This window comes from Boleophthalmus pectinirostris, unplaced genomic scaffold, assembly GCF_026225935.1.
Source record: "Boleophthalmus pectinirostris isolate CB_2022bp ecotype Guang Dong unplaced genomic scaffold, ASM2622593v1 HiC_scaffold_21, whole genome shotgun sequence".
Taxonomy (NCBI): domain Eukaryota; kingdom Metazoa; phylum Chordata; class Actinopteri; order Gobiiformes; family Gobiidae; genus Boleophthalmus; species Boleophthalmus pectinirostris.
The window spans coordinates 15833372-15905460 of record NW_026571175.1 but is presented as its reverse complement, the minus strand read 5'-3'; the positions used below and the strand labels follow the sequence as shown (position 1 = coordinate 15905460).

Genomic DNA, 72089 nt, shown 5'->3' with positions numbered 1-72089 from the left:
TTTTCACCTTATCATAACCCTTATTCACACAGCCAAATCCATCAGGCAAAAAATCATCCACCCACACCGACAACACATTAGCTGAGGTTCTTCATGTGGGATGTGTAACCGCTCTCCTTTTGGGTGGGTTTACGTAAGAGCAGCAGAGAGGGTTGTGTGGACACGGGTGCCTGCTGGACAAAAACGCTGAGAGAACCTGAATCTGCTTTGAAGAGCTGAATACAAGAGGACCCAGAGGAGCATTAGACAGGTCCTGGTCAGCCCACATGGATCTACAAAGTACTCCGGGAAGGCTGCAATAGACCAATAGTCGCCGCAAGACACAGGAAGCAGTCATCTCAAGGCCACATTTCATCATCACTGACAGCAAGATGTTTTTCTAACCTTAACACAGCTACAGTTTTGTGTATTGCATTTATTTGACCCAGGTTCAATATTTGAGTAATATAAACTGCAATTTTAATTAATTTATGATGTTTTTAATGTTCTTCACATTCTAAGGACGTGATTAAGCAGCCTGACACGTCTTCCGCTCAAGTCTCGCCCAAAGCTAAAGTAGTCGAGAGCATTTCATTTTGCACTCAAATCAATCAGCCCAAATTAGAGCTAAAGGAGTGTTTCTTAAAAAATAGCAGAATCATAGAATTAACTGTGCCTAAAAATTATCCTGTGTATCTGGAATAGCATATCTTTTTCTAATTAGTTTATAAATTGGTTATATTATATTTAAGGATATAAGACACATCAAGGCAATTTGAAGCACATACATTGCCACAGTATGAGATCCTATCTCACAATAGTTGTAAAGATTTAAAACCCAGAACTAGACTTTCTTTAGAGAAATTATACAGGCGACCGAGACTTATATCTCTCACAAAGGCAGGGTTCTCTCATTGAGGATCAGCGACTTAAATGGCCCATTCTATTTTCTGACCTTTGATATGATGTTGTTTTCCTCATCAAAACATACCTGTGTATGTGAGTGGTGTTTTGTTTAACACACAGGTTCTGCATATTTATACTGAGTTCTCCTCTCAAACGGAATATACTCTCTTCCTCTACCTTGTGATGTCTTGTGGTAATACAGGAAGTGCTTCACTGTGTTTTTAAACTCCATACACATTCATTAAAATCATTTGGATGATTTCAGAGCTGGAATTGCCAATACTGAACAAAAGGTAAACGCTAGCTGTTAACTTGAAAACTGCCACTACATGACTACACAAGGTGGAACAGTGCTTTTAAAACTTTATATAGATAAGAGAGATATAAATGACTAATAATAAGAAAGGGTTACTTAAACATGTGTGAGTGAAACAAACATGTTTCTGTTGAGGTAACAAACTTACAACATATAACACACGAGTCAGAGCCAGTGTATTTGCCCTAAAGGCCAAAAAAAAAAGTGTAATTCCAGTTTGTAGTTACCTTTGCAATCTGGTCAAATTTCCCAAAAAGTTCATTCAGCATATGCACAAGTTCGCCTGGAGAGCAGTCACTAGCCAGTCGCGTGAAGCCCACAATATCTGCATACAAAATACTGCAGAGAATCCCAGAGTTACTCAACTTTAAAATGAATCAACAAAACATCACAAATTTACAGAGACAATCTCATAACACATTATTGGACATGGTGGCTTTCCTCTCAATACACCATCTGTCCTTGGCTTTGTTCTGAAAAGATTACCCTCTTAACTGTGTGAATTTGTTATTACTGGAGGGATAATTGGCAGATCAACATGTAGACACACAGACTGGGTTAGCATACATACACCTGAGCCCCACTTAAAAGAGACACAACATGGCCTCTCCCGCAAGGCTTTTCTGTGCTGAAAAACAGGTTTTAGAGGACATTCCTTGGAGAATCTCATGTTAAGCCAGGATTTGTGTCATCTGCTGTGTTTTCAAAGTTCTCTCCTCTTGTGTTATAGAGGTGGAAGCGAGGGGGAATAGAGGCCGTACTGTATGTGGCTCTGCATTTGGCAAAGTGACCCCAAAGTACAAGAGCTGGATTAACCCGAGTGGGCAATGGCCTTAGATGTAATAATGAAGGAGACTATTGGACAAGGGGAGAGGACAACAAAGAAGTACAAATAATTAACTGTTGTGTGAAAGCAACATAAAAGTAAAATAAATGAGCAAATATGTAGTTTCAGTAAGGATGCACTAAAATTACCACCACTGTGACAGCTTTAACTACAACCAACATGGGTCCTATATCTGTGGTGTATTGAAATATTGTGATTACAAACATGACTACTGAAATACATGTTAACTACATGTTTTGGAAATTTGCTGAGATTATATTAGCAGTGATGACCTTATGTGTACAAAAATAATCTTGTGTAATCCTTTTTGTTCTCACCATAGTTAATCACTATTAATGTTTTAATATGCATCTTTCTGACACAACTCTCTAAAATCATGTGGGTTAATTGGGGTCACTGTTATTTATTTTATTATCTACTCTAATTAAGAAAGATGTTTTTATTACAACAGAATACTTAAAAGTTCCACATTTGTTTGTAAGGTCATTAAAAGTAAAATGAATAAATAATAGAATTTCAGCAGCAAAAAAGAATCTAGATGCAATTCAAACAAAAACAACTCAGAAATGTAAACAAAGGAAAGCCTTGGATAGAAGTGCTAAAAGAGAGGGATGTTGGAAAAGTAAGTCCTTCAGATGAGAGTTATAAATAAATAAGCTTTTCATTGATGAGGAGCAGACCAGGGCAGCAGAAAACTCACCTGACATTGGTGTGTCTCTGCACATATAGGTTGTGAAAGTTGTTGGTGCTCTCCGTTCGGCCAAAGTTGGGCCCTTGCAGTCGCTGGATAATCTCAGCTTTCATCACCCGGGCAATGTGCGATGGCAATAGGGACAAGAGCAGGCGTTCCTAGAGAGACAGTGTCATAGGCAAGGATTATAGAGGGCATTATGTGAATGACACCTGAGTAAAGATATCTGCTATATTATATTTTACACATATTTTAGAGTTTTAATTGTATTTAAGTTACACAACTTAATTTTCTGGTGGTGATACCAGCATGATACCATGGAAAAAAGTTAAAACCACACTTCTGAACATGCTCCAAGGAGATAGCTGTATTATATGCCATACTATATAATATTATACTTAAAGGAACAACATTTCCAAGGAAACAAGAAAGAGTCAGATTTGTGGAGATGCGAGCCCTCTCATAGTAAATATGAACATTAACAATTTTAAAAAGCTTTTAATGAGTCTAAATTATGGCTAAAAAGATACTTGGTGAAGATTTAAAATTATATCATTATTCTTATATTTTGCTTTTGAAGGTATATGTTCACTGTACAGATATCTGTACCTTATTGTTGCTTAAGAGCTGCATTGACAATTTCTCCACTGAAATCAGCAAACCTCTATCTATAGTCCATGTGGAGTAGAGCTAATATTTGAAGAAATTTTTACCACCTAAAGGGATTTTCACATTACCTTAATGATGGCTCATTTGGTCTAATTTTTCAGCCAGGAGCACAAAAGAAAAAAAGACAGGTACAGAAGAGAAATAGCCGAGGTGAGCATATTTCACAAATGAGAAGGCTTTGGTAATGATTTTAAATATAACTTTGGAGGAAATGTATTACTTCAGGTTGGCAACAGACTATGTAGGCTTTTATGTTAGCAGTTTACCAAGCATTTTGCACTGCTCTACAGATTACTCTTACACTTACTTACTTTTTAATACCATTCTATACTCTTTGTAGTTTTGCCCCCCATTTTAGTACAAAGCAGAAAAGAAAATGTCCAAAAAAAAACTAAAAGCATACTCCAATATCAGAGTCCATTTTGGGGTGGTTGGAGTGATTTTGATTTTGCATGTGTGGTTGTGCCTGTAGGGTGTGTGTGTTTGTGTGCGCGTGTGTGTCTGTGTGTGCATGTGTGTCTGTGTGTGTAAAAAAGAGTGAAAAGCTGCTTGAGGGTGTGTGAGTCATAAATGCGACTCACAGCAGAGAGGGTCATTACATTGTTCACACGCTGCGGGCTCATTTCCTAAAACATAGCAGCAAATTAAGTAGGGAGAGGGTTGGGGTGCGCAGCTAAAAATAGAATCCTCCACAGCCCCAAACCTCATTCAGAAGTACTCTAGTGTGAGCACGGTACACACGGGCTGATAAGCTACAGAGGATGCTTCATTAATTTATTGTGTGTTGATTACAGAACGGATAAAATTGCATTAGCGTGTGTGGGATATGACTAGCAACTAGCTACCAAACAATTCTCCAAAATAAACAAGGCCGGAAAATGATGCGAGGCACCAGGTAAATAAAAAGGCACTATAATTAATTATGTTGTGTTAATTTGTCAGTTACAGATAGTAATTAAAAACTATGCAAATAATATATAAGAGCAATCAAAGTGCACCCAACTCCATTTTATGTAACTAGACTTCTATTTTTAGTAAAAATTATAGGTACACTATATGCACATTTTCAGATGGAGTGTCCACTACCTGTTTTTCTCCATGGAGATGCTGTGTCTGTCTTGTTCATTAGTATATGGCATTGAATGTATCTATACTGCATATTCCAGGCGAAGCAATAACTCCTCCATGGGAACAAGAAGATAGACACTTGTCACTAAAAAGGTTGCATAGTGCAGCTTTTAACCCTTTTCATTTATTCTAAAACATTGTTACAGTGTTACTAAAGTATTTTTTATGTTTTATTGTGTGTAATAAAGCAGGGTTTGAAAACATGTGCCAAAAAGGTCATGGAAAAGCTATTTTGAAAGATAACCTACTTGGTGAAATAGGCCATAATGAAATGATCAGGAATGAAACTGGGTTCCACAATCAGATCAGTTGAAGACCACTGGAAAAACCATAAACCCAGATAAATAAGTTAACATCTTGGCCCATATAAACCCTTAACTACCCCAGAGTAAATGGGCCATCTGTTAATGCCTAGTTTGAGTGTCAGATCCCTGGTTGCAGGAATGGCTAATGTCAGGGAAGATCTTTAAATATCACCAAATGTCACTGCATAATGCCTCCATACTCAGGACTCAATATACTATCAAAAGCTATAAATAATACATCTAATATCCACAAACCTGTTGATGCTTCTCAAACTCCAGTTTAATGGGGGACTTGATACAGTTGCAGGTGTCCTGGTAGGTCTGCCTGAGGGCCAAGTCCATCAGATGTTTGTGGTAAGCCCCCGCCAAGTTTCCACAAGTAAAAATTATGACGTTTGCTAAAATCTGTCAACACACAAAAGCAACAAATGAAGGTTTAAAGGTTATAAACACTCTATTATTCAGGGCCATGACCCAGAGCTGTCTATTGTTAAAACTAGGTGAGCACACAATTAAATAGTGCTCTCTACCTCAGCCCTCTGAAGTGTGGCTCTGCATATTAAGGAGATGGCCTTGGGGTTGAGTCCAAGGGCACCGAATGTCTTCACTTTATTATTAGAGAGCTTTTCCACATAGAAGTATCTGGGAAATAATGGCAAGGATATTGTTTGTACACGAATTCTTTTTATTATGAATTATTACAAATTTGTAAAATAATGTAGAACTCTATAGTGGAATTATGTTGTACTAATACACTTTACCTGCCTTTTGTTTCCCCACTTGAAGACGATATGTAGCAATCCTAGAATGTAATACCAAAATGCCAATTTATTAGATGTTTTTGTTCTGCTGAGAATACTAATGTTTTAATATGCACTGTGCCCCAGCCTCTGCTGGAACAAATAATACAAATTATGTGCAGTATTATACAATTGAAAATCCAGAAAACTACAAAATATGTAAGAGCACAGAAAGCTTTATTCCACTCTGGAGACTTTACTGAAAGTGCAGTGTCACCATGACACAAGATGGACTCTGCACTTTACTACCTAGACCTTATTAAAATGTTGTATCTCATCATTTTAAATGGTGCATGAAACATCCTCGTCAATTTTATTCCAGAAACTAACCCTTGCACTACAGTTAGCCCTAAATGAAGTGATCATTTAGTCCATCAGACTTTGTAATAGAAAGCTTGCTGCAGGGTAATCTTGGGCACAGTACATCTGGAAATCTCAAGTACTGTCTATCCCTTCCTTTGTATTCATTAATTTGAACGGGTATTGGTCTCACCTGCCAGACTAAATGTTCCAGCTCGGTGCTGCCGGCCAGGCAGAAGCTGAGAGTAACTGTGTGTGAGAGGCAGGTGACGGCACTGGCGATGATTGCCCCACTCATGGAGAAAGGCAGCATGGTGTAAACGACAAAAACAATGAAGAGAAAGAAGGACACCTGTAAACAGGAAAAGCATACAAGACATAATGAGGAATATAAATATCAAATATTCAAATATCAAATAGGTTATACTAACTGCAACTTCCAAAATAATACAAAATACAATAATGTACTGGTTATATTGGTATGGTACAAACTCTCTTTTTGTATCTTATAGATACTGGTGGTGTTATAAATCATAGAAGCTACCAGATCAAATTAGCTTTCCCTTGCCTTTATACAATCCAGAATACAGAAAGCCTAAAAGCATCAAAAAAACAAATATTTGTTTTTACTAAAAAGTGGTTAACTTATTATCATTTAAGTGTTAATATGTGCAATTTGGCTTCATGAACACACCTGCAAAGCTTTCCAAGTGTGACCAAAAATAATTAATGATGCACCTGTCAATTTGCAGAAGACAGACACTTGAGTAGAAAACAGTGCCATATTCAAAACATAACATTATAAACAAGCACATGGTTGTAGGGACAGAAAACATCATTAGCTGTCATACTATATACACTCTGAAAGCTTTTCAGTTCAAAAGCTGCAACAGAGATGAACCATTCCCTATGTGGGTAACCTCACAACACATTAAATGCTTTCATAATCAACAGATGGAATGAAGTGTTTGAAAACAGAATACTAAAATGGGAGTCAATAGCAGCCAGACATTTTGGAGTCCTCGCCACTCCCGCGTAACCTGAATGATTGATATTGATTTCCTTGTCCATTATTTGTATAGGATAAATGTCTTTATATCATTATATTTGTATTATAGTTGACAGCAAAGCAGTGCACAGTACAAATGTGGGTTCTTGAGCTAAAAAGTGACATAAGCAGCATCTCTAACAAAAAAAAGAAAAAAACTGGATTTGATAAGGAAAGTATTTTCAGTGCTACTCCCAGGAAATTCTGTCAAAGTCAGCTTTGTGACCTACAGCTGTCAGTGTAGTTATGCACTGTCTCATGTCTAGTTCATTGATGCCTTATGCTTTAGCCTCCTGTTTGGTCCCTTTCCACTTCCCCTGCTGTCGGTTCGGCCCTTCCTGTTATGGTGCGGGTGCCAGTGACCAGTGTCAGAACTATGACACGAGATGAACTTTGAACCTCTGGCCTGTCCAATGTTCCCGTGTCTTTTAGGTTGAGTGAGCAGCTTTGCAAACAGGAATTGGCTAAACGGGATATCAAGCAGCTGGGCTTTTCTTTCTTGTTTTCAAGAATGACCCAGCAAGTTTGATTAAAATTGGTGTGAAGATATTTAAAAGATGTTTAAATATAACTTCGTAATTTTTGTGCAGCTTATGATTGTGATTGCTGAGTTTAATCAGGCATAATTTACTTGAAACTTAAAGAAATTATGAAAGAATCACTTTTGTACTTGTTACAATATACAATATTAGCTGTATTTTGTTAGGGTAAAAAATTGTATCAACTGAGTTTGAACAGATAAATAAATAAAAGTGGCTGAAGTTTAAGGTGCACTAAGTTCAGCTACTTGGTGGAAAATCCATCTCTGTTTGTCTAATAGATATATTCTACTTCTTGTCTCCATGCTATTTTATGTAAAATTTCATGCAAAACAACATCTCCATGGAAAAAAGAAGGTTTCAGACACTCCATGTAAAAAAAAAGAGAAAAACTTACAAAATACCCACCCTTCTTTTAGTCATTTACCAATTTTCAACACACTTGACACCTGTTTGACTAAGGATCTGGCACAAGTCAATGGTGACATAATTTTCATGCACCTGTACTATTAGGAAAAGACACAATGTACAAAAGATGTTAGCTTTCTGTTGCTACGGAGACCAACTCTTGTGAAAGAAGAAATGTTCCCACACTGTCATGTCCTCGACTACTGCTCCTGACCCCACCTTCCCATGCTGAAACATAGATACCTAGGGTTGTATGTTGCGTTCAGAAGAATTTGATAATGCTATAATTTCAGATGTAGGGCAGGGGCCAATATAAATCTATGGGAGAAATAACCAAACTGAAAACACATAAATGTTGAAATGTAGTATTTGTTAGAATTTGGCTCCACAAGCTAATAGTGTTATGGCTGAAAGTCCTTTCAAATGACAACTATCATATCGTTGGGGTTGAATAATGATCTTAATGATATTCTGAAGCTTTTGTGGAAAAATAATTTCCCTTTTGTAAACTAGTGTTGACAGAGGACCAGGTCTTATTTTGCATGGATAAGCCCAGTATTTACAAATATTTTAACCATAAACAAGGTCAACAAATCTTCAATCTGACAGTTAAACAGCAAATTCCACCATAGGATTCTGCCCTGCACTCCAGATGTTAAATTATAAGGATTCTACATTTTTGTCATGTGAATGCAACCTATTTCATGATCATCACCTGCTTTTGACTCCATCCAGCCACACACCTCCTATGGGGCTTCTTGATTGCATTCTTTCTTGCTACACCTGTAAGACTAAAGCTGACTAAACAGAGTAGGCCCTGAGCTGCTATTTTAGAAGTCTAATGTTTTGATTGTTGCTGAGTTTTCATTTTGGCCAGTATGCCTGGCACAGCAGCTGGTAGCCCTGAGAGACTTGGCATTACAGCCAGCTAACAACGTAATTTGCTTTAAATTGTGGTGTAAGCTTTGGGCTGCACAATAATTGTTAATCTTATTCAATTAACCAGTACTGCATTACCAATATTTGTATCTACATCTATGGCAGCATTATATCAGTGTTTGGTGTTTAGTATGTATTAGAAGTATGTGTATTATTAAGCCTTAAAAGTAAGAAGCAGAAACAAGTGCAGATAAATCTTTTCGTAAATTAATTATGAAAAGATTTTTTTTTTTGTTATTCACAATCAATGATTCTGCTGCCAATTCTACTGCAATATTGTTCTTTGTCAGTCAAATTACTTACTTAAAGGTGCAGTATGTAACTTTTTCTGATGGAGGATCAACTGCTTGTCTTCATAGAGAAATTATTTCTTTGCTTAGAATGTTGCACATTAAGACAGTAAAGTCCCTATCTCCAAGGAGAAAAGTAGCTGATTCCACCAGAGCCACTTACAAGCCAAATCTGTGAAGAGCTGAAATCACTAACAATAACAATTCATTGTGGCCATACCAGTTTGTCAAAGCTTGATCCCGTCAGATCAAAGAAGCTAAGCAAGGTGGGGCCTGGTTAGTACTTGGATGGGAAACCACTGGGAAAATCAGATGCCACAGTGGGGCACCAGTTGCAAAAACTGTCATTGTGTCAAGGCACTTCAACCACATTGCCTAGAATGAAAGTGGCGTGTGTGTGAGTGATGGTGGTAGTTGGAGGGGCTGATGGTGCAGACTGGCAGCCTTGCTTCTGTCAGTCTGCCCCAGGACAGCTGTGACTACAATAGTAGTTTACCACTACTGAGTATGGAGTGAATGAATAATGCTCTGTAAAACGTAATTCAGTGTCCAGAAACGTGCTATATAAAACTGATGCATTATTATTATTAATTCATGTTTTTCAACAGATATTTAGCAAAAAAAATGCCTAAACAAATAGAACTAAATGTTGGATATGTTTAATGCCATACTCTGGAACAATCCATGCAAAGAAATAACATCTTGCTGAAGATGTTACCAGAAGTTACAAATAATTTCAATCATAATGGCTACTGTGAGTCTTATATAACTCAGAAATTAAAATGCAACTAGTGCACATTAATACTACTGGCTACAGCTTTGTGTTACTATTGTTTATACAGTGTGTGGGGGTGAGATGTTTGGCTTGTGGGGGCTATAAGTGAGTGACCACGGAGAGAGAGCGGATTAGAGTCTCTCTTGGCTTCATTATTTGTCTTTTCCTCTCCCTTTTCCAGGCCTATAGTGTTATCAGCTCAGTGTGCTCCACCAGACATGCTGTTCTAGCAGTAATCACAATCAAGTCCGACCCACTGAGAGCAGGCTGCAATTTCAACTGTTTGTCTGCTTTGCTTCGAGTTTAGTTTTTCCTCCTTCCCAACTTATTTTCTGTCTTCTTTTTCTCCTAAAAGCTTGCCAAAACCAGACAGACAGATAGAAGGGGGAGAATGATTAATAATGTAGAGTGATTATGTGCTTGCATGTAGCAGTTAAAAATAGCCCATTCAAGCGACAAGGGGAGGGCAAAATATAGAGGATGAAATTGAGGATGTGTTTAGGGAGGCAGGTGGGGGAGCTGGGGATAGAGAAATAGATTTTGATAAATAGGGGGAGACAGGGTGCTAGAGTGAGAAAATAGGTTTCTTGAGACAAAGAGAGAAAGACGTCTGGTGCTGAAAACAAATGCGTCTGTTGACTGGTGGGCTCTACTCCAGATCCCATTGGGTCTAATAAGTCACAACTTAATTCAACACAGGAAGGCATGTACCATGTAATGTGAAACTAACAGGGACCTTAACTAATTATGTTGAAAGAAGTTGAGACAAATTCAAAATTGTTTAGCTAAACATGAAAAATTGGTGTATTACGTTGCAAATGTCATTTAAAGTGAAAATTAAGTTTTAATTCCATAAATAAAAACTGGGATAACTGACTAACTGAACTACTAAATGCTTTTAATACATGCTGTTCCTTTCATTTATTTGCTTAGATTTTCTTTGATTCTTCCTGGATTCTTCTGGAAAACTCCATTGTCCTGTTTTCTTTGAATGTACAGTAAAAGAAGGATGTTGCACAATTCTTCTCATAATGTGAAAAATTACATTGCAGTTACAGTTCTAAAATTGCCTAATAACCACATCACAAGTAAAATACAAAGATAAAATTCATTTACCTGGTCCCATGGGCTAAGAATGCCTCCAGAGAACATGAAGAGGTATCCCATAGTGACCAGACAGGCCCATATGAGGAGTGAGAAGAGGCGGAGCATTCGCTTGAAGACGGACTCGATGCACACCAAGATGAAGATGGACAGGAAGAGGAAGAGCGCCGCAGGGACTGTGATCAGGAACGTCAGGTGTTCTTCTGTGTTCTACAAAACACAAAAGTATCAAGGTTTTTTCTTTACCATGTGAAACGTGTACAAGACAAGTCACAACAGAAAAACAAGCAATTAAACCCAGAGGGCCTAATGTACTAATTTAATTTGCCTCATTTTAATGCCAAATATATAGGTGACAATATACCTAAGGCTGCTTAATAGTATATAATAGGGCTGGGTATCATTAAGAAGTTGCCAATACGATACATACCTCGATACATGAGCCACGATACGATACATATCTTGATACAGTGCACTTTCGATTTGATATAATATATTTCAAAACGATTCGATATGGTTCAATAAAAAATAAAGGCTAAATCATGGCTGTGATACTAAAAGTCTTTGTTAAACCACTTCTTGTGCAAAGTTCATATGAAACACAAACATTTTAATAATTATCAAAACAGTGAAAATGTCAAACGTGTCGCATAAACGAGTTTCCTTCCTCTGAACAAGCAACAAAACTGTAGCGCTGTAACCAAATAATTCAGTAAAATTTTGTAAAATATACCCAACAATACTCTTGGCGATATATCAATACAGCAACCCACGATATCGATACTGTATCATCACATTAAACGATGCGATATGTCGATATTTTTGCACACCCCTAGTGTATAATATATGTACTTACTTGTTTCGGGCTATGTAAGTTATAGCTATGAATTATTTTTCCACAACATATATTACATTTGAGTTGTTAGCCTTTGTGAAGCCTCCAGAGTCAGTGTTTAGGTTGCTCTAGTCTTTAGTGGTGGTAATTAGCCACAATATCTGTCTACCTCCTGTTGGGTGGAACTTAGTTTGCTGTTAAAATGTTTGTTCTTGTTCTTTATTAAAAAAAACAAAAACAAAACTTATTGTATTTGTATACATAATATATTCTTTATTTCAATAATGCAATATATTTCTGTGTGTGCAAGTCTTGTAAGCTGGAAATAACCTAATGTTTACACATGTTGTATAGCAACCTGATGTTTACATATAGGTCGTATAACCACAAAGCAAAATACATGTGGTCCTAATAAGCCGTCCATCTAACTTCAAAGACATGCTGAGTGAAGACTGTTCTGCACCTAACCGAAAATTGTGGGAGGCTGTGGTTTCACTCAACGCCTCACCTGTAAAGTGCAAAAGCACTTTGCAGGTGCTGACCTAGGAGCGTGCCCATGAGCACCTGCTAACAGACATCCACAAGCTCTGCCCTGGTAAGATTTAAGGGCCTGGGCTCTTCTCAGGTACTTCTCCAAAAACACTGACCTTGGTTATTCAAAGTTGATGTTTGGACACCTTCTTTAAACGAGTGGGATAAACACCAAAAACATGACTGTTGATACCAAAAGAGGTGATTGTAGCCCTCATGTTCCTTTGATGACTCAGGCTAACCCAAAAAGTTAACCCTCTTAGAGTTGTGTAGGCTGTGGGGATAGACCTTGCAACATGCGGAGACCTGGAAGAGAGACCACACCGCCTGTGTAAGTCCGCATATCACTGTTTAAAGTGAGAGGCGATACATACACAGGGGCCCTTAGAAAATGCTACTTCAATGCTGATACTCTCAGAAAAGGGAAACTAATCTCAGGGACCAAAATTAGTTACCTACGAGACAAACAACTTGGGGGGTTTATACTTATGTGAGCGTGATGCAAATGTTGGCCAGACCCTAACTATTTTTTTTAAACCTGCTCTCCCAATTATTGTGATAGTCTGAATTTCAATATATCAAGTCATATTATATGGCCCAGCCTCAATGCGCTAAAACTAAACAACAACAGAAAACAATTAAAGGAATATACTGATGTGTATGTAGGGATACCTGTGAGGCCCATAGTCCTCATTGCTTAAAAAGTCTTGAAAACCCAGCTTTTAAAAACCACCTTTCATTTACTTTTTTGTTTCTTCTGTCTGTCTTGGTTCATCTCCTCACATAAACTGTCTTGGGGTATCTTGAAAGGGCTATACAAGTCTTATGTATTTTTATTATTATTATTATTTGTTTCATAACAGGATGAAGTATACTCATAACACTACACTGGTACAGCAGACATATATCCACAGAGGGTCAGAGCTACATGACCAAAGAGCGGTTGAACAGACGGCTCACAGATCGGCAGACAGGCAGTCTGAGCCCAGAGAATGTGCTATAGCATCACTTCTGCACTCACACCATCCCAGTCAGCAAGCCACAAACTGTCAACATACTCTCTCTCACTCACACACACACACTCTACAGCCTCTCTTTTACCTCAGAAACATTTTCAATTTCACCATTAGGGCCAGGAATCACAGTTTATTGCATCAATGCAATAAACAGAGTACGATTCACAATATTAGTCATATCATAATATGGCGATAGTCACTGTGCCTGATTTCGTCCAGTATGTCACTATCTTTGACACACTTATAAATAAGTTAAAATGACAATCTATAAATAAGTAACAAAATGATACTGCTTTCACAATTTACATTTGGAAAACAATATTAATGGAATGCAAATATATTGATTCAGCAGTCTGCATTATTGAAACAGTAACACCAAAGTATCAAACTATAGTCTAATACTACTCCTAGCTCTTACTACTACTTTGCAACTGTCTCTTAGAGGACCTCAACTTTTTCATAGTTGCCAGATTTTTCCTCACTGAAAAAGAACAAAAAGGTGAGATCACTGACTCTTTTTCTTTTTTTTTTTTACAATTATGAGGATGAATGAAAGATTAATATGTCAGGAACTGCTTGAAATAAATGATGTCACACTGAACAGTCAAATGAATCAGTCTTGCCATAAATCAGACAGATATTTCTTCCAGCTCTTCTATCTCCATCCCTTTCATTATACAAATCTGACCCCTCCATGAACTCAGAAATGTGTGTCTGTGTGTGTTCTTTATAGTCTACTGATGCAATCTGATTATGACCGCTAATGCTATACTGCAAATAATCACATGACATGTACTCAATGTGAACGCAGTGCACATGTTTTTGAGCATGAATTAATTGCCTTGGGTACTTGGGTGACATCGGTAAATGAAAATAATTGCAGACAATAGTTATGGCTGAATTCTCTTCAAAATGTCTGAAAGGATGTACACCCACCCACATGTTCCAATTTCATCTTGTTCCAAAGTCACTAAAAATAATGTTGACAGATCAAACAATCATAAAGGTTAAATTACCCAGCCACGTAGCAATTTGATGTCAGCAATTTTTCTGTAAAATGAATACGAATGTGTGGCCCTGGAGAACATAATTTGCGAGCAGATTTGACAGAAAAAAAATATGCCAGGAGTCAACAGATTTGAACGGGCTATTAACATAACATAACAAAGGAGAGAGAACGTATTATCTCTATTACGGTAGCAGGGTAGCAACGGTAGCAACGGTAGCATGAGTCAGGGTTTGGAGAAGGAATCCCAAAGGACCTGTAGACGCTATGCCCACAGTACAGTCAGCTGGAGTGGTGCTTGAATCCCAATGAGGAAGAAGAAAGTACGACTGCAAATTTTTAAAAAGACCAAAGGGAGCTGCGGCCAGGAAGGAGCTTTTTATAGAATAGACAATGTGTGACGACAAAAAAGCAAATGAACAGCTGCAGACAAATTACTTAAGGACACAAATTAAAAATTAACAACAGGGAAACATTGAGGAGAAGTAAAACAGCACTTGGTAATGTCGGCACTCTGGTCTATATGATGATCTGTCTCTGGTCAGAACATACCACAGCAAGGTATGTGTTAATGCTTTCAACCCATATTTATGTTACAACACAAAGGCTAGTTATAAATAGACATTAATCCGGGTATCTATCACAGATGTTTTGTCATTTGTTAATAGTATATACTGGAAAAATATTTTTTTTAATGCATAATAGTCATGCTCTGAGAAACTACAAATACACAGTGCACAAGAGTCAATATTAGCAGATTTGGCACTTTTTAATTTGTCCTTACGGAAAATGACTGCTCTACATGTTTCACTTTGCAGGCAATCTGATCCGGATAAAACCCTTTTGAACCCATTTAAAGTCATTTTCCTGGACTTGGCTTTGAGGGAGGGAGCTCTGCCACACAGCTATAATGTACTGCATTGTCATCCAGAACAATTATTTCCATTTTTACCCCAGTCTGGTCTATCCAGCAATTATACTAGGAGGAAACAGAGTATGGTGCAAGGGGAGGAGGCACAGCAGCCACCAAAAGACAAAAAGCCTGTTATTTTATTAGTGAACACATACACACAAGTATATAGAGACATCCCCAAGTACAGTCTGCCATTCCACATTCATCTATATTGTATTGATTATTGCTCTGAACAGTAATCTTGCACTTCTTGTGGCTTCTTTCATTAATAATCAACATACTCTTCCCTAAGTGCCCCATTTGCACTAAAAGCAAATACTGGAATCTGGTCAGTGGCTGATATTACCAATAATTAAGATAATGCTATTTTAGGATGTCATAATAATACACTTGGTTAGACTAAGTATTTGTTCTACATAGCTTGAAACTCTTGATTGACCCATTCATACCCATTCTGTAATCTATTAGCCGGGCATCTTTAAAAGCCAAAATGATTTAATAAAGCATTAATTTCTCACACCACCTCAGGCCGAAGATGTGCATGCATGGTAAAAAGGCGGCACTGACCACAGTACAGATGAATCGGTTCAGTGCAAATCGCATGTATCTATGTGTGTGGTTGTACAAGTTACTAGCGACAGGAATCACAGACTACTCCATCAGAAACCACGGGACAGGCCAAGTGAATAATCATAAAACAAAATCAGCTCCGGAGGCTAATCGCAGCTTCATCAAACAGAGTTAATGAATTTGTGTAATTAAAACTATAATGGACGTGGAATTTTAAAAGTCATCTTGTAACCTGAAAGCACCCCAGTCACACATCAAAGCTAATTAGCTTTGTAGTGTAACAACTCTACAGTATGTAAAACCAAAAGTGTACAATATAAATAATTGTGTAATTATCATATATTTTCCCTAAATACATTTTATTCCAATTGTAGAAAATTACATTAACATTACTCTTAGCCAGGAGCGATGAGATTCCCTGTCATTATTTACCACAAAATGAGAACAACACGTCCTTTCAGCACATTTGTAATTTACTTAAATATGCAAGTCTTCAGATGGTGGAAGAGAACCACTACCCCAAGAAAAAAATGTCCCAAAAATGTTTTTGTTCTGTAGACCACTCCTGGATGAGAAAGGGATTATATAGATTTATATTAAATATTCAGACTGAAATATTGATTATTTTAAAGTAATATTAAAAATAAATATTAAATTAATATGAACTGAGGTGAATTCTGAGGTGAATTCTGGTAACTGTCTATCCTCAAAGCTTACCAAATGACATCACTGTTTACATGGGTTCAGTCAGTCACCTTTCTGCTCCTGGTGAAAGCCTGGTGATCCATCATCACAGCAAAACAGCCTGCTCTCACATCCTGCATCAGTCAAGTATATATAAAAGGAAACTTAAGGACCCTCCAGACACAGATCCAACAGCCACAGAAATATAACACTAACACATGATATGGATGCACTTGGATACATTTATAAAGGTGAATAATTTATTATAATTAATCAATAAAATATGTTAACATCCTGTATGAAATATCAGAAACTGTATTTTTTCAGTAACATGTTTCTATCGATCCAGCTTGAACAATGGACTTTTTACTGTACTATGTCATTAACCACCTGCATGCTATTCCAGGTTTTTACGTTTCTCTCACTTACATGATTCAAATCAATACCACTGCATTTATAGACTTAATGGTCTCACGATAGCAAAAAAAAGGAGTTTTCTAAGTATTGCAGATAAGCTGAAGGAAATGGGGAACACGCACACCCAAATACACAGCATTTAGACAGAGCTGAGGCACGCACAAGGGGCGGGGGCTATGTCATTCATTGGGTCCAGCAGTGATCTGGAGAGAAAGATAAAAGTGGGCAGTCATTTTTGGAGCATTAGCGGAGCTTTGGTTGGGTCTCTGTCGGCTCTCTGATAAAGCCTCAACACTTAAAACAACATCCTCTCCTCCCCTAACTGCCGGCCCCAGCTCAATACCTCACCCTATTTATTCCTGCCATTCTTCTTCATTCAGAGTGCATAAATACACCAGCCCCAGCGCTCCATGGTCCCCAGACAAACCTGTCACACATCTATTTGAAATAAATTGGGAAGAAATTAATGTTGTATTGACATGAGGAATGATGTGAAATTATTAGGTGTCATTGTAATATAACCTGTGAACACACAAGTCTAACGCTCTACATGAGGAGAAGAGCCAGGAGGATTGAACTGAGCGGCCAAAGGCAATGAAATCTATTGATTTGTCTTAAATAGAAGTAAGGGCATTGATTCAGGTTGAGGTTCTCCAGGGGACAACAGTGTTATAGACCTCCAATGAGAGAAACAGGACCTCAGGCATAGCATAGGGTCACACGCCTGAGCTTGGACATACAGTATAACAGCAAAACACTCATTCTGAAAGAACAAAAACAGAGCCATGAGTGGGATTGCTTTTTTGTCTAACACAAAAGCAGCACTTTAGAACAATAGCTTGTGTTTATGGTCGAGTGTTTGTGGCCAAAACAACACTTTTCACTTGACAAAAGCACCAACGCCCACACAGCTCCCAACTCAACTCTCATCATCTCGCTCTTGATACACTCCGCGAGCCCAGTGCAGCGATTTAAAGTGCCGCTTCACAGCCTCTTGTGTTGTCACATCACCACACACAACCACATTGAACTACCTCACTCATTCAGTCTCCTCCTGGAACTGTCATACTTCACTATTGTGTTTGGGCTGTTGCCTGTAAATGCAGGAGTCAGTCATCATGTTATAAAAGTGATTACAGCTCGACCACAGCTGTCTTTATCCTCTCCACAATACCCATTAAGAGACTAACATGCTAGGATGTAATTCGTAAATAGACACAAAATATGCAGGTACTTTTAAGAGACTTTCAAACTTTTCATACTGGCATAGAAGAACAAAAAGATTTTTAGGTAAATATTATCTGGGGTTATTTGAATTTTGTTTTGTTTTGCCTGGAGTAGTAGTTACAAAGCCAATCAGTTTACTACAGTGACCCTTTTAAAGCTTAATTGATTAAATAATATATGCAATAAACCAACACTGTTCTTCAAAGTAATAAGTTTTTGTCCAGGCAGAAGACTGACCATTCTACTTCATCTTTTCCTTCTCCACTAATAAAACATCAACACCTTTCCCAAAGTGTTACAACATTCACCTACCAGCCCAGATGCGAAGAAGACTGCCAGCAATGCCAGGCAGGTTCCCATGACAATCAGCAGCAGGAACACTATGAGCGGATGCTGCTGGCTCATTCTGTAGTAGGACTCGTACAGCCAGTCTTGGGGCTTCTCCGGCTCCAGGCATACGTCCCCCGCCTGGAAGCCCGCAAAACCATCGGCCATGCTCTCGGGCCCCTCTGCACCCTCTCCTCCTCCTCCTCCATCGCTCTTCTCCAGCAGGTATCGTCCGCGCGTCCACAGAGCCTCCTGCCACATGTGGACCTGCCAGCGTGCTCACTCACAAAAACACAGTCACTTACAATGAAAGATCCCCTCCTCTCACTCCCCCCTTCTTGTTAAAAGAAAGTTTCTTAGCCGCTCACGGATGAATGGGCAGCTGATTGAAAGCGAGCCAACTTTTCACGCACATGGTCTTGGATGGATTTGCCTCGCATCCTCCACCACTCCAATTTGGACAGGATCTAAGCCTCTTTCTTCTTCCCTTTCCTTGTGTAAGAAGCTAGTCGTTTCTTCCTGTGAGACAAAAGGAGAAGTCTTAGTGAGCTTGGTGCTCTGTGCAGCGGCAGCATAGAGGCAGCATGTTACAGCGCTGAGGTACAGATGAGGACTGAGGGAGAGAGAGGCAGAGAGGGAGGAACAGGGAGCAGAGAAGAGGGTGTGGAGCAGGGTGTTAGCAAGAGCTTGTGCTATGTGCCGTTGGGAAATGTCAAGAAAATCGTTCCGATCTTAAGACGTGCCAGAGCAGTCCCAGGATATTCCAGTGTTACGTTCATAGTTTCAAGCACAAAACTGTGAGATGACTAAATTTAGAATATAAACAAATAATGTAAAATATAAGAATTCTGCCAACACTGTGTAGTTATATGATTGTGATGATATATGATATGACATATGACTGAAGCAATGAAGTTAAAGGGGTGCTATGCAACATTTAATGCTCTGGGGTCCACTACCTGCTTGTCATCATGGAGATGTTATTGTTTTACTAGAATGTTCCACAGAATGTCATTAAACTTAGCCATCTTTCATTTACTCAATATTACTGACTTTGAAAAACATGCATTCTTAAAGTGAGTGGTGTCGCCTCTCTCAGATCTGACTTCTAACTTGGCTTGGACCTGTAACTTGGCTTGCCTCCATGGAAATAGATGTTTGATGCCATACTGTGGGACATTTCAGACAAAACAATACCATTTACAAGCAGAAAAGCTGGTGCCATACATACCATACCACAGAAAAGTGACAAAGTGCAACTTTAAAGCAAAATACAAAGAATGGTTATGGTTAGGTGCACAATACATTGGCTGCATTGATCATTGTGTCCATTGATACTTCTTAATCCAAACTATAAAATTTTTAGTATGTTTTTGTGCTTTTTGTTTTGCTTAACTACACTTTTATCCCAAATTACCAAGTTGTTGTTTTGCCTAAACATAACCAGCTCTGTGTAATTATACTGCTACACTTGCAAAGTACCAGTAAAATAAAATGATGTTCCTCAGTCTCAGTGAGTTGCGAAAAAGGGTGTGAAAGTTTGTGCAACCTTCAATAAAAGGAACTAATTTGAACATTTACATAATAGGAGCAAGTGCAGAGAGCTGGCAACAGAGGAAGCCCTACAAAACAGAGGATTTCTGTGTTGAGCTGTGGGTAGTTCTGCATGAATGTGCGTCTAATAGACACAAGGCGAGACAGACCACATGATAAAATTAAGAAAACCAGTCAAGTATGCAGATGACTGAAAAATAATGCCACCCTGAACCCAGTGAAGAGATGAAAACATGACAAACAGAAAGGAAGGATGAGGAGGAAGAGGAAACCAAGTGGAGAGGGTGAGGGCTCAGGAGACATCAAGCGAGTGGGCGGAAAAAAGTCTCTGGGTTCAAACACAGAGAAGACGAGTGGGTAATGAGTGAAAGTTTGAGAGTGACAGCCCGTCAGCAGCAGAAGCAGCATATGTGAGAGACAAATAGGCCACGGATGAAAAATAACAGCATGATTTGTGGGCCTGCCACAATAATCACTACATTGGGGTGAAAGATATATTGAAAAATTAATAATAGACACTGTAGACATATGCAAAAGGTTCATATTGAGCATATCGTCTGTAATTAAAACTTTACAAAATTACCTAGAATAAGAGACAGAAACATCTAGTGTAACCAAGTGTAATGGGTATAAAGTGGTTCTGTGGTTAATTTTCTAGTCATTTCACATTTTGTGCTAAAACTCACCATTACTTCCTGTGTATTCGTACTTTACTTCTCTTTTGCTTCCTTCAAACGGCCACTTAAATGATGTAAGACTATTAACTAGTGGTACTATATGACAAAGTAATAACTAGAAAAACATGAAAAGGACTTTAAGCCTATATGAACTGAAGCTGGTAGAATAAACATGACCTATTATAGATACTAGAACTCACTGCCCAAGTGAGCTATTTATTTATTGAAGGACACATCTTTTACAAGACGATTCACTTACATAAAGGTTTACTGAGATCTTTCTGATTTAGTGTTGTTATATCAGTAGTAGTTTCAGTACTACCATTTATCATGATGTTTTTCTGTAGCAATATATTGCACTTGGAAATGTATTATCACGACATACCTAATGATTCAACTGTTGCTCTAAGCCTCCATATCATCATTCTCAGTTTTCCCCCATATGGGCTTCAGCCATACCACCATGCGTCTCCTCACGCTGTCCATGCTTCATGCGATGCTTTGTGGAGTGTGAAAATGGCAGTTCAACATGTCGAATCCACATTTGTACGCAAAACAGGGAGAGCACTGGGAAAAGCGAAAGTCAAGAGCATCAGATATTTAGCAATGTGAAAATCATTTTCTTATCATAGTAACAAAGTGTCACATTTTTCCCACAGGTACTGATTTTAAACATCTAAAAGGCCATGTTTGTAATATGTGTGAATGATAAATAACGATTGAATAAACGTCAAACCTCTAGCCTAGAATCAGAATACACACTTCTTTAATACTTTACAAAGATATGAGTCTGGCCACTGGTGAATTTCAGTTTTCACATGGGTATGATTGACAGGTGGATTAGCCAATTGGGGACACACATGCTCCCTTATATATCACAGGGGGCTCAAAAACATTGTAGATTTCTGCAGAATTAATGAGCTCATTAAACTTGGTATCTGTTCACAAGTGTCACTGAAAAAAACAAAAACAAACTTTATTCCACAATCACGCTTGGCCGGGCCTGAGACGCAAGGGAGAGCATGGGGACCAGATTGATATCAGTCTGTACAAAAAATACAGAAAACTCCAAAATACAAACTCTTTTGGTCAGTGTGAAATAAATGCTAAATAAGGACTGATGTAGCCTATTTAAGGGACAACTTCAGTAGGAGCAAAACAGGAAGTTCAGTCAGGTTGGAGAAGGTTAACATGGTGAGAAAGAACTCATCTTCCAGTAATGGTGATATGAGGGGGATAATTAACCCTACATCATCACAGGTGTTGCTGTACATTAGCCCCATGTAATCCATATGTAGTCATATGAGTCTAATATATTGCCTAAAGGCCATTCATTTTCAACCACAAATGAAATTAAATATTACAAATAGTTACCTCATTTAAGGGGGCAGATTCAAGCTTGATTAAAAATAAAGTGGACCTAAACGCTAAATCCACTTTTTACCACTACTAAGCTTTATCTTCTGATCTGTTCCTCTTCTTTAAAGCATTATCTTCTGTTTCTAGTTATTTTTTAGCAACTTTATTGCACACTATGTAAATTTGGAGTTTTCTAGTCAAAAACGCCTAAACCTAAGTTTGTGCTGCCTTCAGTGGCCTCTGCAATTCCTAGTATCTCACATTTGTTTTATCTCCATGTAGGTTTGACACTGCTTAAAAAAGTAAAGACAAATAAATAAATAAACTAACTAAATAATTAACTACCCAAAATACACAAACAAATGCATAGATAAATATAAAACCGAAGTTGGAAGTCTGTTCATCGACAATGTATGTATCCTAGTATCTCACATTTGTTTTATCTCCATGTAGGTTTGACACTGCTTAAAAAAGTAAAGACAAATAAATAAATAAATAAACTAACTAAATAATTAACTAGCCAAAATACACAAACAAATGCATAGATAAATATAAAACCGAAGTTGGAAGTCTGTTTATCGACAATGTATGTATCTTACCTATGCAGACATGAAGCAATAATAGGAAAAGCCTCAAAAATAAAATAAACAAGGATTACATATTTTATCCTCTTCTGTTGAAAAATGCGTAGACAACTTCCTACCTGAAGTTGACCCATGTGTGCTAGTTAAGCCCCTGCACCGCCATCTAGTGGGGTTAAAGATCAACATACTGTCCCAAATATAAGTCTATCAAAAGTTCATTAAACTCAGTATGGCAAAACTGTTAAAATAAATAAATAAATAAATAAAATAGTGTATGTATCCAACTAGTGTTTTAATAACAAGATTGTTGTCCTCAATTTTTTACCATAACAAACCCACTCTAACCAGAGTTTAAAGGCATTTTATTTTAGTCTCAAAAAGGAACAGGGAGCATGGATTACAGACATGGATCGATTACAGGGCCAACAGCTATAGTGCCAAAAGCTACCACATTCACGCGTCTTTTTATAGTGCAACTGTGTCATATGTGGTAGAGTCTATTTGTGTCTTGATTAATGATCTGACCTAATTGCAAGCACATTGGAGGACCATTTGAACTCGATGGAACCAACCTGGTGCCACTGAGCAGGCATTGGCAGAGTAAAGCTAGAGCAACCAGATACTCAAGTGAGAAATAATTTACCTAAAAATTGCTCATAGAATATAGAATACCCCAGAAGGAAGCATTTTTGTTATTGGATAATTCTACCTAAAAATGTTTCTCTACCTACTGTCCACCTGCTGGCCGCTGTACAATACACTGCAGGAGCAGTGACAGAATGAGAGCACGGTGAGGAAACACGGCCTTATAACTCACTAATTCTGTATCAACACCCTCCCACGTCCAGAGAAGCCAACCACGTCAGGTACAAGAAGCAGATGGAGGGACAACAGCAATAGGTTATATGAAAGGGAAATTATAAGAAGCAAGTATGTATTATATATAGGCTAAATACTTTTATAACGAATGCAAGAAACAGACAGTCATTTTGGCCACTATTGGCTGAACTATATGCATCAGAGCACAACGCACAACCTGATCCACTACTCACACCCAGCTCCAACAACGTCAGCAAAACTACAAAAAGAGACTACGGTCACAACACGAACACACGGGATCAGCGAAACTCCTACAACGTACGGCAGAACAACCAGAGCAGCTACGTCGGCTACAAGCTCATTTACGCACTATTTAACTATTAACACAAGTTACCAGTGAGGCTCCGCCCGCAGATTTGCCCATAACTAACGAAAACAAGCCTCTAACGTTCTCCTGGGGACTGATGCCGAGCGTGTCCTCTACCAACTGTCCTGTTGGTTCTGAAGAGATGAAACTGGTCCAAGTCCCGGTGTAAAGGTTTCAAACTACCCCCAGTTTCAAAGTACTTGAAGCTGGTTTCAAGCTACCCCCCTTAACCCTAACCCTAACCCCCGGTAATTTGAAACTGGTTTCAAATTACCGGGGGGTAACTTTTGACGGGGGTAGTTTGAAAACGCTACACCTGGTCCAGTCAGGTCCGTGACACAATATCCGGGAGCCGAATGCACAAGCTTGTTTTAAAACTAGTCTCAATCTCTCTTCCTACTTAAATCTAAAAGTCAGTCCATATTAGCACTAGGGCACCGGGTAGACTTAAGAACTTAAACTTTTACGCCCAGAAACGGGCGGGTGGAGGCGGATAGAGCAGTGAGCGAGTGCCTCCGAGTCCCGGCAGTCGCAGCGCCCCCGGTGTCTATAGGACTCTCCTCCCGCTCTCCAGTGCGGAGGTTTAAGCGAAAGTAGCTAGCCGTCATTAGCCAGTGTGTGAATCAAAACGAGAGCTGTAGGATCTCACCGCAGCCAGATACACTCATTTCATAATGCTTCTTTTCTTGCTTGGCACAGGGTCCTTCCCTAAAAACTGTTCCCCGGACACGCTTTGACTTCAAGATGAACTTGCCATAGCTGGAAAGTACACAGCTCTGTTATTATCCTTTCATTAGCCTGTAGCAGTAACACGCTGCCAGTGGAGAGTTGGGGCTAGGCGGAAGAGAGAGACCACGCATCACAATAGGCCAGAAGTGTGTGATAATGTTTATAAAGACTAATCACTTGATTTCAGGTCGCCCCCACCCTACGCCCACAAGACGTATTTTACGGCTGTAATGTAAAGTAATGGGCAGAAGCAACGTAAAAACTATGTCTATGTAGATACACGTTAAATTTTAAACTAAATATTAGACATATAGCCTAATACAAAATAAAGACTTTGTAATTTTATTATTATCTTTAAAAAGCTAAAAAGATTATTATCTGAATATCACAACACGTTTAATAAATGACATGACAGGAAAACCTAAAGACAGCTACCATAGTAACAGGGTCTGGGTCATCTGTTCGGGGTAGGACAGGTTTATGACTTTTCAGAAAAAAAGTATTAAATAGCCTATCCCATAAAACAATCAACTGGGACTTAGTAAAGAAAAGCTTCATTTTGTCGTTTTCAACTTATTTAAAAATAAAGAACTGAGACTCGAAAGTGAGATCAAAGGCAATTAAATTTTATTTGAAATTTCAATAAATCACAAATCTGGTCGCAGTCATCAAAAAAAGACACCTGGTTTCCAGGGGGCAATGTATTTTGTAACGGGGGATTTCTGTTTGTTCTGTACTTGATTCTTAGGTTTTCTCATGGCATATATAACCCAAAAATAGTTCAAATATTTGTTAAATCTATTACAGAAATCTTTTTTTAATTGATGAACTCAACAAGAAAAACCTGAAACTTTAAGAAAAATGCTATTTCAACACAATGTTTTCACAATAACTTGCATGCAAATAGGAATAAGTCAATTTTTCTTGGAAAATCCTACAGTCGGCATCCACTTCTCTCATTTTTGACATTTTGCTGATGAGGGTGTCACGGTCAACAATCAAAACAAAAGTCCTTGAAGAGCGTTTGGAAAGAGGCAAGTCTTCATTTGTGCCTGTTCTGATGGGAGGCGGCCATGCACAGAGGCGCTGGAGATGCTGCTATGCTAAGCAGGCAGAAAATTACCAATATTTTAATAGAAAATATAATTAAGATATTTAGTAGAAAATCAGATGAGGGCCAGATTAAAGGTCTTGAAGGGCAGGATCCGGCCCCCGGGCCACATGTTTGACAACCCTGGTCTAGAAACTAACACAAAACTGATGTAATCTGAAAAATATTCAATAAAAAATATCACCAAACCAAGTAAAAATTATTAGAAAAACCTGCCATACACACTTTAAGATCAGGCTAAAACATATGTATATATATATATATATATATATATATATATATATATACATATACACACACACAATATATATATATATATATATATATATATATACACACACACATATATATATATATATATATATATATATATATATATATATATATATATATATATATATATATATATATATATTATATATATATAAAACTCAATGCGATTGTGGAAAACCACCCTTGAAGCCAATGGGAAGCCACTTGCACAAGTGTCCATCAAATGTGGCATATACCAAGGAGACTCACTGTCCCCACTGCTGTTCTGCATAGGTCTGAACCCCTGTAGCCAAATCATTGGCCACACTGGCTATGGCTACCAACTCAGAAACGGGGCCACCATCAGCCACCTCCTCTACATGGATGGCATCAAGCTATATGCTAAGAGCAAGCGAGACATCGACTCACTGATCCACACCACAAGGATCTACAGCACAGACATTGGGATGTCATTCGGGGGTCGCATTCCCAAAGGGAACAATAACAGATGCTGGGGCCATTAAAAATATCTTGGTATCCCACAAGCAAATGGCAACCTCAAAGAGGCAACAAGGAAAGCAGCTATGGCCAAATACCTGCAAAGAGTGTGGCAAGTCCTAAGAAGCCAGGTCAATGGCAAGAACAAGGTGCAGGCAATCAACAGCTACGCCCTGCCAGTGATCAGATACCCTGCAGGGATTGTAAGCTGGCCAAAGGAGGAGATACAGACCGGAGATGTTAAGACACGAAAGCTCCTGTCCATGCAGGGAGGGTTCCATCCCAAATCCAGCACCCTGAGACTGTACGCAAGCCAGAAGGAAAGAGGCTGAGGACTAGTGAGTGTGGGAACCACTGTCCAGGATGAAACATCCAAGCTAATTGAGTACATCAAGGATAAGGCCGCGACAGATGAGGTGCTCAAAGAATGTCTCAGACAGTGGAGTCCAAAGGAAGAGGTGCTGGAGGGACCATCATGGCAGGACAAGCCCCTACATGGGGCGTACCACCGGAACATAACTGAAGTGGCTGATATCAAGAAATCCTACCAATGGCTTGAGAGGGCTGGTCTGAAGGACAGCACAGAGGCTCTCATCCTGGCTGCTCAGGAGCAGGCCCTGGGCACTCGAGCAATAGAGGCCCAGATCTACCACACCAGACAAGACCCACGGTGTAGGCTGTGCAAAGAGGCTCCTGAGACAGTCCAGCACATAACTGCAGGGTGTAAGATGCTGGCAGGGACAGCATACATGGAGCGACATAACCAAGTGGCGGGCATAGTGTACAGAAACATCTGTGCAGAGTACAGGCTGGAGACCCCAGGATCAAGGTGGGAAACACCTCCAAAGGTTGTGGAGAATGACCGAGCCAAGATCCTGTGGGACTTCCAGATACAGACTGACAGGATGGTGATGGCGAACCAACCAGACATAGTGGTGGTGGATAAGAAACAGAGCAGAGCTGTGGTGGTGGACATTGCAATACCAAGGGATAGTAATATCAGGAAAAAGGAACACAAGAAACTGGAGAAATACCAGGGGCTCAAGGAAGAGCTGGAGAGAGCCTGGAAAGTGAAGGCATCAGTGGTGCCTGTGGTGATCAGAACACTCGGGGCTGTAACCCCCAAACTGGAAGAGTGGCTACAACAGATACACTACAACAGATTTTTTTTTATGTGTGTGTGTGTGTGTCTGTATATATATATAAACAGTATTTACCTTTGAGGCCGAGATAACCAGCTTCCTGTCAGCACTGATACACACATCTGTAACCCAATCAATGTGGCCCTAAAGAGAATTAGACTTAAATTGAGTAGAATAATTATTGAGGAACAGAGGGACATAAACATTTGCAAACTCAGACAGTGCTGGAGTATTTAAAGTTCACCTTCAGTGAGAGGGTCTGACTGAGGGAGGTCATGTCCAATAGAGATACTGTTTTATCAAATGAAATAGATACGAGGAAGGCACCTACAGAAAAAACACAGTTAATATTAAAATAATTAGTACAAATAAATAGAAAATACAATAATACTTTAATAATATATAGTATTAATAATATAGTCAGCCTCACCTCCACGCACAGCTTGGGCTCTGGAACCCAGCTCATTGAGAGGGGCTGGACTCTCCATTTCTCTGGCGTTGCCCAGATGAAGCAATGGTGAGCTGGTGTGGGCCTGCTCATTGCCCCACAGCTCAGCCGCCAAGTGTTAGAGTTCACCCCCGTGAACAAGAAGATCGCGTCTCTGCGCCTTCAGGCTGGAAACATGTCTCTCACTGTTGTGTCGGCCTACAGGCTGTACAGCAGTGCAGTGTACCCGGCCTTCTCGGAGTTCCTTGAAGGGGTACTAGACAGTGCAATGACCAGGGACTCCGTTGTTCTAGTGGGGGACTTCAATGCCCATGTGGACAATGACAGTGACACCTGCTGATCGGGAGGAACGGCCTCCCTGATCTGAATGCGAGTGGTATTTTGTTATTGGACTTCTGTGCTAGTCACAGTTTGTCCATAACGAACCCCATGTTTGAGCAGAAGGGTGTCCGTCAGTGCACATGTACCAGGACACCCTAGGCCGTTGGTCGATGAGCGATTTTGTCGTTGTGTCATCTGACTTCTGGCCACGAGTCTTGGACACTCGGGTGAAGAGATGGGCAGAGCTGTCAACCAAGCACCACCTGGTGGTGAGTTGGGTCTGCTGATGGATGAGGAAACCGGCAAGACCTGACCAAGCAGGTAGTGAAGGTCTGTTGGGAACGTCTGGCAGAGCCCTGTGTCAGGGAGACCTTCAACTCACACCAGCTGTCACGGCTGCAATCCCCGAAACTGGTGGTGGACACCAGAAGTAAGGGATGCCGTCAGGCTGAAAAAGGAGGTCTATCAAGCCTTGTTGGCTTGTAGGACTCTTGAGGCAGCTGACGGGTACCGGCAGGCCAGGCATGCTGCAGCAGTCGCAGAGGCCACAACTTAGAGCTGGGAGAAGTACAGGGAAACCATGGAGCAGGAATATCGGTCGGCCTCAAAGAAATTCTGGCAAACTGTTCAGCACCATAGGAGGGGGAAGCAATGCTTCACCAACACTGTTTACAGTATGGGGGGAGAGCTGTTGACCTCGACTGGGGATTCTGTCGGTCGGTAGAAGGAATAATTTGAGGATCTCCTCAATCCCAAAGTCACGTCTTCCAAGGAGGAAATAGAGGCTGGGGACTTGGATGCAGACTCGTCCGACACCCTAGCTGAAGTCACTGAGGTGGTTGGCAAGATCCTTGGTGGCAAGGCTCTGGGGGTGGATGAGATTCATCCTGGGTATCTTAAGTCTCTGGATGTTGTGGGGCTATCTCTGACATGTCTCTGCAACATCATGTGGCAGTCAGGGACAGTACTTCTGGACTGGCAGGCCGGGGAGGTTGTCCCTCTGTTTAAGAAGGAGGACCAGAGGGTGTGTTCCAACTACAGAGGAACCACATTCCTCAGCGTTCCCCGGTAAGGTCTATTCCAGGGTACTGGAGAGGAGAATCCAAACGACAGTCGAACCTCAGATTCAGGAGGAGCTGTGTGGCTTTCATTGTATTTATGGACAGAATTTCTAGATGCAGTCAGGGGCCGGAGAGGGTCTTGTTTGGGGACCATGGGATCTCATCTCTACTGTTTGCAGATTATGTTGTCCTAATGGCTCCATCGAGCCAGGACCTGCAGCATGCACTGGGGTGGTTTGCAGCTGAGTGTGAAGTGGCTGGGATGAAGATCAGCTCCTCCAAATCTGAGCCACGGTTCTCGACTGGAAAAAGGTGGCTAGCCCTCTTGGGGTGGGTGGAGAGTCCCTGCTTTAAGTGGCGGAGTTCAAGTATCTCGGGGTCTTGTTCATGAGTGAGGGGAGGATGGAGCGTGAGATTGACAGGAGGATCGGTGCAGCATCGGCAGTGATGCTGTTGCTGTATTGGACCGTTGTGGTGAAGAGGGAGCTGAGCCAAAAGGCAAAGCTCTCAATTTACCGGTCAATCTACATTCCTACTCTCACCTATGGCCATGAGCTTTGGGTAGTGGCTGAAAGAACATGATCGCGAGCCAGCATTCACTGTGATGTATTGACTATATCATAATAAAATGAAATGTGAATATAGCAAGGCCAAATGTCGGGCCTTGTTTATATAATTTTCCCGATCTTTCTGATACGAAAGAGCATTGTAGTCAGTGAAAAAAAAAAAAATCTGGAGGGGGGAGGGGGGATACGAGATAAACCCCCAGCGGTTATCTCGTAATTACGAGATATCTCGTAATTACGAGATAGTTTATTTTGTTTTTACGACATTTTTTTTTCGGGGGATAGTATCTCGTAATTACACGATAGTATCTCGTAATTACGAGATAATTGAATAATTAATGCATGTTCCTCATGACCTGCGCTCGTCTTGAACATCGCGAGTCAACAAATAGTACTATATTTGTTGCTCATTGTTCTTTGTGAAAGTGTATTTACCTTTCTCGTGTTCACTACAACGTGATCATTGTGCTAGTGTAGCTCATCTTTGTTATTGCGGTGACATGAGTGATGCCCTGTTGTTTGGCTTTCTTTGTACAGTTTTTTTTTGTTTTTTTTTTTTTGTTTGTTTGTTTGATAGCAATTAGTTATTTTGTAGTATTTGTAATATGTTCAATTATTTGTCTGCATTTTACTAATGTACATTTTTCTTTGTGCTTCTTATAGAGCCACATATATCAACCAATATACAAACCCTCAATACTCGAATAACTCTCCAATACCAAAGACATCTGGTTAAGTTTTGTGTGGACACCTTGCAGCGAATCTAAGTCTTACAGCGTCCCCTAGTGTTTTACATCACGGAGCTCTTCATATCCCCACTTGGATCAGACCTCCAGTGTTTCGACTGACCCTCCAACCATTGACGCCTGCCGACCGCGCCTTAATTGTGTCCCCATGCACCCGATCTGTCATCGTGTCTTGCTACCTCTGCTGTGTGGCGGCCCCATGTCCATATCCCCTCCGACCTCATGTATCCATGTTCTCCGTCCTCTGTCTCTGTCTGTCTTGTCTCTTTATCGCAAATTACTGGTATGCAGAGATTGGAGCTGCCGTGCCACATCACGTTGTTGTCCGGGATAATAAAATAGGCCTAACAAAAACACACACCAATGCTATAACACATTAATAGCAAACAATTTAAATCTACCTCACTTGTGAACACCTACATCTTAAATACACAAAAAATGCTTAAATGCTTTCTAACAATAACTTAGTTGTAAAACTACGGCAGTGTCTAACCGAGCCAATTCTTTAAAATGAGTATTCCAGTCTTGTCTCATCTGTCCAGTCCAGCCAAGTGTGGCAGCAGCTGATGTCTGACTTCTGGGAGACTTGTTCATCCATCCGTGCATGAAATGTTTGCGCTCACAGTTCATTCAAGCCTGGACAACGAGACGACAAGCCTGGGTCAGCTGACTGCGGCTTCTCTCGTCCAACCAGACCATCAGTCCAACTTAAGGGTCTATGTAAAAAAAAAAAAAAGTGCTATTTAGGTTACTGTAAGCTACCTGTGTATTGACATTACAACGTTGACATAACTAAAGTAAGAACGAATATCATCGATGCACAAATGCAGCATAGGCTTCTTTCAAACCTCACAAATAGGCTACGCTGAATGGGCTTAATTTTGAAATAATATTGGTAAAGTTTTCACGTTTATTGAAACTAATTATAAACATTACTTTAGGGCAATGTACAGCCTGCTTGACCTATAGTTCCGACTGTTTATTTATAATTATTTTGTTTCATAGTAAAGAAATGAAAATAGTGGAAGTGCGTTTCGCGAGCCAATTTGTATGTTACTGCCACCTAGTGTCTAAACAATCTACTCACAGGTGGAAAGAACTTGAGTTGTAATATTTTTCCGTTTATACATTTTACATATTAATATATAACACACATCACTCTTTTGGTTTTTAAAATGTTTATTAAAAAATAAAATAGAAAAAAATATATTTACATAAAAACGTCCAAAAACAAATTGCTGGCCAGTGGTTCCCTCATTTTGAGGGCCACCGCTCACATGACTTAGCCAGGTCACATCACAGTGGGGCCGCCTCCGCTCTTTAGCAGCCACCAGTTTAAAATCCACCATTGTGTCCAATGGGGGCGTAGTACATTGCATCTACATGTTCATGTGTACACTAAAGTCTCAGTGGTCTGAGCTAGTCTCTGTTGCCCTGGTTTCTTCTTACTCACACCAGACCCGAGAAGTGAAGGCAATTTGGCAAAAGCACAACCAGAACCTTTGTTTTAGCACTTCCATCAGTGTCAGTTGAGAGAAAACTCAACAGGAAGAAGAGTGAACCATGTTGGACTGCTGAAATGAACAGAGCCTTAGTTTAATCCATACCCACTCTGGGAGACAGCACAAGTTAGACTTTGCTGTGAAGATGCAGACAACTCCAACAGTCAACAACTTTACATGACCAACATTATTGCCACTTATAAAAGTGGGGTATAATTTCAATTGAGTACATCTCGTTTCAAATTAATCATGGGAAATGCATGACAAATGTAATACTCTTCTCAAATGACCAAATGAGTATTGAAAAATAAACTCATACTGTGCTTCTCCTTGTGGGGGGGGGGGTACAGTTCTTGACTAACTAGAGTTGCCATGGCTTAACCAGAAAACAAAAACCCAATAGTGTACTAGTGCAAAACACATTGTAAAAAATAAGGTAAAGTTGGATTACAATTTGGCCTGCTTGAGTACACTTACAGAGTGCAGGGCACATTCTGGGTGCACTTGCTGATCAACCATTGTGTGTTGGTTTAAAACTAGTGGTGGCAAAAGTCACAAATCTCACAAATATTTCAGTATGTTACGCACAACACAGACTCATACCCAACCACAAAGGGAACAGCCCTGCTTCCTTATACTCGACAGGGAAACTGAAGGAAAAACAAGGAACATTTTATGCCCTTCATACAAGTACAAGATGAGGAGAGCAGGCCAGAGGTCATTCAAAACGTTGGCTTTTTAGAGTCTGATGCTTTGTAACATTACTCCATTCCAACAGGCAGAGTTTTTCAGTGAGAAAACAAAGGAAACCACAAACAACAGACTAGACAAGAGAAGAGACACAATAGTTAAATCCACTTGCATAGTAATAACACCGGTGTGCGTAGAGTTCTCGGAGTAGTGTCTAGTTTGAACAGTCTTTTCTGCGAGAGTGGGAAAGTAGTGAGACACGCATCACTGAAAACCACATACACACACCCCAAGTAAACACAAAGAAAGGCATTGCAAACAATTAGCGGAAGTACCTGGCAATCAAATGTACAAGATTCCTGAATGGAATCATAATAGAATTCCCTTTCTGGATGTTCAAAAATACCCGTTCCCTTCCTTCGGTGTACAATTTTACCTCTTTCCTCTCCTGGTAAATCTAAGGATTGTAAAAGTAGTCTATGCCTACTATCACCAAGCTTCCAAAATAATACATTTCAGTCTACAATAAGTGCAGCATTTACCACACAGTAAACATCCTTTTGAAAGAAGTTTGCCTTAACTGTTAACCCTTCCCTTGACAAACAAATATAATAGAAAAAACACACGGTAACTGGCGGAACCTAAATAATGCTCTGAGCTCAATACACCAAATCTGAGGCTCAATTTTCAATGGCAATACTGAGATGTCAGTGTGTCCCAGAGCAGCATCCTCCTTCAGCATAATGTGGATATATGTTACAGTTTTTAAGTTTAAATTTACAGAGATTGTAATTTGAACTGTCAAAGAGCAGTTTAGTTCCACTAAAAGAACCAGGAGCAGAAAGAGGCAGAAAGAAGGGATAAGAGATTTCTGAATACAGGTCCATCTCAGACTCATGAGACACAGCAACATACACACATTCAATTACAATAAAATAGAAGTGATAAACTCACTCAAGATGCTGCCTGGAGAAAGGTCCGTAAACAAATAAAAACCCTACAAAAATAAAATAATATAAAAATGCCTTACGTATATGCACAAAATTAAATAAGCATTTACATTAGTTTCAAAAAGATAACATTATTGCACCAAATGAAACCTTTGTTCTCAAGTGTTAATTTTTCAAGTGAAAAGGTAACACTACCACGAGCAGCTTGGCTGCAATAGGCTTGACATGGTCAGAATGACTTGTCAATAAAAAAACAAGTTCAAATTAACAAAATGACCTGAATGAAAAATACTGCAAGTAAATGTGACTGCAAGGTATGACACAGAAACGGAATAAGTGGAAATATGAAGGTAGAGCTTCCAGGAAGAATATACAGCGCTCAGTGCTGCAGGTCGGTGATCCTACGTTTGAGGATCCGGTCTTTTTCAAGACAATCTTAAACGCTGATGCTTGCACCAAAGAGGCTATGGAGGAAAGAAAGGAGAGCAACAAGTGGCTCCTATCTGCTGAGGCTGACTGGGAGGCTGTCCCGCTTTCTACGTCTCCAAGTGTTACGGTGATATTGTGTATGCGTGTGCACGTGTCCACGGTTAGCCAGGACAGGATTGTTGACCAGTGGTGGATTATGGAAGCCCTTGATGTTGAATTTTGCTCCGTTCTACAAAACAGTATAAAAAGGACAAACAAATACTGTATGTGAATGAACAGTTTCCCTTAAGAGGTTTACAACATTAAAGAGATGCACCAAATTGAAATAGGATGGTGTGACTAGCATGGCATTATGAAAGGCAGTGCTGAAAAGATTTTGGGATTACAATGGTCATGTGTGTGGGTGGCATCCTACCTTGTGGGCGTGGCTGGAGGGGGAGCTGGACAGAGGCTGGGGGCTAGAAGGGGCAGGGGCATGAGCATGGGCTGGGGAGGGCATGTGGAAGAAGTGAGGGAGCCTGGTGTCTATACACACCTGTCTGCCAGGCAAGGAGTGCATTGCTAGACCACCGGCCAGTGAGACATGAGCCTGGAGAAGGAGAACAAAAGCAATAAATAGTCAATTATAACTTCCTAACTTCCTAATTTACTAATTTATAACTAAATACCTGTGAAACTGGAGGTATGAGGAGAGGGTGTGCTCCAATGTTGTGTTTACCAGACCCCATGCTGAATCCTGGTGGTAAAGCCAGTCCCAAATGTGGAAATGATGGGTAAGGGGGAAGGGGAGGGATGGGACATGGTGGAGTGGAGTCGGAATCCTGTTGAAAATACTGATGAAGATTGTACCAAACAACCTTGCATGTGTAAAATAAAGAGTATGTCTCCTTACATTGTCTGATCCAGACAGTGACGACACGGAGGAGGCAGAGGAGTGTTGTTGTGGACTGGAGATAGACATAGGAGAGTCTGCGCTGGGGGGAGACACAGAGTCCCTGTGCTCCTCTGAGTTCACACAACTGGACTCATGCTCTGAAACTGAGGGACTGAATCAGACTCAAGTATTCTAATCACTGCGAATTAATAAAAAATATGCATTTGTACCTCTGCTTTCCGTTCTTGAAAGATCGCGACCGCCCCACTTCTTAATAATCCACTCTCTGTAGTCAATAACTTCCTGAGTCAGTCTGATGATTCGACCTAAGGTGCTGCAAAAAACATGCCTAAAATGTTAGAGCATCATAAGAAAAACAGTCAACTATTGGACTGCAGTAAGGTCTAACCTTTCAGAGTCTTTGTTGGGATATGATCGAGCGAGTGGGGACACAGCATGACTCAGGACAGTGTATGCATAGTCAAACACTTGTTTGACATGCATGGCACCATATGAACCCCTGCCTACATCATTACCTACATGTAAAGAAAACCAATGAACCACAATAAACCAACTTGTGCAAATAGAGAAACTTGAAAACAAGAATAGTATTATGCATGTTACCTGGGAGCAAGGGATCTTCAATGCACAACATAGACGGCCTGGATCCATTTGTCAAAGATTTCATGATCTCTTCTTTGGCAATGTATGCACCTCCATTTTTTATGCGGATTCCCGTTTTCAAGTAGTTAAAATGGCGACCATACAACTCAAAGAATTCTATTAGTAAGACACCCAAGTTCTCATTTGGATTCCTTGCATCAATACGAGGATGAAGCTACAGAAGAGAGAGAATAGGAACTATTTAAACTGTTATCAAAATACCTTCCAATGCAATGTAGCTTCACTTTATGTACCTGTAGGAAACTGATGACCATAAGGATAAGGCTATAGGAGCTGATTCCTCCAGTGAAGACTTCATTTAAGTCTCTCTGCAGTAAAAACTGCTTAAGCACAAAGATGAGGTAAGGCAGAACAGGATACTTCTGGTTGGAGAAAAACGCAGAAGAAAAATTAGATATGTAGGGTTAAGATTTATTTTCATAAATTTAATTATGTATCAAATGTCTATATGTAAAAGACCACACAAAAGATGTTTTGCAGAATAGTTAACTACAATAAAAAAATAAAAAAAACATCTGCAACTGGGCCACAGTTTGGAGATGTTAAATATAGCCTCAGACATGACAATGCTTGTACCTTTTAAGAATGAGATGTTAATTTTCCAATAGAAAAGGTAGTCTCACCTCTTGGCTGTATATGTGTATATCTGTGCCAAATGAGCAACAGAGCTAGACTGACCTTTCAAATATGCTCTAAAGAAGTGAGAACACAGCTGGGAGGGGTTGAGCAAGCATTGGCTGCATGGGAGTCTGGTAGAGGAGGCCTCATAGTAAGGTGACCTCTCATTGACATGACTGCACTAAAGTGTGCTCCACCCATGCATTAACAACATCGTTTAACACTGTACTGATGCTCAGCAACCTTGTCTACAACAGGCTTTCAAGCTCCAACATGTACTATGAGAATATGTAGAAACAACAAAGCACCAAGGCTGACAGCTGGCTGAGCATCCACATGGAGAATTTCTCTGTTTTAACTAAACCCCATGAGCCAAAGGGTACAGCACATTCTAACTAAGTCAAATTGGCAGCAAAGTCTTTTAGGTCACTCTTTTGGAAAAATGAGCTATAATGGCAATATAAGTAAAGCTCTTTCAACTGTGTTCATGAGGGGAATTTCCAATGGCTAAATTTAGACAACAGTTTAAAATGTAATTATATGTTACTTGTGGTCGATCTTATTGACAAATGCAAGTACAACCTTTGTATAGCAGTTTTTCTAGTGATTTTAATAATATACACCATTTACACCCTCCACATAGAACATTTAACATGAACAAAACCACATACATTTACATTAAATAAATAACAGATAGGCCTTACCTTAACATAATCTTTAATAAAGCTGGCTGCTTTGACTCCAGTCTCCACATTAAAACTGATGTCGACTTTCACCTCTGTTTCCTGGTCTGTCAACTTAATGATTGGCACCTGTGTGAATTAAGCATTACATTAGTATCTGTTGGAAAAAGGCATCTATCAAGCTAACTAACTCACTCAATACAAAATAAGCACAACAGGGCTAGTTGTAATAGGCAATAAAACGGTACTTTTTGTGATATGGAAACACTTAAATTGGCCTAGTTCATTGTAAGGATGCATTATATACATTTAAAGTCCCATCACTGCCAAATTTTAAATCAAATACTGGCTAGCTGAGAGAAACCCCACTAAAGATGGCTAAATGTACACAACATAATATGACCAGATGGCAGACACAAACAATACATTAATCTTTTACCAATATTATAAGGCTATCTTCTCTAAATATGCTCAAATGCATTGTAGTGTTTCCACATTTTAATTGTGCCTAGATACACAAAAATAACCATGATATTTAATATAACTCATTAATTACCATAGTAAGACAGATGGGACCATCAAGTAAAATAAAAAAGTCACTGATGCTTTTGATAGACATCTGTTCGTGCATATTTTAGAGCAGCGCACCATGTCAACAGTAACACTGGAAACATGCCCTTAACCTAATTTGCCTGGTGATCAATAACACACAATAATATGAGGATTGGATGAAAACAATTGCACTCATTTCAGTTTGAGCAATGTAATTTCTTATCTTACTACAATCCATATTGACTATATGTAGCTAAATGTTGGGGTACATAAACACATGATTTAACCTGACTCACTGTAGCTTTGTCAAGCACTTTAATGGAGAACGGTTCTGCAACATTATGTTTGCGAAGAGCTTGTTCTAACTCTTGTAGTGGAGGCCGCTCCCATTTCCCAAACACCACAAGATCAATGTCACTAAGAGAAAAATGCATATTATTATTACTATAGGATATAAGAGAATAGATTCTATTTTTTTAGCAACCCTTACCTGGTTGGTAGGTACAATCCTGTACTAAAGCTGCCAAATATTTGAACCTGGAGAAATGTGGAAAAGAAGTATTAAAAATAAAGGGAACCTTAAATTTAGTAAAAGGTACAGGGACAGACTATTGCAAATAATAACTGCAGACATGATTTACATATTCTTCTCAGATGGTCTCAAAATAGAGAGAAAAAACGCCTAAGTATTTCTGTGTTTCACTTCAAATGCTGCCAACAGAGAGAGCTGCCAATGCAACTGTTCTCTCAAAAGAAAGCAAAGTAAAGTTCCCTCTTTTTCGGCCTGTGACAAGGCTACAGCACAGAGTAAGTCTAGGATTAATAGAAGGAGATGAAGAGAGACTACAAATCAGCAGTTCAATCCATTTATTGGGCAGTCTGGCTGAAGTGGAGGACTGGCAGCCAACAAATCTCATATGCATGTGTTTTACATGATTAAATAATGATAGAAGTATTACTTCACCACCATGCCAGTACTTCCGTTTCATTTTTTAGTACACTGTGAATTCTTATCTGCACTGACGTATAGCATTTTTTAACAGCATGTTCAACTGGGTCATAACGGTTTATATCTTACATCTGAAGTGGGCCAGAGCTCCTTGATGATCCGTTCTATTCGGTTCACCACCTCCTTCCTCATAGCTTCTTCTTCTGGCCGAGGGGACATGAACTTGTAGAAATCCATTATTTCCTCATGTAGCCTGCACAAAAAATAAAATGGTTAAAAGATTTAAAAATGTAATCCTGGATTTAATTCCATACATAATTTATGCTATTCTTGAGGTACATATATCAATCATTCCCTCCTGTTTTTCCTAGAAGTGTCAGTGTGAAAAAGAGAACAGGGAGTCCCTGCCTCTATTACCAGTCTATTAGGCTGGAGGCAACGCAGTTAGAAGGTTTCACTTGTACTACTGGTGGATATTCTTCACACTTCTGAGGTACATCCTCATTCAAAACTTGTATTTCTATGTTACACTATTTTGTAAAACAGCTGTGATAATGATGTAATATGTCGATTAGATATTTAAATCTTACATAGTGTTTCCACCATGTGCTATCAATCATTACAAGATACTATCAATGTGACGTTACTTTTGTAACCCTTTCTTTCAACCCTGGAGACAAACAGCAGCATGCCAAAACTTGCACATTATCTTGTGCAACCCATGAAAAAGGCACAATACAACAAGCAACATGTGTAGAATCTTTAACTATTCCTTGCACTATAAAGTTCCATATGGGCATAACACTACATTACAAACATAACAAATTACCTGCATGTTAAGTTCTCCCAAACACTCAGACCTGTAATCATGCCTATGACTTAACAGATAACATCAAATTCATCTTCACCATCTGTGATGTGAGTTTCATTTGCAAAAGTACAAATCAAACCAACAGTACTGCTCAGTAAATGATTTACGCCATTACTCTACTAAAATGTTGACATTTGATGACACAAATGTTGGGCATTTTTTTCTCAATTTATGCCATGGCAAACATTTTACCATTTTGCATTTTTTTTCTCTTCACTGCTCTTGTCAAAACAGTCCAGATTATAGTATTCTGTAACCGATGAAAGCCCTTCATAATAAAACTCCAGGTTAACATTTTTTATTTGTGTTACATGGCAAACAAATATGACTATTCATGAAAATATTACAAAATTTAAAAAAAAACAAACAAACAAAAAAATAAACTTTCGTTTGCAGAAAAGTAGGTCCAACGTTGCTTTGCGAGGACCTTTAATTTTACTTGAGTTTTAATTACACAACAACCACTTCCGGTCCCCTGCTGCGCGTCTTATGTAAAATTTATTTGACTTCTTACAAAAACTTCCCGTAAATTATAAATGTACTATACATCTCTATAATCATTACACTGTGCCAGGTCGTATGTATAATAACACATATGACAATAAAAGGCGCTTACCCAAGGACTCCAGGATTGTACTTCTTCGTCTTCCAAGGCGTCCAAGCGCTCACAAAATTGCCATTAGTGCAATTTGAAAGCAAGTAATTCATGCCATAAGTGCTGGCCTTATTGTCACATTTCCTTCGGCCTGGATGGTGACTGTGAGGGTGATTAACAGGTACAGGTACAGAGAGAACCTGGTGACGATTTGCGCAAATTTGCTGCAAGTTGTACACGGACTGCTCGTGCACACGCTGATGGTGCTGATAAAGATTAACATTGTCCATGCTGTCGCTCAAGTGTAGCAGTAGATTGGCAGTCCCCATATTCCCGGTGACATTTCCACCGATAGTCCTCTCAAGAGAGCTGCTACTGGGAGGTGGGCTGTCCGGCCCAGATTCTTGAGATGATACCGAGGAGACAGATCCCGTTTTCTGATTTTTACTCCGACTCTGGCCCGTAGTGTTTGCCGTGGTGTAAGAATCCGGTGCATTCCCGTTGCACAGCGTTATCCCCAGAGAGGACATCGCAGTGCCACTAGTGCCGTTTGAGATGCTGTGATGGCTGCTGCTCATACCGCTTGTAACGTTACCATTGCTGCTGCAAATGCTCGATGCCACCGCGGTCGCCACATTTTTTAAAACATCTAATGCTGCGTAATTGACACAATGGTTGTGGTTTTGATTGTGAAGCTTCTGCTGAGCGGAGAGAGTGCGTAGTCCCTGAGAGGTCTCCCAGACGTGCATCCATAAAGCGTTCGCAGGTCCTTTCTGTTCGGGCTGAATCCAAGCTACCCTCGGATCCATTCAACTTCTTTCTCTGGCAACCTCCCGACAACTATCTAACTACCACTTGCGAGCCCGTTGTGGTCCAGAACAGGCGGTGGGGCCTTTTAAAGGCCACGGCACAAAGCGGGATAAGAGAAAGATACGTATTTATACATTAAACCAAACCCGGACCATTGGAAGTGGTCCCCTGTACCGCTAACTGGAAAAATGCTATCCGAATCCTACGGGAATTCAATATGGCGTATTCTCTTCAAATCCACGCGCATGCGCCATGAAGGCTTTCTTTAAATGATGACTGCGCCCCCCATACGCCCACTCTTCACCTCTACATAAATGATAAACTACCCCGTAAATATTACACACATTTCATCAAGCATCAACCGGAGCATATTACCTTTGCTGCAAATGGAGAAAAACTGTGGACTTGAAGCTGTGCATTAATGAGAACTAGAAAGGACGCATTGCATAAGGATGAGATGGAATGGGAGGTGGGATTTTTAGGGGTTCCCCCGTCGTCTAGAAAAGCATATGTATAGCCTGCTTAATTCTGACAAACGTATCAAAAACAACATTAATCTGAAGACCTTTGTTTAAAGGCACCAATAAGATAAACAATCTTCATTGTTTGCAAAACTAGCTTTCATCTACGGCATGCTAAATAACACCATATATATATATATATATATATATATATATATATATATATATATATATATATATATATATATATATATATATATATATATATATATAGTAAATAACAAAAAAATAATTACAATAAATACATAAATAAGATGTAAAGTGTAAAGTAATAAACCTAATCCTGGGTGCTTATTATCAATTATTAATAGGCCAACATATTTTTTAAATCAACAATAAAAGCCTATTGCCCCAAGCCATAAAATTCCCTAACAGTTTGAAGAGAAAAAGGGTGGTGGTAGTATTTTATTTACTTGTAAAAGAGATAGAAACAGATCTTGCATAATGCACGGCCCCAACCTTGACCACACACGTGCAGCATGTGACACTGGAAGGAGGAAGCCCCCCAGAGCAAGCTATGTGTCAGCCTGGATATGTAGCTTTTTATGCAACACATTCAGACATATACATAGCTACTCACTTACTCAAACAAAAATCCCATCAAGAACTCAATAATATGCAATTCATTTGAGTTAAAGCCACATGTCTAAAATCCTGTTTGTCTACAACCAAAAAAAAAAAAAAAAAAAAAAGAAAGAAAGAAAGAAAGAAAACAAACCACTAGACAAACTTCAAACTTCAGGTTTCCCTCAGTGAAAGAAACTCCTTCCCACAGCAGGTGAAAATAACTGCAGCAGTGCATCCAGAGAATATCTTATACATCTCATTTCAGGCATGAGTGAGTTATTGAAAGGTGTGTTTGATGATTCATGTGATTTCCATGAAGCCTGGCTATTTCTATAGCCTTTACACCACTGAGATGGGTATGTTTTTTTCCACTTGTTAGAAGTCATATCATGAAGATGTCAAAAACTGTGGAGGGAGTAGAACAAAAATACTGAATCTTGTCACAATCATATATATGGGAGTCCTCCTATAAAAATGATGTACTGATGCCATGATAAACCGCACTGTTGATATAATATTATTTCATGGAGGCACTAAGCAATTTCAAAGTTTTACTGTCCAAATATAAACAAATAAAAAGAACATTTGTATATCAATTAATGTTCCATCGAATTACCTTGTTCTGCCTCAAAGCAAAAATGGTATTAGTGCTTTTCTGTTTTTGGGGTAGTCATCAAACTTCTCATGGTACCATCTGAAAAATACAAAAAACTTTTTAGGCAAAGCAAGCATCACAGACAGATGAAGCTGCTACCAAGTAGTGCATGTGTGTTTTATACATACTTGTGGTGGGAAAAAGCCCTGCTGCTAAGAACTATTGTGGTGAAGATGGAGAATGCTAAACTTTGGGCAGACTGAGCAGCCAGAGCAAAGCCTGCCCACTCTATTATTTCTCCAAAGAAGTTTGCTCCTGACACATATTCAAATATCCCCCCTGTTGGGAAAAAGAAGAGACTTTTAGTGCACATACACTGACAATGAAATATTTAAAATTGCACATCACCAGGCATAACACTACGGCCATCCTCCTAGTAATGGTGGTCATGAAGACCAATTGTTTCATCAATAAGTCAATATCAACGTGTTCAAAAATAAAAATATCCTTAAATGTTCTTGTGAGGAAGCTGGCTCATATGGTCATAAGTAGGAGACACACAAATTACTGAGGTAAAAACACTTCCCATCAAATCAAAGACCTCCACCTTCATTTCATTTTGTAGGTAACACTGAGGTTTTAACAAAATTCACAAAGTCATTAAAACTTAAAGAACTTAAAGTGGAACTAAAATATAAACTCCACCATAACCATAACCATATTTCAAATAGAGCTGTAATACTGGGCAATACCTGGTGGACTAAAGAGAGGAATAGAGGCAGAGTCTGGATATATGAGGAACAATGAGATTGGTCTAACACAGTGGTGTCAAACATGCGGCTCGGGGGCCGGATCCAGACCTCCAAGACCTTTAATCTGGCCCTCGGCTGATTTTCAACTAAAATATTTTAATAATATTTTCTATTAAAATTTTGGTAATTTTCTGCGCCGCTTAGTAAAGCAGCGTCTCCAGCACCTCTGTGCGTGTCTGCCTCCCACCAGAGCAGCACAAATGAGACTTGCCTCTTTCCAAATGCTCTTAAAGGACTATCGTTTTGACTGTTGACCGTGACACCCTCATCAGCAAAATGTCAAAAATGAGAAAAGTAGACTCTGAGTGCAGGATTTTCCAAGAAAAATTGACTTTTTCCTATTTGCATACAAGTTAATGTTAAAACATTGTGTTGAAATAGCATTTTTCTTAAAGTTTCTGGTTGTTCATAATATTATAATATTTTGTAAAAGAGTTCATCAATTAAAAAAGATTTCTGTAATACATTTGCATTTGCACAAATGTTTGAACTTATTGTCATTTTTGGGGTATATATGCCATGAGTTTTCTGATCCAGCCCCTTTGGGATCAAAGTAGGTTGGATATGGCCCCCGGACCAAAATGAGTTTGACACCCCTGGTCTAACACAAGGGTGCCCAAAATACAGCTTGCAGGTCAAACATGTGTGGGGGCTGTGAGATCTGAGAATCTATTCTAGGGCCTGGCACATTAAAGAGTTAATTTTGCTTTAACTAATTAAGTCATTATTGCTGACAATTATTTTAACGCCGTTAATGCAGTTTTTATTATTTATTTTTTATATATATTATTTTTTTATTGTAAACGTCTGTGTCTCACTGGCTTTTATTTTTTTAAAAGGCCACAGCGAGCGTTTCTTTAAGTTTGACGTCTTTTCTTGACACTTTTTTCACTTTTTTCTGACCACGTGAGATGCAATGTGTCCGAGCCTCTGCGGGCCAGGCCATGGGCTCCAGCTCCGGCTGCGGGCTCAGCTTGCTGCTCCCCCATTGGAGGACTTTATAAAACCAGACTTTTGAGCAGGATGGGCAACCAGCTCGAGGAGACTGTGAGGTTGCACACAGACGCACCAGCCCAAGAGCCCAACATCCAAAGCATCAGTGTACAGTAAAAGGCAGTTCAAAATCTGGACACCACAAACCTGGTTGCTGACACAAGTACTGGGTCATACAGAGGCTGGTCTAGTTGCAAAAGCTGGAATTAGCCAACCAACCAACTCCAAGAAGGATCTCAACCTTCTCTTGGTGTGGCTAAGTGATCAAAGCTGGTCAAAGCTGATCAAAGCATTCATCCTCAGGTTGGTAAGGTTGAAAGTATTTCAGCTTTTTCAACATATTACTGATAAATATATGTACTACATGAATGCTGTAATCACTGTACTTGTCTTTGTTCGCCTGTCCTGGCTAACTGTAAAGCAGCCATGTTTCACAAAGGAAGTTCAATAAACCTGGCGTTAACTCAGGGTTAATCTCCCCTAAGGCAGACAACTAGTTGGAAAACTTGGAGATAGTAAACCCTCAGTTAGCAAAGGACTCATAACTTTCTCAACTTATCCCAGAAAAGAGGATTTGCAATGACAACAATAAACCCGAGGAGGCTTCCATCTTAAAGGGACAGGAAGTCATGTGACTGTGGAACATCAAAAACATAAATATAAAAAGTTTAAAGTTACCATTTTAATATTGCAGTGCTGTGTAGCTCATTGAGTTTTAAAACGTATCCTATATTATTCAAATTTTAAGAGTGTGCATGGTTATGATCCATTAATCTAATGATTTGCTCCTCCCAACACACTTTAGTGCAGAAGGTGATGAAAGAATTATTAGTAGTATCAGAGCACTCCTTCAGAAGAAGACACAGGTTAAACTCTCCAGGGTGTCTTTGACGCATGCAAATATGCCATACACCTTGGTTGCTACAACTGAAGCTGATTTTGTTTCTTTTTTACAAAACAGATGTGTTCCCTGCTGCAAGTAATATGTACACTTCTGTCCTCGAACCTGTAGACGTATAATAAAAATAATTGAGGCTACATTTTAAACACTTGTGGTATAAAAGAGGCACTTGAACTGTGCACATTTTTTTTGTTTTGTTTATAAATGAAAAAAACATTTAAAATCAAAAGACACTGTATTTTGATTTTAACAACACACAACACACACGGACAGTTTGCCAACAACAGTATACAAGCAAATATACAGCTGGAGCTGCGTGTTTTAATGCGCTGAGCTCCCTGGTGAGTAATCTTGATTGTATGTGGTAAAAAAATTGTTAAAACAATTCCTCAAAACTGATTAGCCTATTAAGAACTGTAGCCTATACCCAAGTTTGTTTTAAACCAAGTAGGGGGACACCTATTCCTGCTACCAAACCAATAATATTCATTTGAAATTATCAAAATATCACAAACAGCACTCAAGATGTTACCTCTGGGAATCTTATATCCAGTCTCTCCTGGTTCCCTCAGGTTCCTCAGAATATGGTCTGAATGCATATTCACCACCCAGCCAAACAGCCACAGTAAAAATCCTGAAAATAATGTATTCATTGTTTATGGAGAGGTTGTAGTTACACAAAACTGGCTCTGAGTCTGTGAACTCTGTTGTGACATTAGTTTTCATCAAAACATGTCTGTAGTAAGTTGTTTAACACATTTAAGTAATTGTGCATATTCAAGATATCATTTCAATGGTCAAACTCACTAAGAAAACAACAAACCACTTTCACACAAGCTACTGATGTCTAAGCCTAATTTAAATTCTTTCACTTTTCAGTAGGTGGTGTCCTTAAACAATCTAGACAAATGTGACCTATTTCTAAATTAAAGTTTGAGACCTATAGGGGCTTATGGCTTTGGATCATCAGTACAACCTAATGTAACAGAGTGGAAGTTAAGCGTGGCAGTGCTTTTCTTTGGAGGCCCAAGTAGCCTCAGCTTATTAAAGGGCCGATATTACGCTTTGTTTTTTTGGTTTTGTTTTTGGTTTTGTTTTTTATCAATGTTATAATGTTGTTGCCTCATTAAAAATCTACCTGGAGTTGTGTTTTGTTTCATTCGCACTCCACTGTGATTTAAAATCCATAACTTGGAAAACTACCACTAAATGACATCACAAGGTGGAACATAGCATTTTGAGCTCTGGAACTGTAGACAGCAAAACTCCAGGTATGTTTTTGAAGAGGTAACAACAACAGAGTCTATTTTGACTATTACAATAACAACATTCATGTGCCCCCAGTTGAACTTAAATAATTACGGACTGTTACTTAAGCCTGGTTAGATTTTTTTCCATTAAGCCATTAAACTTTTCACAATCTGTCTTTTCTAAATGTGTAAGTTTCCTTCCCAAGTACATTGAATAAATATTTTAATGTAGTCTTGTTTGTTTTAGGGTGTTTTCACACCGATAGTATTTGGTGCGCACCAAACGGTCCATAACCAAAAGTGGTTAGTTCGGTTCGTTTGCGTTGGTGTGAAAGCGTCAATCGGACTCGGACCCGAACCAAATCAAGCGGACCGAAACCGCAAAAAAGAGGTGGTCTCGGTTCGCTTGAATCCACACCAAATGACCAACTTTGGTGCGGTTCCTCTGGTGTGAACGCGAACCCGGGTCCAAACCAGAGACAGTATGGACAAACGGACTATTCGAAATGCATCATGGGAGGGACACGCGTCTCCTCTGCCTGAAATGACGCGCTGTACGACTCCAGCCCAGTAACAGATTGTTGTCCAGACGCAGACGCGATTCATTTTCGAATCATTTTACCAACAATGGCCATTACTGAGAACGTAATACACGAAGATCAGAGCAAGTACTGTACGTGCGAACGTGTGGCTCCAGAGTGAGTCAAAATTGGGGGTGCGTACCCCTGTTCGGGACCTACACGCACAGAGATGACCCGGTGTTCCCCCGTGATCACGCAGCAACCAACATTTGTTATTTTAGGCTTTAATTAACCAAATAATTTTATGGCAATAGGCAATCGCCCATTCAATTGATACAACTTAAAAAAGTCCCTGCTTTTAGCCTAGTGTGAGAAATACAGTCGGACTAGATCCAAACCAGAGTCCCGAACCAGCTGGGGCAGCTCCGGTTCAGTCCGGGCTCAGAGGAGCTGGAGCGGGGAGCCTCGACCTGAGGAAGCGCTTTCCCCGGGAAGAACCAAATGCGCCAAGGACGGACGCTCAGAATAACATATAACAAACCAAACTGGACTCACGCTTCTGTCCGGATGCTGCACCACCTTGGAACCAGCCGTGGTTCTTGAGCGCGGAGGACAGGAGCAGCGCGCCCGGACCTGTAGTCCACAGCGCATTCTCGCTTTCCCGCACAGAACCAGCGCGCAGACGACGGAACGTACCCGCTCAGACCCAGTCATTGCGCACTGGTCTTGCTCGCCACCGTTTGGAACCAGCACACGGAGGATGAAGCCTCCGGACCATCTGACCAACGAGCTTGTAACAGAAGACCAAGGACCAGACCCCAGCCCCGTCCTGAGGAGCTGCGCGCTACTTTGAGCACTGTTGGCTGCTGCTGTTACCCGAGCTCTGGGCTGATGCGGTGAGTTTGTACAAAGTTCTACATGTTGCTGTTTTATAAGTTCATGGTGATAATTTGAGATGAGGACGGCCTGTGGTATTAACAGGAACATCGGTGTTGATAACTGGAGTATCGCTGTTTTACCGGGGAAACAGAGACACGTGAAGCGAACCAGTTTTGGTTTGTTTGCCGGTGTGAAAGCGAACCGCACTGGAGTGTATTTGCTACATAATAACAATTTTATTGCCTGGTGCGGACCAAATAATCGAACTAGCGGTGTGAAAACGACCTTAGACATTCTATTAGTGTTGCATGTGTGCATAATTACCTAGTATGAAGCACGGGTGAGAGACCCATCCTGCGGGGTACTCAGCATAGTGGCTCAGGTATCTTATCTGCATGTAGCCATTATAAATGCAGAAAATAACAGCCAGAGCAAACGAGACGAAAGGTGTCGGTTTACCGCCTCTTATTAAAAATGGATAAAGAAGAGACCTGCAAAAACCATCGGAGGGGATTGTAATTACAGGCATATTATCAATCTAACATGTTACTAACCTATGAATGTAGTGGCAGAAATACATGACAATAATCAGCTGATTGGGCATCATCGAGATTTTGGCTGCTGACGTTAAAAATACAAGTAAAAAAGGCACGAGGATGGCTGGCAACTCCTGCACGAACCAGGCAAATTTGACATTCACTGGAAATCCATACTTGCTGGAAGCATATCGTCCGTACGGTACGTCTACCATAAGTAAAGTTATAAAAGTGCAGAACGACATAAAGAACATAAAGTACGCCATAGATGTAAGAATGTGCATTTCTTCTTCTTCCGAGGAGAAGACCCAATCCAGAAAAGCCTGCATGACTACGGACTACGGAACAATCTCATATATCCGTGAACAGTCTATGGAATTGACTTCGCCTTCTCGTGGCTATTACTGGCCGCGTCTCATTTATTTTTCTTCGCTTCATTCTCCTTGATTCCTCTCCTCGATTCTGCAGGAAATGGGTGAAAAAGTCCCACCCACAGAGGACATACAGAAGGATAGAGGATATAAACTCCTCACTGGAACCAATAAAGTTTGATTCTTTTATTTCTTTTTGGTGTCTGCTCCTGAAGTCTCCTTCCCTCTGTTTACTCCTTCTTTCCGTGTTTTTCTTAGGATACCACTTAATATGACTATTTGATTGACAGCTGAAAAATAGAGGATCAAGGAGGGGAATCAAGGAGAGGGAAGCGAGAAAAGAGAATTGAGACGCGGCCATTGGCTAAAACCAATCAGAGTCTACAGTGAAAGCCCATGTGACCATTATTCAGCCAATGGAAGGCTTTTCATCTTCGAGTCTCATTTCTTTCTCTCTCTCTCTCTGTCTCTCTTTGTTTCTCTTTCTTTCTTTATTGTAATTATGATATTTTATTGCAGATTTTCAGATACAAACAAAAAGAGCACCTTTTTCCTAAAATTATTCTTTTTTTTTTTTTTTATCACTACCCACATGCCATTATTTTCATGTGAAAATCGGACCATATTGTGTTTTCTCACCCTCACACATAACCTATTTAAAATTTTCAACATTTGATGATTTCTTTTAACAGTTCTAGTACATATCTTGATTCTCAAAAAAAATTTAAGGGTGTACTACACTGTTAAAGTATGTTAATCATGCCTCAGTTGTATGTCACAGGGAGGCACTACAGCGCAGGTTACAGATGGCAGGTGTGTCAATTTATATATTTTTGTTTACTTGAGCTTGCCTTAGTTCTCGGAGCTGGTTCTCAAAATAAATATGCCAGAAAGCTGCTGATTAAACTTCATCTTTCATCTGCTCTTTTTCACCCGAATGCAACGCTGGCTGTAACAAAAGCACTCCGTAACTCAACATACACCTACAGGTAGCGACTAAAAATGGTACGCCATGGAAATGAACACGTTTTTTTTTTTTTTTTTTCATTTTTAAGTTAATATAAAATGACAATGAGTTGAGGTACCAAACTTTCAATAGATTTTATTTGAACACAGAGTAGAGGAGTACAGGCCTACAAAATTTCAGCCTTCTATGTGTGATACTTACGGAGATATCGACCTTTGAAAATGGCCGAGAAAAAATGACACGATTTTGGGCCTGTAAATTGACACATACTCCCCTCATAAAATGAGCTGTAACTTGAAAAGTATTGGGTTGGTACATGATAGTAAGGGACCAGCTGGTAATTTTTTCAAAAAAAACAAAAAAACATGATGCGTGAGATTTTGTGGAAATTTGGTGAAATGGCGTGGAATGACCCTACAGCACTTACTTAGCATTCTGCCACCTTAAACTAACACAATTTAAGGATGAAACAGTAAAATACATTTACAAGATCTTGCTCCATGCGAAGGCGACAGTATTCTGGTACACCACGAGCCTGAAGAAATCTCGAGAGTGGAGAATCCACATTTTCAGCCTGGGCCATGCTCAAGTTGGAGTTGACTGGACCGAGGGAAGTGTGACTGGTTTAGACATTAGTAAGGTTATCTGAGCATTTATAAATTATAGATTACTGAAATTAAATGTGCATTTATTTGGGGTTCGAAAGTTTTGAAACAAGATAAACAAATTTTTACTCGATGACGATGACGATAAGGCTGATCTGAATCTGTACTATTTAGTCCGGTTCCTTATATACTTTTGTGGGAATTTTTTGGGGATTTGCTAACCTATATATTTTTGGAAAGGTTATAGTATATGGAGTCAGAAAATCAATGTTTGCATTTGCCCACATGTCTTTATGGCAGCCATATTGGATTTTTTTTTTAAATGGCCGCCAATAAACCCTTTTTGGAATATCTCAGCCTCTGATTAAGTTGAAATGTTGATTTTAACTGCTAAACCCACATTTTCAGGGTCAGGGAATCAAATGGTGCTAGTTACAAAGCTGTAAGACCTACCCACATTAACCCTTAGATGCATAAGTGGGTCAAAAATGATCTGGTTTGGTTGTTTACTTGCAATTTCACTGTAATATTCACATGTAATACTCCATGTTCCTCCAAAAACATGTTTGTTTGTTTTTTTGTTTGTTTTTTTAATTATCCTGCTGAAATACTTCAACAACATTGGTAAAACAAATTATAAACATCACATGCAGCTGGTCAGATAACTCAAAGAGTTTAAAAGTAGCTAACATAAAATTTGGATGCTGGATGTAAACACACACATTTAGACACAATATGATTACTCAACCTTTTTATTAGACATTTTCTATACATCATCATTATCATCATCATTTTCATACAACCATAGACTGTATATACGAGTGGACAGATCTAACACTGTAGCCGCCATGTGCCAAATAGGAAGTTCTCCAGGAGGCTCTTCCAGCTCCTTCTGACTCTGCCTCCAATGGACTTACATTAGGATCTTGTGGCTCCTCTCTCTGTACCTGCTGCAGTGAGTCTCTACATTTTGGTCTTAAAATGTTTGTGTTAACCCACGACACATGATCCTGATTTTTTTTTTTTTTTGCTATTTTGTCCGTCAAAAAAATCCTATTCATAATATAAAGCCCGTGGTTGGATGAGATCCATCCTAAGTCTCTGGATGTTGTGGGTGCATGTGATGTTTATAATTTGTTTTAACCATATTGTTGATGTATTTCAGCAGGATAATAAAAAAAAAGAAAAAACATGTTTTTGGAGGAACATGGAGCATTACATGTGAATATTACAGTGAAATTGCAAGAAAACAACCAAACCGGGTCATTTTTGACCCACTTATGCATCTAAGGGTTAATGTGGGTAGGTCTTATAGCTTTGTAACTAGCACCATTTGATTCCCTGACCCTGAAAATGTGGGTTTAGCAGTTAAAATCAACATTTCAATTTATTCAGAGGCTGAGATATTCCAAAAAGGGTTTTTTAGCGGCCATTTTTAAAAAATCCAATATGGCCACCATAAAGACATGTGGGCAAATGCAAACATTGATTTTCTGACTCCATATAGTATAACCTTTCCAAAAATATATAGGTTAGCAAATCCCCCAAAAATTCCCACTAAGGTCAAAAAATGACAATAAGGAACCGGACTAATTAATACTAATCAAGTGTTTTTTATAAGAAAATGAGCATGGAAATTAGTAATTATAAAACTTAATATTGAGACGACAAATGAGGAGACAGTTGTGCCTCATTTGTTCCATTATCAGCGGTAATTTGGACCTATGCTGAGAGTTTTCAGTAGGCTGTATGTAAAGACACAGGTGTAAACCGAATGTTTAGGAGACTTTATATTTTATTTAACTCTGTCAAAATATTAATACAGCACAAATAACAAAACTGCACAGAAGGTGGCGTTATAGTGTACAACTGAACGTGCCGCCCGCCATTAAACTGAAGAAGAAGTAGAAACCCTCTTGAAAGTACGCATGGATCTGATAGCTGAGTGCTCATGGATCTGTAATAATAATAATAACAGGAATAAGAATAAGAATAATAAGAATAGTAAGAATAAATTGTATTTCATTTAGCAGAGAGAAACACTAGCGTTGATTTATATGACCTGTTAATGTGCTTTGTTTCAGGCAGTTTTTTTGCCATCCTTTGGGGTCCTAACTCACGTGCGTCAATACGTCCGTAGTCAGAAACAGGCGTTGCACACAGATAGCAGCACATTGTAGATACGGGTAAAAGCTTACCATTCAAACAAACTGAATCTCCTCTAGTTTATTTGTCAGCCCCTTTACTTTGACTTCATCACCACGTTGTTCCGCAGGGTTTTTTCCAGAGTTGTGTGCTACTCCAACATGGGCAAAAGAAGCAGACAGCGACAGAAAAATCAATCTGTTGGAAGAGACAACAGGGACAACGCAGTAAGATGCACTCACGATTTGCTTTATGTAACTTTATTTATCATGACACAAGCTGTTTCTATAGTGGTAAAGTTGCGTACCTTTAAAACACCTACTTTCTTTGAGACAGGTGAATTAATTTGTAGATCACAATCTACAATGCAGTGATTCATAACATGTGAAGGCAAATCTTTCTATGTGATTGAAAAGCCTAATACTTTGAAGTACACTGAAGTTAAGCTCTCTCTCTCTCTCTCGAGAGAGAGAGATTGGTGCTTTAAGAACATGTCTGTGTTTTAGGGTTGGGGGGCAGGTTATGCTGACATTGTCAAAGAAAACAAGCTTTTCGAGCATTATTACAAGGAACAAGGTCTTGTCCCTGATGGAGAGTTTGAGCAGTTCATGGAAGCCATGAGGGAGCCTCTTCCAGCAACCATTCGCATTACTGGATACAAGAGGTGTGTTGTTCATTAAAAAGTGTATTAAAACATAATGTTATAGTTTCTGATCCAGAGTTTTACAAACAATTAATTAAATGAGAGTGTTTAAAAAGGAATTTAATTACAGCCATGCCAAAGAGATCCTCCACTGTCTTAAAGACAAGTACTTCAAAGACATTCAGGACCTGGAAATTGATGGACAGAAAATTGAAGCTCCACAGCCATTAAGTTGGTAAGGCTTGTTAGCAACAAAACACCAGTGTATTGGCAACCATTTTAACTTTGTGTTTGTCATCTCCAGGTATCCCGATGAGCAGGCCTGGCACACCAACATGAGCAGGAAAATAATCAGGAAGTCGCCACTACTGGAGAAGTTCCATCAGTTTTTAGTCAGTGAAACGGAGTCTGTGAGTAAATTCTAAGTATAAGTGAGCACATTTGTTTTTGTTAAATAAAGTGTGTTTCAGCCCTGAAAATGTATATATGTTAGTATGTTATACTTTTATATTCAAATTATTGATTAATTCTTATGTTTTATTTGAATCTTGTGGAAAGAAAAAGTAACATTTTGTGTTCGCAGGGTAACATTAGTAGACAAGAAGCTGTCAGTATGATTCCTCCCCTGCTCATGAAGATTGAACCACACCACAAGGTGAAGTTGGTAAAAGGTAATTTTTTTTTTTACTAATCAGGAAACTGATATTAATTGCGGCTCTTTGTAGATTTTGGACATGTGTGCTGCTCCAGGGTCGAAAACTGCCCAGCTCATAGAAATGCTGCACTCTGACATGGATGTGCCTTTTCCTGGTTAGAAACATTGAATGCACAATGCACTATGCTAAAATATACAATATATATTTGATTACTGTTGTTTTTTGATTTCAGAGGGTTTTGTTATTGCCAATGATGTGGACAATAAGCGGTGCTACCTGCTTGTGCATCAGGCTAAGCGTCTCAACAGTCCATGCATTATGGTGATCAACCATGATGCTTCATGTATTCCCACTCTACAGATTACCTCAGGTGGAAAAAGAGACATCCTCTTCTATGACCGCATTTTGTGTGATGTGCCCTGCAGGTTTGTAAAGCGAATGGGTTACTAATTGTGCATGTTCTGTATCTGGATTCACTCTTCACATTCACACAGGAGCAAGCTATAATACTGCTATAATACTATTATTATTATTATATATACTACTCCAGGCACAGTATTTAGCTGTTTGCAACAAAAAGGCCACGTGAGGGCCATATGACATAAAAATCTGTAAATAACAATGTAACAATGCAATTACAATGTACAAATATAGCCTGAAGTGGCAATGATCGGCCTGCGAGAGCACCAACAGAAGACGCTGACATCCCCTTTTTTCTAGGTCAATTTATTTTATGTTGCGCTATCGTGCACACACTATTCCTTAGTCCAATGAGATTCATTTGGTCTTCCAATATTCTATGTTATTAGGTTCTTTTTTTCAGACCTAGAGTGTTATTTCATACCTGACAGTTTCGACTGCTCACTAGCGTCTTCCTCAGAGTGGTCACGTGATGTTGCTGTGACGTGCAGATGGCGCTGTCGTCCTGCCTCCACCGGTAGGAAGACAGTGCCAAAACCTGTTTAAATCAGCTGACTGGACACGTCACAGCAACATCACGTGACCACTCTGAGGAAGACACTAGTGAGCAGTCGAAACTGTCAGGTATGAAATAACACTCTAGGTCTGAAAAAGAACCTAATAACATACACACTATTCCTTTGTTGGACAGCATTATTTTGCACTATCATTTTTATATGCCCCCATAGCCTGCCTACACTGTGCCCCATGCCTCACCCTAACCCTATTTTAAACCTAACCTCTAACCTTGACCTTGACCCTAAGCTTAAACCTAACCTCTAATCTAAACCTAACCCAGCTCCGGTATTCTCTATAATTAAAAGTAGTGAGAGGAGCTCAGACCGCGGGCTGTGTAGGCTGGTGCTGAAGCCCACTGTAGTCTTTTTCCTTAATAAATACAGTTCTCACATAATAACATTGTCTCTGTGCACCCTTTTAAAGGCAGTGATCACAACTGCACAGCAGAACTCCGGTCTAACACAGAGAAGTAACTAAACCGGATGCAGTCTGCGCTCAGGGTTAGAATAACACGGAGATTCTGAAAATGTAGAAAAACTTTTTTTTTTATGTGTGAAAAAATGTTTTCACATGAAATTACTATGAAGTAATGACAACAGATTCAAATTTCACCGAAATCTGAACTTGTTTGTGTAAATGGAAGCAATTTGTATAAATTCAAAATTTCCAAAATTCTCAGCAATTTTTGCAGCTTCGCCACTAGAGGCTTTTGATGCCCCACCCCTTGAGATAATGTTTTTTTGAACCTTTTTGGGTGAATGCCCTAGGAGGAATTAACAAAAGTACAAAGTTTTGTGTGGGGGCACTGATGCACGAGTTTTAATATTGTGCAAATTTTGAGTTTTCTCTATTGTTCACTGGGTCAAAAATTGATGGGTTGGTTAGGACAAATCAAAGAAAAAGAATATTTTGGTATGAGAACAATGTTAATTTTTTTAGCTAATAAACTATACATTTTCGGAAACAACGTCATGGCGAGGGTCCCTGGTCACTACAGCACTTCCCATCACGTCGTTTCACTTCCTGGCCATTTATAGCATCGATTTGTGATACTAATAGGCCCTTCACCAACTTCAGGCGCTCAGCCCTGATTAATCAGTACAGATTCTTTGACACTTGAAATAGAAATGGTGACCATTAAGTCCATAAAGCAGTCAGCAGTAGCCTAACCTGTAGAATGTTCACAAGGACATTAGTCCAGAGATGTCTAAGAGATGTAACCTGTGTTCCTGCAGTGGTGACGGCACTATGAGGAAGAATATTGATGTTTGGAAGAAGTGGACCACAAGTAACAGCCTGCATCTTCATGGGTGAGTGAAGCACGATCTGTCTTTGTATGTATAATCATCTCTTTATGTACTTAAGTTGTTACACCACATAATCAAATCTGAAAATGTTTTTTCCAGACTTCAGCTGCGTATTGCAGTGCGTGGTGTTGAGCAGCTGACAGTAGGAGGCAGGATGGTTTACTCCACCTGTTCTCTCAACCCCATAGAGGATGAGGCTGTTATCGCTGCACTGCTAGAAAAGAGTGAAGGTGAGGCTGACATTGTCAACTGAGAGGCCCTGATTTTCAAAGTGAAAACTGGCATAGCAAGTACACAGTGATAAGTTGTATAAGGGCTTGACACTCAATATCTCAATGATTAAAAAAAAAAATTGGAATGCTGTTTCATTATATTTTTCTTAATTTTCCATCCACATTGGCAGGATCACTAGAGCTTATGGATGCCTCGGCTGATCTTCCAGGTCTCAAGTGGATGCCTGGTGTCACCTCTTGGAAGGTATACTGGCTAATATGTACCAATATCAGTTATTAGTAACACACACACTGCAGAATATTTTGTACAGTTATACTTTTGCCTCTTTTGTGTAGCTGATGACTAAAGATGGGCAGTGGTTTTCAGACTGGTCTGAGGTTCCTACAAGTCGGCACACACAGATCCGACCAACCATGTTCCCACCTACTGACCCAGAAAAATTGGCCAACATGCATTTGGAGAGATGGTAACTTTTTCATATTATTTGTGAAAGTAAATTCCTAATAATAGGCTCTATTCACGCTTGCGTCACAAGCCAGGAAGACGTTTGGAAACATGCCTGTTCACAGAAGTAAGTCTGACAAAATCTAGGAAAAATTTGAAAATGGCCCAGTTTCCGCAGCATTCCGTTATGTGCAGCTAATCAACAGTTACAACCATACCTCAGGCTTCATGATTTCCCCACTGACATACAACTCAGAACACACTGGGTACATGTGATTAGGAGAGATGAGGGTGCCAAATTCAAGATTATTCCAAACAGCATATATTTATGCAGTCTTCATTTTACTGCTGATGACATTTACTTCAGCGGGTTTTATCATGGTAGGCGTGCCCAGTGTTGGGAACTACAACGAAAGTTGTCATTTGTTTTCATGTTTCCATACATCTTTCTGATTTGTGACATAAGCATGAATAGAGCCTATTGGAGCACACAAATCATCGATAAACCTATCAGGATAGCCTGTGTATTTGACAGATGTTTTAATATCCATCCAAGTAATGTAAAACAATATTTAAAAAAACAAACAAACTCATTCTTAAAATATATATTCCATGTTTTTTCTGCTTATATCCATAAACTTTAGTCAGGATTATACATTCACTTTCTTGACAATGTTGAGATATGATGCAATTTTATCTTGGGTTTTTTGCTTAAATTACTTTGACCAGTAGAGGGGGCCATTGGTAAAGTTTCCCCAACCTCATCATCGTCTACTCATGCTGTAGAAAAAAAAAACACTCTAGGTGGCAGTGTTAATAAACACCAACATCTAAAATAAATGTATTAATGTGTGTGTGCATGTGCTGACAGTATGAGGATTCTGCCTCATCATCAGAACACTGGGGGCTTCTTTGTGGCTGTTCTATTTAAGAAAGCACCGATGCCATGGAACAAAAGATTTCCTAAGGTTTTGTATCAGAAGGACAATATTATTATAAAATCAACATTTGCACTCTGACCACCTCTCTGATATTCAGGTTAGGAAGGAGGTGTCCACAGCCTCATCTGCCTCCCCAGACTTGGACAATGTCACTGAAAGTTCTGTGGATGATGGGGAGGGCGGCTGTGTAGAGACAACAGGGGATGCACAAGCAGAAGACGAGGCACCCAAAGGAGCTGCAGTGGCCCAAGAGACCAGTGCTAAACAAGATGGAGTTTGTGGGTGAGTCATGCCAGTCTGCCGGCTCTATCTGGAGCCATAATAAATAAACAAATGGCTCAGGGTAGACATTAGGGACTCTCAAATGCTCTACCGCATTTGATAAAAGCACTTACTTAAGTAATTTCCTTATTGTTTGCAACTGACTTTATGGTCTGAGCAAAATACTAAATTAATGTTTGTCGTGTAATAGGTACAATATTCAAATGAAATGTTTTTTAGTGTACTACACTTTACATACCTGTATTGATGCTATAACAAACATTTGCTTAAAGTGACAACATGCATGTAATTCTTATATGGATGTACATGCAAGGAAATAAGTTTGTAGTATAAAAGGTCATGCATTGTTAGCCATATAATTTATTCAGTTTTTTTTTTTTTTCTCAGACCTCCGCCAAACAAAAAGATGAAGCTTTTTGGATACAAGGAAGACCCATTTGTGTTCCTAACAGAAGATGACCCAGTGTTCACTACCATACAGTATGTGCTTTAGTTACCACACACAAACATACAAATACATTAGAAGTAATATTTGTATTACATTAATTAAGGACTTGTTTGTGTTGTCTTGTCCTGTCCTTCTTTTTCTAGATCATTTTATGACCTGTCCCCAGACTTTCCCAAATTGAATGTTTTAACCAGGACCCATGAAGGCAAGAAGAGACACTTATACATGGTGTCCAAGGAGCTGCGCAATGTGCTTCTCAACAACAGTGAGCGCATGAAGGTATGTGTCTGTTTTAGCATATTTTAAATGACATGACACTGCAGTATCCTTACTTTTTTATATATGCACACATAAGCACATTAGTCTAGACTGGATGTTTGTTACGCAAGTTTGTGTATGTGTATGTCTCATCAGAGAGATGAGAGCTAACAGATGGGACGTGCCTTTCCCAAATCTCTACAGTATTCCACCTTGTAGCTCCTCCACAGGTGGTGCTGTGTCTGTTTGCTTTGCATGCATTCAACTATAAACTTCTATGGTCTTTTCATGTGTTTGTCAGCTAACTGATACGGAGGATCTGTATCACTTGAGTTTTATTTTTTTTTTTACTATAACTATAACTTATGACCTTAGCCTTAAAGCCAATTCCTTAACACACATTTTGAGGACACATACATGTTTTTTTCATTCTCAGTAAATGGAGAGGTTGTTCTGTAACAACAGAGGCACCTAATGATTGGCTGCAGGTTCTGGGGTTTAGGTAGTGTAGATTCAGATCATAGAGAGTCATTTTGTTTGAATTAACTGGAGTTCAGTATTGAAACTGGCAACCCAATGAGACTTATGTGAGCTCTCTGATTGGATAATCATCTTGACAGCCAAAACCCCATATTATTAACAAAGTCTTTCTGGGGACACAATTAGATCATGATTATGAGATTTAAAATCTAAATCTTACACGCAGACTATTACACATTTAAAAACATGTTTCAATGTTGTTTTCTTGTTAAGGTCATAAACACAGGAGTGAAGGTGTGGTCTCGTAACAGTGATGGAGAGGAGTTTGGTTGTGCTTTTAGACTCGCCCAAGAGGTAAAACATTGTACTGATAAAACATATCACTTGTCAGTTTGTCATTTTGAGTCATTTTGGTTGCGGTTAATAAAAACTGAAAATCATATAGTGTTCTTGCAGTTTTTGTCTCTCTCTCTACATTTTGAGGTAGCCATCCTAATTCCGACAGAAAACTAAACAAAATTAACTGATAGTGGAGAGATAAGTTTCTTTGCTTGGTGTGGCTGTTGAGAATACATTTGTTAGATTGGAATCCATTATAGACAGGATTGTTCTGCTCTGATCCTGAGTGTGTTGTGTCTGTAGGGGATCTACACTGTCCAGCCGTACATTCGCTCCAGGATGATCACAGTGAGTGTGGAGGATATCAAAGTCTTACTGACACAGGAGAACCCCTACCTCAGCAAACTACAAGATGATGCTCATGCTCAGGCCAAGAAGATTGGTATATTTTCGAATTCTATGTCATCCTACTCTGTTGTCCACTGTCCTTTATTGGATTATTGTCCAATCATTGTATTGTATGAAGAGTACATCATACATATGTATTTTATTTACAGGAATGGGTAGCATCGTGCTGAAGTATATTCCAAACCCAGAGTAAGTTTTTTTTTTACCTTTCCACATATATTTTATGTAAATATCTGACTCTGAATACTTTATTTTTATCAGTAACCCCACAGAGCCACAGTGTTCTATCCAGCTGTGTGGCTGGAGAGGAAAGACATCAATCCGAGCCTTTGTACCTCGTAACGAGAGACTCCATTACCTTCGAATGTTAGGGGTCGAGGTGTTCCGGGACAAACAGGGCCTGGGGCACAAACACAGTGACAGAGAAATGGAGGGAAAGGGACAGGAGGAAGAGACAAGAAAAGAGTCAAAAGACAGCAATGGAGAAGAAACAACTGAACCAAAGGGTGAAAATGGTGACCAAGAGAAAAGCTGAAGATGTTCAGGCCAGTATGAAAGGACAGTATGAGAGATCTGGGGGTGCTTATGTGTTCTACTGCGGTTAGATGCAGATTTGCATCTACTCTTCTCCTGACTTAAAGACACTCCTGTGGGAGTTTATTTTGATTAGAGATCAACTGTTTAGTTGAAAGGCTTGTCTTCTTTTATAAATATATTTTAATTGTTAACATTTGTCCACAGTTTCAGTGGCATTAGTTTTTGTTATAAGCATACTAACAGTCATGTTTTCTACTGCACCACAGCAAATCCAGTTTATTAAAATGAGAACAGCTTCCTGCTTCATGAGTCAAATTTCTGGACTCTCATCTTATACATTTTGACAACACTAATGACTAAACTTTACATTACAACACAATTTTCATTGTACCCAGTGGTTGCCAGGGCAGCCAACCTGAGCAAGATGGACACGCATTTGTTTATTACCCAGTCCAGCTGCTATGACAACTGGTGTCATGACAACCAGCCCGCTCGCCTCTCGGTGAGGACCGAGGTTTCTAAGAAGAACTTCACAACATCCTCTTCATCTTTCTTGTTATTCTGCTCTCCTCTGCTAGATCCGTGACCCTAAAGCAGAGCTCCTGCCTTCTCAGAGTAGTAGCTGTCATGTCAATTCCCTCAGCTGTGGATAGGCTACATATGGTGTCAAGTATCCAGAGATCCATGGAACTAGACAAGAGTGGCTGAGTACTAAAAGTACTTCTAGTACTTTTTTCAGACCTGCTATTTTCCTTCAAGAAACCTACTAAAAGAAAGAAATCTAGATCTCACATTGCAGTGTGTGTGCGTAGAATTGATAAACCGCTTTAAAAATGAAGTGTGAAAAGTATTTGCGTGAAGGAGAAACTCCAGCAGGCTTTTTTGTTGTTGTTGGGCCAGTCAAGGATGAACAACATGAGAAAAGCGCTTCCATTTTTCGATAAAAGCCTTGAGAGGATGACGAGTGAGTGGATGCTGGTGGGAGGGGGAACGATGGTGGCGTGAATAAATTGAGTTGGACAGATAGAGAAAGGTTTGGTGATAAGGCGTTGAGTTGTTTGTGACTCATTGGTCCGACTGTGACTGTGCAATTGTGTACTTCTCAAATAGGACAGGCTTTTGTGTGGATGCGCTGCTGCTTTGTTTCAGTGTTCTTTTGTCATACACTTCTATTTGTTTCGAGTGAATCTGCTGTAACTTCTAAAAATATTAAGTCATTAGGGCCCATACATCATATTTTACTACTTCTCCATCAGACCAACCATCGGGGTTGTCAATGATATACAGATACTAATGGATACTAATTCCGAAACTAATTTAAAAACATCTAATCTATATACTCAATTCAACAAACAGTGATATTGTAAAAATAGGACAGAATTTGACCTGTCTGAATAGAATAAGACCACATTGCAGTGCAAAATAACCTTATTTTGGGATTACAGTCTATTTGTATATAGAATTTTATATATTGTATGTAAATGTGATCTATTATCATTTCAACGAATGCACTAACGCTACAACTAGGTTATATGGGGAATACTTCTATAATCTAACTTTATTGATCATCGTTTTGATATCTGTCTAGCAGCACTCAATTTTGAAAAGATTCTGAAATGTTCTCAAGTGGTTTAAGTCATGCCTCTGAATTTTCCCCAAATGCATTTGTTTCTTGGAGCACAAGGCCAAACCTTCAGTGATTGCAGGGACAAAGTAGATGTTTCATCAGCTGTCTACTGGACTTGCAGCGTGGAAGGCTTATACCCTTTTTTCTTCATGGAGGTTAAGTGCTAAATTCTTATCTGGCTAACATTCAGTCAACCAGGAATAACACACTGGTGAATACCATAAATTGGCACATTGTGATGACTAAAATTTATAGTTACGTTTTTATATCCTACTTGAAAATAATAATAAACACATCTTTCATTACACCTTTATGTATCTCCTAAAGGGCCTGTATTACCTGGAGTTGTATTTTGTTTCATTCACATGTTTAAATTACAAATACTGCATATTTAGGTGGAGATCTTCTCTCAAACAGAAATCACTGTTCCACCTTGTGATGTCATGTTGTAATACAGGAAGTGCTCCACTGTGTTTTTAAACTCTATACTTCTTCAGTGGAAGCATTTGAATAATTTCAACCTTGACATTGCACATCTCTACTAAACAAAAGGTAAACGCTAGCTGTTAACTTCCATTTCATGACATCAAGGAGGAAGCTTTTGAGCTTTCAATGTAGGCAGACTAATAAAGGATTACTCAAACATGTGTGAATGAAATAAAACACAACTCTGGGTATGTTTTTGATATGGTAACATATAACACGGCTGAAAGCTCACAAGCTCAGTTTTGTGTAATATAGTTACGTTATGCAGCTCAATTAATTTCAGTGTTTCCCTCCTTTTCTCTCTATTCTTGTTGATGTGATGCTCTGAACCCTGTAGTGTGCCCAGGCTAGTGGACTTGTATAAATGTTTGGGATTATGTAATCAAGCTCTTACGCAATACTACAAGAGGCAAATTTGCAGAGAGAGAGAAAGAGGGATTGAGAGAGGAAGAGAGAAAGTGGAGGAGGGGGGTTGGTGGGGGCGGTTCATGTTTGGATTAAACCAGATCTCACTCAGCTCAACACACACGGCCCTTTAGAAATCCACAGCTAAATCTCTGCTGGTCTATTGTGTGAAAGAGTGTGTATGTGCGGCGTGTGACTTGTGGGTACAACGGTTTTGCAGCCATATCACACAAGCTAAAATACTGATCTTATCTTTTTTATTGTTGTGTTTGAATTAATCCCCTTTCTCTTAGCTGCAGGAATGGTGATGATGAATAGATGGGTTCAGATGTGGTTAAAGCACAATAGCCTAAAAGTGTAATAATAAATTCACAGATATTATTATTATTATTATTAACATTACTGATGTGGTGAATATAGAGTGTTCATTTACTCATTGTTCAGAAATTAACTTTGTAACATGACCCATTCTGAAAACAGGACTAAACAACCAACCAAATTTCACCACCTAGCTATCACAGGTGAAGTATGTAGCCTTTTTCAGTTGAATATTTTTATGCAAATTTAAATAGAAAGGCAATACATTTTGATGTGATTTAGTATATCTAGATACAACTACTAGAAACCTGCATGTACAACAGTTTGAGAAACGAACTGTGTTACAAAAGCATGTATTGACGATTGCAGGTGAGCCCTTCTCCCTCCTGCATTAAGCCAAATGAAAGCCTCCAGAGAGCCTCTTCAGTCCTCTCCACTCTGTGTGTAATCAACAGCTGCTCGGTTCTGGCAGCACAACACATTTCTCTACACAGACTGAAGAGGACTGGCACGAGTGGACTCAAGTGAAACATGTATAAACAAAGGTGCATTTTTATATGATCACACTACTAATTCACAACTAGTACTATTAAATCACAATTGTGTTAGCATTATTGTCCCTGTAGATAAATATGTCTTCCAATATTTTGTATCTGTCCTTCACTGACTACAATGCACCACTTTGGGACAAATTTTGAGCCAGGAAGTCAGTGAGGACTACTTTGGAGGAGTACAGCCAACTGGAGCAACTGAAGCACCTGAAGAAAAGCCATCCATGCATATAGGACAAACTTCAAATTGTTCGGGATACAACCTTGAGACCATCTGGCTGTGAGGTAAGACTGCTAACCACTATGCCACTGGCACTATACGGGTCTCTGTTTACAGTATCATAGATATTAGTTGCTGTTTTTCAGTCTTTGAGAACATTACAGTATTCTTACTCCAATTAGATTTCAGGACGGTTTTGATTGAGAACATTGATCATAAACCAGAAGTGACCTCCTAAACTGGATCATTTCATGGTATTTATCTCCACGGAGACAAATATGCCAAGTTACAGGTTAGATCAGTCATTCATGGTAGAATGCATTTCATTGCATGAAACACCTAGCACCTAGCCTTTAACCATGTAATAATGCTGGTAACTCCTCAAAAACATACCGGGAGTTCTATTTTGTTTCATTCACACATACCTGCATCCCCAAAGCTCAAAACTCTCTTTTCTACTATATGATGTCATTCAGTGATACTTTTAAAGTTAAAACAGCTATTTTTAATCTTGGTTGAACTTCTTTGGTCTCTAATAACTCTCTACATTTTGTATTTTTGATTTTCCTTTTAGTAAAATTGAGATTGTCAGTAGAAAGTCTCTAATATGAGTGCACCAAGGTTTGAAGCCGTTTCAAGAAGGATAAAACAGTAGCTTGAAAGTTAAGCAAATCCAGGGACAAAATTACCCAAATTATTCCAATAAAAATGTATGGAGTGTAAACACACAGTGGAGCATTTCTTGTATTACCACTTACTGACATCATAAGGAGAAACTGTTTTCACAAAGTGTTTTCAATCTGAGAAGAAACACAGCCTAAATATGTAAGATTTGTGTTAAATATGTATGAATGAAACAAAACACAAGGAAACAACATTATAGCACAGATCAAAATAATGCAATATAAGCCCTTTAATGCCACCCTCCAATAGAAAATTACAAACTGCAGCTTTATATAGTAATAGCTGAAAATATGTAGAATATGGGAGATTTAGAAATGCGATAGTTAGTTACTAAAACACACTTAATTCACTCATTAGTCTTTACATTTCTTACTCATGTGCAGTTATGTAACACAGACAGTTATACAGGAGACTTGGCGACACAAAATGGCCTCCGTGACTGTAGGGGTCAGTAGGGATCACCGCTCATTGTGACGGCACACAGTCTTACACACAGCTGCTGCCAGCCTGACTGATGTCCAGCACACCACACAGATTTATACCCAGCACTCACAGCAACATGGGCCCGTATTTCACAGTGACAGTTTGAGGTTAGCTCTGTTGGCTATGGCAGGACCCCGTGTCTTTAACTACAGCTACAGCCTAAAGCAAGTCCATGGTTGAAATCATCCAGTGGTTCTAATGAAAGTGTATGGTATTTTAAAACACTGGAGCACTTCCTGTATTCTACAAGGTGGAGCAGAGTGTATGGAATAATATGAATATTGGATATTGGATATGGATAAATGGATAATTTGTTTCATCAAATTTTGAATTTTAAATGTGTTTTCTCACTTTGAACTCTTGAACTTTTTAACTCTGAAAATACATGTTTGATTTGATTGAATTATTTTTATTTCGAAATTCAGTTGATGAATTTTAAAATGTGCTATTTCAATGTGTTTAATATTTCAATATAAAAAAATCACCTTTTAAATATTCATCGCAGATATTTTCAAGCCCCTAAATTCAACAGTCAAAATTGTGTAAGATGCATAAGCAATTATAATATAATGTAATGTAATATAATGTCATGTCATGCCATGTCATGCCATGTCATGCAATATCAAATCATATAATCATAATAAAGTAATCTATTGTGAGGACAGAGACAGAAGTTTCTTATTGGCCTTTCTCATCTGTGGACTGGGCTTATAGTTAAGGAATCCAAGAGATGAGGTTTTGATTAGGCTAATTCTAACCAATCACATTGGTTCCGTGCAGCATTTATTGGTTGTTACTAAACTGGATTGAACCACTTTGGACCGATTGCTTATGCCTTGGCTCTTTGCTGCAAAAATATTCATCATGAATTTTAGCTTCTAAAGTTTGACTGTCAGGTCTTGAAACTATTTAAATTGAATATGAAAAAGGTAAATATTTTATTTAAAAATTTTCAGAATAAATAATAAATCAAACATGTTTTTTCGGAGTTAAAAAAAAAAAAAATCTAAATGAGAAAGATGATTATGTAATAAATTATCTTCCATAAGGGTGTTTTCCATTTGAGAGAAGCACTCAGCCTTAATATGCAGAGTGTGTGTGTTAAACATGTGTGAATGAAACATTATGCATATGGCAGGTTACTACTCATTTGACTATCAAATATATTGATAAAGATTTTACTAAAAATCTTTCCTAGACTTTTCTAGTTTTTTGTGAAGTTTTTAATTTTACTTCCTGGTTGGACAGATGATGACATGTACAGAGGTAAATAGCTGTTACTGTAACTGTTAAACACATTATGATTAAACTAATAAAATTACATTATGCCTTTATGCCAGAAAAATACAGAAATACAGAGTGTTGATGGCTTATAACTCACATCTATTTACTATATTGTTGTACATTTCTTCTTAAAACTGCCTTAAGTGAGAAAAAACAACAACAACAGGTGCTTTCCTACCAAGCCGAGCCGAGCAATAACGAGACATGAACACCAGTTATATGGACATAACTTTATGGAAAGAACACAGAAGCATGTTGGTAGAATGCTGAAGGCAGGATAACCTTTGATGCATATTCATTTGCTATGGGAATTACACCAGATGCCCTCACACTCTCCTTTTATCCAACCTTAAGAGTGACACAGTGTGTACATATCTCCACATCTTGTTTACCTTTGAATGAATAAGCCATCTTCTTTTATATATTTTGCTTTAAATAACTATTATGTGGCTCACATTTAATATAGCATTCTCCACTATGCTGATTATAGAGGTGTACTTTGAGAGTGTGGAGCACTTACTATGGTGCTGCAGAGGTGTTCTAAATGTACTACATAGCATAGTGACTAAAATTGTCATTAAATTCCTGAGAGACTGTCATATCTACAGCATTAGTGATAATGAACTTGGATGTGGAGTCAGTGCAGATACTGTTGGAAGGGGGACATACAATACAGTACAAGACTTAAGGTTTATTGTTCTATAACATAGACTATGGGTACAATGAATTGGCCGCATATTAATCTTACAGTTTAAAGGTCCTATATTATGCAAAATTTGACGCTTATTATCTTTTAGCCATGTTATAAACGCTTGTTAGCTTTTAGCCATGTTAAATATAATGTTGTGTTATGTTTCATTCACATGTGTTTGAGTAATCCTGCATTATTAGTCTGTGTACATCTCCAAAGCTCAATGTACTCAGTTCCACTTTGTGATGTTATGAAGTAATAGGTTTTAAGTTAACAGCTACCTTTTTTCTTTTGTTCAGTAGTGATTGGTAAATCCAGAGCTGAAACTATCTTCTAAATTGTAAAGAACATGTATTGAGTGTTTTTTGTCTTATTAGTCACAACACTAAGAACACAGCCTAAATATGCAGGATTTGTGAGTTAAACATGTGTTAATGAAACAAAACCCAACTCCAGGTATGTTTGATGAGGAAACAGCCTAATATAAATCACCAAATAGGGTAATCAGATCACAGCAATCAAGTCTTTGTGGTTAAGCAATGACACCACTTTCTGAGGCCATTGTGAAAAATGTACAATTGACTTCTGTTATACTTTCATTTTCTTTATACTGACAGAGAAAACATTCAGTTTTGTGCCAGTTTTTGCAGTCTGATAGTTAAAAGGGAATTCTATCATAGAGCAAGTTTTATTTGTTGAATTAAAGGTACTGAAAGAAGAGGCAGCTTTACATCAGTCTCTTGCATGAACTGCTTTTTTTTCTGTGGAGAAGGACTGAACAACTTTATGTGGGCAAATCAGAAGAAAACTAAACATTTATTTATTCACCATTAAATTATTTCTTGTATGTTTAATTAAATGTGTGAGTCTGTCAACATATAAATCTCTACACACTTGACTGCATTCACTGTCCATTACAGAATTTCAATTTAACCTTTGGATTCTGAAGCACAATGAATTTCATGTTAACTGACACAAAACACTGGATCGTTCACGTCAGCGGAGATACGTGGGCCATAGGCTAGTATTAACTTGTGAAGGTTATGGAGCACACCACATCAATAGAGGGCCTTTGTGAGTGTGTGTAGAATCGACCAGTGGCTGCGGCCTTGTCATGGAAGATTACTCATTAGTCACAACACTCAGAACCAGACATCAGAAGAGGAGAGTGAAGAGCTGACTTCTGCTAAGTGGCAACCTTTGCAAACTTGCCTCATTATTTCTATACATTTGTTCACTATCTACAGTATAAACATTATTTTTTTATATTTTATTTGTATTTTTACAGAACATTTTTGGCCTGATGTGTGCTCCCTCTACCACATGCCTGTCTCCATGGAGATGCAATTCGATGCCCAAACTTTTCCACCGAGTGGCATTAAACTTATATCCATGGAGACAAGCTGATAAAGCCACCAAGTTTTTTTTAAGGTATTAAAACACTTGTAATGAATGAATGAACAAATGCTAAATAGATGTGTTTAATGCCATACTGTGGAACATTCCAGCAAAGCATCTCCACGGAGACAAGCAATGTAGCACTACGTGCAGAAACCCAAGTTATTTTCCTCACATGTGCTTGCTTTCTACAGTAATTATGGCATTGGAGAATGTGCTGTTCTAATGTCAGGAGCACATGGGGGGCTGTTTTTTCATTCACTGTGTTTGAGTTATTTTTTCATGTGGATAGGCCCAGAGATTTCAACCATGAACCAGATCAAACTACCTCCTGTCAGTAAAAAGGCAAAATCAACCTGGACTTTTGACTATTGATTGGTTTTAGCTTCCTGTCATATGGCACATTTGTAGGACTTTTTCCCAATTCAAAAGATGTAATATTTTGTTTTAAAGTAACAATCACAACGAAACCAATGAATAGGCATTTTTAACTGCTGCATTGAAGATGATGTTTTTCCTGTTTGTTTCTAAGGAGTAGTTAACAGCATCCAGCCACATGTGAGTAAAGGCTTTGGCTAAACTACCAATGTCTATACTCAGTTCCTCCGCCAGATTACAGTCTATCTATTTCTTTGTTTTGGAGAACTGTCCTCTCTGCCAAAGCTCCATACGTTTAACCCCCTGTGTGATGGAAGAAACTGAAGGAGTAATATGGTGAAGATCAGGGTACGTACGATGGATGTGTAAGGGTGTAGAAGAGATGGATGAACGAGTGTCAGAGAGTTGGACTTATAAGCGGGGGCGGCGGAGACAGGGAGATGTGGGGGGAGAGGGAGGGGGTGTACAAGGCTTTATTTAGTGCGTGCCTGCAGGTGTTGCCTAGTAACAGAAAGGAAACAGATCGGATGGGAAGAGAAGTAGTGTGCACAACACGTTTTATCGGCCTATTCCGTTCGCGCTTCTTGGTTCCCCCCACGTCTTTGCCTTTTTAAAAATTTTTTTTTATTAACCAGGATCCCACAGACACTAAGCTTGAGTTAATACAGGCACATGCACTTTAAAAGCCAGTTTCTCATTAGTAGTCTGTATGGCTCTTCTGCTCCTGTCAGGAAGGCAATGCAAAATAGGCTTGCAAATTGTAGAATAAATAATATAAATGAACTGAAATATTTCATATATAAATATTTAATTATAAATACTCTTGGATCCACCTTAATAAAACATGGATAGAATTAGTAAACTGTTTAACTATCTACCACATCCCCTCACATGACCTTTGTTCAGACTCACCTGTGGTCTCCAGCTTTGGCCTGATTGAAGACACAGCAGTAATATAGATAGCATCTAGTGGTGTTATGTGAGAATACAACAGGGAAAGGTCAACCTATCTAATGATCATTAGTTGCTTTGTTGTTGCCTTATAAAGGCTAATTAAAGATTAGTGATAAAGTGCTACCTTAAAAATAATAATAACACATAAATAATGGTTATAACAATAGAAATATAAAAACTAATTTAAAAGAGGACAATAAATGACAGTGACAACGAAAACAAGCAAAAATAATAAAATATTGACTCAGGTACACTTGCTTAACATTGTATTTTCTGAGGTTTCCACTTGAATTATCAAAGTGGGTCTCGGACTCTAATCAAGGCGTCTTAATGAGTCTGATTTATATTCCTGGTAGCAGCACCAGTAGCAGGCTTATACAACAGGAAGGAAGGAGGAAGTGCAGCTCAATACAAGTGCTCAATGTGCCTCCAGTGCATTGATCAAGGTTAGATTAAGGGCACTTGGAACATGTTTGTGTGTGTATTATTCCCGAGTGAAGATAGGAGTCAGTGGCTATGTTTTACATGCACACCAAACTCTGATCATTATCTGGTTTCTGGAGTTACCAGATTATTGAAATGGAATGTATACAGATATTTGAATAATCTGATTTCCTTTCTGAAAGTTCACACTGGTGCAGTTTTTAACAAACTTTACAATATCAGTTTAAAAATATACAGAAATTACCCCAGTACAAGAATATAGAAATAACTCAATTTCAACAAAACATTAGATAGAACTTTAGAATTCTAAAGCTGCATAATATGGCAAAAAGAAGGTTCTTCCAAAAACAACAATTGCTCTAAACTAAATAAATCAAAATCAGATTAAGTCTTATCGGCAATGTCAGAAAACAAAATTCACAAACTAAGAATTATCTTATTCTAGTTATCTGATTTATACTGGTCATGTAAATGTACCCAGTGTGTGCCTTTGTGTTCTGTGGCTAATGTTTTGATGATTAGTGTAATGTGTTGACTACTAATAAGTGCAAGTGTTGTGTTGTAGGCCTGCTTGTGTTGTAAAGACTCTGTCCCTCCCCAGGCGTTCAGGCTCTGTGACTGCTGTCTGCTTCTCATGTTCATGCATGCATGTCTTCGGTGGCCGGGGGAAGGCTGTGCTTTGCATATTAACATTGTTTCTTCTTTTCCAGATGCCTTTTGGGAAGCCCTTCATTTCCTACATGGTTCAATTCAGTGTGATATCTTTCTTTGTAAATGGTTGGTACTTTACTATTCCTATAGAGAGGAAAGTTAAGTAAGTACATTGTTACTGCTCCCTACCATACACTTTTTTAGAAACATACTCCGCACAAAAAGGCTTGGGCGACCGGGGAGTTGAAACATTCTTGGTGTGAGTTGTGCTAGCCACCGAGCCACCTTTTCTGGTTCAACCATCAATTTCTCCAAGCCTGGGACAACCACAGCATGTAATAATCATTATGGCTAACTCATTATTAGTGAGTTTTCCAGATAAGCACAGATCATCTTAGAAATTGTAGAAAATCCCATGAAATACATCCAGGTCTTAAGTATTTCAAACGGTTCACTTCCTCAGAGAACTCAATAGAATCAATATGCTAACAGTCTATTTAGGGTAGTGGGGATTGATTTTATGACCTATGGTCATGAGCTCTGGGTAGTGACCAAAAGGACGAGATCGTGGATACAAGCGCTCGAAATGAGTTTCCTCCGCAGGGTGGCTGGGCGCTCCCTTAGAGATAGGGTGAGGAGCTCAGTCACACGGGAGGAGCTCGGAGTAGAGCCGCTGCTCCTCCACGTCGAGAGGAGCCAGTTGAGGTGGCTCGGGCATCTGTTCCGGATGCCTCCTGGGCGCCTCCCTCGGGAGGTGTTCCGGGCATGTCCCGCCGGGAGGAGGCCCCGGGGAAGACCCAGGACACGCTGGAGGGACTATGTCTCTCGGCTGGCCTGGGAACGCCTCGGGGTCCCCCCGGAGGAGCTGGAGGACGTGTCTGGGGTG

General features: G+C 39.2%; 4 protein-coding genes across 6 annotated transcripts in view; 1 reads left to right on the top strand and 3 right to left on the bottom strand.

Moving 5' to 3' along the window:
• adcy2b (adenylate cyclase 2b (brain)) overlaps positions 1–22869 on the bottom strand; it is a 43063-nt gene extending 20194 nt beyond the window's left edge. Inside the window, exons 1-9 of one of the 2 annotated variants that reach the window (XM_020932551.2) lie at positions 22760–22869; positions 21187–21368; positions 18984–19089; positions 18556–18852; positions 11057–11254; positions 6135–6293; positions 5097–5246; positions 2749–2897; positions 1429–1540 (exon numbers count right to left, since the gene is read on the bottom strand). In XM_020932551.2, coding sequence (XP_020788210.2) covers positions 1429–1540; positions 2749–2897; positions 5097–5246; positions 6135–6293; positions 11057–11254; positions 18556–18831 — 1044 coding nt within the window. In that variant the 5' untranslated portion in view covers positions 18832–18852; positions 18984–19089; positions 21187–21368; positions 22760–22869. Of the gene's footprint in view, positions 1–1428; positions 1541–2748; positions 2898–5096; positions 5247–6134; positions 6294–11056; positions 11255–18555; positions 19090–21186; positions 21369–22759 lie in introns of both variants that reach the window. The other variant, XM_055157523.1, reaches the window with a different exon arrangement.
• A 9512-nt stretch (positions 22870–32381) lies between these two features.
• Positions 32382–41264, bottom strand: tent4a (terminal nucleotidyltransferase 4A). Its single transcript, XM_055157629.1, has 13 exons — positions 40223–41264; positions 38865–38988; positions 38277–38323; positions 38083–38203; positions 37256–37363; positions 36167–36295; positions 35874–36087; positions 35659–35785; positions 35480–35583; positions 35268–35413; positions 35044–35196; positions 34791–34964; positions 32382–34604 (listed from the first exon to the last, which is right to left on the bottom strand). The coding sequence occupies exons 1-13, from the start codon at positions 41008–41010 to the stop codon at positions 34446–34448; spliced, it is 2394 nt and encodes a 797-aa protein (XP_055013604.1). The 5' UTR covers positions 41011–41264; the 3' UTR covers positions 32382–34445.
• A 657-nt stretch (positions 41265–41921) lies between these two features.
• Positions 41922–48969, bottom strand: srd5a1 (steroid-5-alpha-reductase, alpha polypeptide 1 (3-oxo-5 alpha-steroid delta 4-dehydrogenase alpha 1)). Its single transcript, XM_020932841.2, has 6 exons — positions 48605–48969; positions 48375–48541; positions 45933–46034; positions 42883–43033; positions 42716–42793; positions 41922–42504 (listed from the first exon to the last, which is right to left on the bottom strand). The coding sequence occupies exons 1-5, from the start codon at positions 48913–48915 to the stop codon at positions 42727–42729; spliced, it is 798 nt and encodes a 265-aa protein (XP_020788500.2). The 5' UTR covers positions 48916–48969; the 3' UTR covers positions 41922–42504; positions 42716–42726.
• A 3466-nt stretch (positions 48970–52435) lies between these two features.
• On the top strand, positions 52436–60925 carry nsun2 (NOP2/Sun RNA methyltransferase 2). Of its 2 annotated transcripts, XM_020932596.2 has the most exons (21): positions 52436–52533; positions 52614–52715; positions 52805–52901; positions 53181–53338; positions 53448–53552; positions 53622–53727; positions 53901–53972; positions 54043–54127; positions 54206–54398; positions 56187–56261; positions 56358–56488; positions 56662–56735; positions 56828–56958; positions 57808–57904; positions 57975–58159; positions 58547–58639; positions 58751–58886; positions 59619–59699; positions 59988–60126; positions 60242–60281; positions 60354–60925. In XM_020932596.2, the coding sequence occupies exons 3-21, from the start codon at positions 52836–52838 to the stop codon at positions 60625–60627; spliced, it is 2241 nt and encodes a 746-aa protein (XP_020788255.1). In that variant the 5' UTR covers positions 52436–52533; positions 52614–52715; positions 52805–52835; the 3' UTR covers positions 60628–60925. The 2 variants fall into 2 exon arrangements, with proteins under 2 accessions (XP_020788255.1, XP_055013526.1); XM_055157551.1 differs by having other exon boundaries at positions 52614–52901.
• The last annotated feature ends 11164 nt before the right edge of the window (positions 60926–72089 follow it).

What these genes read in the sequence shown, in the direction of transcription:
- tent4a (XM_055157629.1), bottom strand. Translation starts at nt 41,010, where the DNA reads ATGGATCCGAGGGTAGCTTGGATTCAGCCCGAACAGAAAGGACCTGCG. An exon ending in GGATTGTACCTACCAACCAG is followed by an intron (nt 38,204 to 38,276) that starts GTAAGGGTTGCT and finishes TTTTTCTCTTAG; the next exon opens with TGACATTGATCTTGTGGTGT. An exon ending in TGAAGATCCCTTGCTCCCAG is followed by an intron (nt 35,786 to 35,873) that starts GTAACATGCATA and finishes CTTTACATGTAG; the next exon opens with GTAATGATGTAGGCAGGGGT.
- srd5a1 (XM_020932841.2), bottom strand. Translation starts at nt 48,915, where the DNA reads ATGCAGGCTTTTCTGGATTGGGTCTTCTCCTCGGAAGAAGAAGAAATG. An exon ending in TTCTGCCACTACATTCATAG is followed by an intron (nt 48,542 to 48,604) that starts GTTAGTAACATG and finishes TGGTTTTTGCAG; the next exon opens with GTCTCTTCTTTATCCATTTT. An exon ending in TGGATATAAGATTCCCAGAG is followed by an intron (nt 43,034 to 45,932) that starts GTAACATCTTGA and finishes TTTTCCCAACAG; the next exon opens with GGGGGATATTTGAATATGTG.
- nsun2 (XM_020932596.2), top strand. Translation starts at nt 52,836, where the DNA reads ATGGGCAAAAGAAGCAGACAGCGACAGAAAAATCAATCTGTTGGAAGA. An exon ending in AACAGCCTGCATCTTCATGG is followed by an intron (nt 56,262 to 56,357) that starts GTGAGTGAAGCA and finishes TGTTTTTTCCAG; the next exon opens with ACTTCAGCTGCGTATTGCAG. An exon ending in CCAGTGTTCACTACCATACA is followed by an intron (nt 58,640 to 58,750) that starts GTATGTGCTTTA and finishes TTCTTTTTCTAG; the next exon opens with ATCATTTTATGACCTGTCCC.